The sequence below is a fragment of the Misgurnus anguillicaudatus genome, chromosome 20, assembly GCF_027580225.2.
Source record: "Misgurnus anguillicaudatus chromosome 20, ASM2758022v2, whole genome shotgun sequence".
Taxonomy (NCBI): domain Eukaryota; kingdom Metazoa; phylum Chordata; class Actinopteri; order Cypriniformes; family Cobitidae; genus Misgurnus; species Misgurnus anguillicaudatus.
In genome coordinates, this window is record NC_073356.2 from 9478804 (window position 1) to 9550892 (window position 72089).

Here is a 72089-nt window from a genome sequence, read left to right on the forward strand (position 1 = left end):
CCAAAAGCGCTTTAAACGCTTGCAAACGCAAGGCGCGACGCACTGCCTTTTTTAAAAAAGAGCAGTGCGGCGCGGCTTTTCATATTGCTAAGCAACCACCGAGTCAGCTGTCTTGTCAATCAAATATTGAAGCGTGAGCGCTCTTTTGCTGTTAACTGTCATATTGGCAGAAACTTTAAAAAGAGGACGCTTGCTCTGACCTTGTTTGAGGGTGAGAGGTGCACAAACACGCAGGAGAGAGTGAGCGAGTGGAGTCCGGTTCTTCAAAGCAACTGTAAACTTCCCTCACCACAACGTAAGGCCCGCCTCTCCCCTCATTCGATTGGACAATGGAAGACGCGAATGACGTCAGGTGCATCTCCGCTCTCAGCGCTCCTTCAAAGACGCGTGCGCGGCAGGCGGCAGAAAACCGCAAGGCGCTCTGCGCGCATAAACAGCACGCAAACGCGCCCTGCCCATAGAATATCATTTAAAAAAAGGCGCCTGCAACTGCCATAAACGCTTTTGGTGTGACTGAGCCCTTAGAGTATAATGTGCTTATACCTCAGGCTTCTCTTCAACTGATCCTCACCCTGAAACTATTCATGAAACTATGTTTATCTATCAATCAACACCTCTGTAGAAATGACAGTATTACTGTCAGCTGTTTGCAAGTAACTTACTGTAGATTTAAATGTATGTTATTTACTGGCAACAGTTTGTTCAAAGTTAAATGAACATTAAACATTAACAAGTATTTTTATTTACAGAATAAAACTATAAAATAAAAGCCTCATGCAAAGCATTCTGGGAACCAAAATATGAAGGAAACAACAGAAAAAGGTTGATGAGGATTTCTGGTTGCCAAAATGCTTTTCATGAGGCTGTTACCTTTTATAGTTGTATTCTGTAAAAACATAGAGTTGTTAATGTTTAATGTTCATTTAACTTTAAACAAACTGTTGCCAGTAAATAACATACATTTAAATCTACATAAGTTACTGGCAAACAGCTGCATAACTACAGCTAATTTTTTAACAGTGCATAAACCAGTGGTTTAAAATCTCTCATTCTCAGGGTTTAACATGATGCTCTATAACGCACACATAATTTGCCATCAAAAATGTTTTGAGTAACATGTTATGTAATAATGACTGGTCAAGAATATGTGTAACATATATTATTTTACACAATCATTCCTTGTCCTACTGTAAATTCAGAAATGCAGATGCTGTCCACCCACCATGCTCTCAGTGAATCTATTTTTTTCTTTGAAAAACAACAGTTCATCTGCAGCAGGAGTGAAGTTGTGATGCTGATGCTCTCCTCACTGCCAGTCAACATCTTTGGCAGCTAACATTAGACACTTCTAGCATATAATTATGCTTAAATCAACTACACTTCTTATGAACAATATATTTACATTTTATTTTCACCTGTTACTTTTTTGTCCACTCAAGTTGCTGCTTTTGAAATGTACCCCCAAATAAATATATATATTTTTAATTTAAGTTAGCCTACCTTTAAAGTTAAATGTTTTAAAACCATTAATCTGCTAAATATTTATTGTATAGGTTACTTAGTAGCCTACATACTGTCTTTTAAAAGTTAAGATCTGTGTTATATTTAAAAAGTACCGTATATAAATAAGAAAAAGTAGAAGCAAAGTAAAGCCACATGAGAATTGACGGGGATCGAACCCGGGTCGCTGATTGCACTGTTGAGAGCACTGACCACTAGGCTATCATTTCTGATACCATTTAATTAGTTGCTGTATGAAAGGATTTAATCCATAAGGACTTTCCAGCTATTTTATGGGTTTGTTTATTGCAGCAGTATTATAATTTTCAGTCATTAGTAAATTCTTCATACATTTTTATCACAAACTACCGCTTTCTCTTTAACTTTGATCGATTTGATCTACGCTCGACGTCTAGGGCTACTTAAGAATAGCGTGCACACGCAATTATCTTGACTAGGGACCTCTGGATCAAATTAGTTGGATTGCGTAAAGCTTCATTTACCTTTTTTGAAACCGCTTTAGCCTCGCCCCATTTGTTAGGTTAGTTCAAGTCAGGTTTGTAACTTTAATCCTCGCTTTTCCAAGCGAGTTTTATGAAATAGCCCCCGGGACATTTGTTTGCGTTTACCCACCAAAATCCAGTCTCAACGTAGCACACCCTTCTCAAAGGCAGTTGGTGGGGGGCTGAAATGCTGTTATCTGCTGTTCGTTACAATAAGATTAGTCCGCAAAAAATATTCTATTTACTGACACACAGGGAAAGTTGTGGCCAAATGGCTCAGTGGATAAGAAACACGCCTTTGGAATCCGGGTTCGAATCCACTGTAACAAAAGTGTCAGCTAAATGAATAAGTAAATTAAGACTCAAAAGCACCCCATAGTGGATGAAAATGTCCCCAAAAGTACATATGGGTTAAGGCACTATTATGATTTTAGTGTAGTTTGTTCTTCAGTGTGTTTCTTCTGATGATACTGAAGACTTCCAGAATGAGTGATTCTCTCTTGTTGGACTTTAAGGCGTCCAAAGCATGTTCATCAATGGAGAAAGACACCAATATCTAAATTGAATATTTATTGATCAGATATGAAAAAGTTACAGCATGCTGGGTCGTCTCAAGTCCTACAGCAGGATACGACGAACTCACAGCTCAGAAAAAAACATGAGTATTTATCGTCGTTCAGAATTCTCCTCCCCCAGCTGGCTGTTTTCCTTATCTGATTCCATCACCACATACCTCTGTAGCCTGTGGGGGTTGCATACCACACACAAACAGACAGAGAGATATGCACAGACCATTCTGTTCCCTAAGGCATTATGTCCTTATTTGGACATCTTTGTAACTTTAACACTTTTGGCAATCATCATGAAATGTAGGCAGTAAATATGTAAAACATAATTAATCAACAACACAACAATACTCCATTGTTCATAAATTGGTTAAATGCATTCATTAGTTAAACATACTAATTTTCACTTTCTCTAAATGTAACATAGTTATAAAGCAAGCAACTTGTTTATTGAAACCATCTGTTCTGTGTGTTTTCCCTTCAGGGCTTTGTTCTCATTTTTAACTGTCAACATCTGCAAGTTTTCTACCCCCGACTGAAACAGCCTCTTAGCTTTTACACACACACAGACAACTTTCTTGTATTCAACACAGCAAATTATAAATCACACATGAAGTAAAAATATAACACTATGACATTAAAACACCGTAAAATCAAAATCCCACACTCTTCACAGATCGAGCAGACGTAAGGTTTCTCTCCAATGTGAATTCTCTCATGGATTTTTACCATACTTGAATGAGTAAATGTCTTATCACACTGTATGTGGTCTTTCACCTGTATGAGTTCTCTGATGCCTTGCTAAATTATTATGCTGCTGCCTAAAAGTCTTCCCACAAACAGTACAGTGATGAGGTTTCTCTCCAGTGTGAATTCTCAGATGAACTCTGAATTGAGATGGATTATTGAATCTCTTTTCACAGTGAGAGCAGACATAAGGTTTTTCTCATGTATAAAGTCTCTCGTGGGATTTTAAGTTACTCGATTGAGTTACGGAGAGCATTTGTAAGGTTTCTCTCCAGTATGAATTCTCTGATGATTCACTAAATGATCACGCCGCATAAAAGTCTTCCCACAAACAGTACAGTTGTAAGGTTTCTCTCCAGTGTGAATTCTCTTATGGGTTTTTAAGCGACTTGACCGAGTAAACGTCTTGCCACACTGAGAGCATTTGTAAGGTTTTTCACCTGTATGAATACTCTGGTGATTCACTAAATGTGTACGCTGCGCAAAACTCTTCCCACAGATACTACAGTGATAAGGTTTCTCTCCAGTGTGAATTCTCTCGTGGCGTATAAGTTTAGATTTACGACAGAAATGTTTATCACAGTGTGAACATTTATAGAGTTCAGAGTGAATTTTCTGGTGTGATTTTAATGAAGCTGAATCCCTAAAGGTTTTGTCACATTCACTGCACTGATACGGTCTCTCATTGGTGTGTGAACGCACGTGTGTCTTCAGAGAGGTTTTTTCTCTGAATCTCATCTCACAGTGAGGACACTCGTATTGTTTTTTTCCTGTATGAATTCTCTGGTGTTTAGTTAAATGATCACGCCGCCTAAAAGTCTTCCCACAAACAGTACAGTTGTTAGGTTTCTCTCCAGTGTGAATTCTCTTATGGGTTTTTAAGCGACTTGACCAGGTAAACGTCTTGCCACACTGAGAGCATTGGTAAGGTTTATCACCTGTATGAGTTCTCTGGTGACTCACTAAATGTGTACGCTGCCCAAAACTCTTCCCACAGATACTACAGTGATAAGGTTTCTCTCCAGTGTGAATTCTCTCGTGGCGTATAAGTTTAGATTTACGACAGAAATGTTTATCACAGTGTGAACATTTATAGAGTCCAGAGTGAATATTCTGGTGTGATTTTAATGAAGCTGAATCCCTAAAGGTTTTGTCACATTCACTGCACTGATACGGTCTCTCATTGGTGTGTTTAAACAAGTGTGTCTTCAGAGAGGTTTTTTCTCTGAATCTCATCTCACAGTGAGGACACTCGTATGGTTTTTCTCCTGTGTGAATTCTCTGATGAACATCAAGACTTTGTTTGGAGCTGAAGTAATTTCCACATTCAGTGCAATAGAAAGGCGATTCACCACTGTGTGTCCTCATGTGAACTTTCAGATGAGATAAGACAAAATCCTTCCCACACTGCTCACAGTGAAACTTCTTTTTCTTCTTCTTCTTCTTCTTCTCTTCGTGCTCTTTTGAATGATGAAGTTTCTTCTCTTGTAAGGTAGTAAAGCTGATCTCGGATCTGGTGAAGAGATTCTGTTCTGTGTGTTTTCTCTCATGTGTGTCTAAATGTCTCTGTGAGCTGAATGTCTTTCCACAGGTGATGGAGGAAAGAGTTTGTGCTGTCAGTCGATCTTCTGATGTTGAGGACGTTTCTCCATCACAACATGATTCACTCTTCACATCTGAAAGAAACATGATAGCCTACAATTAAAATTCTCTTTTCACTCTTATTTACACACAGATGCACAGTGGTGTAGTCTAGATTTTTGTAGTGATACTGTGATTTTTCCTTCATGCTCACTCGTCCCAGAGCGACACCCCATAAGCACCACCACACTCACAGATGCATACAGTATAAATCTTCATGAGCATTTTGAAAGTGTGCTCGTAAACACATCAACTGAATGTGTTATCATCATGTCAGTTTGTATTTATAAGGACGAAAATAATTTAACAGCCAATGGCATTTCCAGCTGGGAAAACTGGACTGATTTTTAGACAGGTTTATTCAACATTCAACTCAAGGCCAAAATTTACTCAGAAGAATTTAATAAGCTGTTTAAAGCAATGCTGAAGACGACATTATGAGGCATAAAATCTGTTACCGCTAGGCCTGGCAAACTCGACTCCTTTTAAGGATCCGGGTTATTGTGAGTCACTCACTTAAGTGATCCGGGTTGTGTGAGTCACTTGAATCACTTGAGTCAGTATTGCTAAATCGCCAAGGAACCTCAGTACAGACCTATGGTACAGACCCACTTGTAACCGGCTGATCCACGCGACTCGAGATTCTCAGAGCCGGAAACATTGCAGACTCGCAGACCATGGGACTTGCTCTACAGATCCACACTAACCGGCTGATTCGCGTGGATCAAGCCAGAGCCGGTTAGTGGATCTATAGAGCGACTGAAGTCTCCTCAAAAGCAAATCCACAACAAAAGCCTTTCACTTCTGAGATAACATGCTTATAGAGGTTTTGGGTTTGGTGTGTGTATGGTCGACTATTTAAAAAAATAGGCCTAATAATAATAGCATAATAATATAGAAAAAAAACTGTGTCCTGCTTATGCAGCCCCCAGCGGAGAGACAGTTCACGCTGATCAGCCGGTTACGGATCAGCCGGTTACGGATCAGCCGGTTACGAGTTGAAAGATTCTTGAGTCAGAGCAGATTCGCAGATCTCTCGAGTTTGCAATGTTTCCGGCTCTGAGTGAGAATCTCGGGTCAGTTCGCGGCTCGCGCGGATCCGAGGGTCTCTCGAGTTTGCAATGTTTCCGGCTCTGAGTGAGAATCTCGGGTCAATTCGCGGGTCTCTCGAGTTTGCAATGTTTCTCGGGTGAGAATCTCGGGTCAGTTCTCGCGCAGATCAGCATGTTACGAGTGGATCTGTAGTGCGAGCAAAGTCTCATCAGTAATGTTGAAAGAGGTTTGTGTGTGTGGTGGCGCTGTTTATGGTTTTACATTGAATTGTAGTAGGACTTAACTGATCCGGGTAAATGACACTAGAGACTCGCGACTCGTGAGTTAATTTAAAGATCCGGGTTAAAGATCTGAGTGAGTCGCGACTCAAACAGGTCTAGTTACCGCCACTCTGGACTTTTTCAATGCATCTCATGCAATATCCACTCCTCGCCGCATGTTGTTGTATGTTTTTACTAAATACGACAATAAATACGTCAAGATTGACCACCGGAAGCATTTGATATTTTGAGCTTTCAACACGGAGGTGTTTTTAGTTCACAGCAACTCTTTGAAACTGTTTGTGTCACTTTCAACCTGTCGGTGTGCTTCCACTAAACTCTGGACACTAATGAAAGGTAGGTGGGCCAAAATATATATCATTAATCTTGGTACTGAAACATGGTAATCTAAATGTATGGAGGAGATGGTATTTAAATAAATCACAGAAATTTGGTAATCACATTTCTGGTAGACTACATTGAAGGTCCTGTCAGAACGTCCACTGCAGGCATCGTTCTAAAACCATTGTTACCATTAGGGAGGCACCAATACCACTTTTTTGGAATACGAGTACGAGTACTTGCATTTCAGTACTTGCCAATACTGATACCGAGTACTTAATAAAAAACATTATTTAAATTTACAGGTAACAGCTTTAGTCATATAATTTAACAAAAAACAAGGGACTAGTTTTCAAGTTTGTTGTAAACTCTGCCTCTTTGGACAAAACAAGAGGCATTAACCCCTTACACGCCGCTCAAACACAGATATTTCTCAGACCGTGGTATCAATCCCTAGTATCGGGGGACTTTTAACGAGTACTTTAGAAAATGTGGTATCGAGGCCAATACACGATACCAGTATCGGTGCATCCCTAGTTACCATGGGTCTCATGCCCATTATAACTAAAGTTTGATTTCCATTCCAACTAAACCAGTAAATGTTTATGATTTAATTTGAAAGAACTAACAAAATTCTACCTTCTGTTTCCCAGTTGCTAAAAAAACTTTTAAGCCTCTTAAAAGTCATCGTCCGTGCTCCTAACAATTTTAAGACAACAACCTTAAAGGAATAGTCTACTCATTTTCAATATTAAAATATGTTATTACCTTAACTAAGAACTGTTGAATCATCCCTCTATCATCTGTGTGTGTGCACGTAAGCGCTGGAGCGCGCTGCGACGCTACGATAGCATAATTAGCATTTAGCTTAGCCCCATTCATTCAATGGTACCATTTAGAGATAAAGTTAGAAGTGACCAAACACATCAACGTTTTTCCTATTTAAGACGAGTAGTTATACGAGCAAGTTTGGTGGTACAAAATAAAACATAGCGCTTTTCTAAGCGGATTTAAAAGAGTAACTATATTTTATGGCGTAATAGCACTTTTGGGAGTACTTCGACTCGCCTGAAAAGTCCGCTCCCCTTCTCACTCTCATAATGGGAGAGGGAGGGTGTTACTGCGCCGAGTCGAAGTACTCCCAAAAGTGCTATTACGCCATAAAATATAGTTACTCTTTTAAATCCGCTTAGAAAAGCGCTATGTTTTATTTTGTACCACCAAACTTGCTCGTATAACTACTCGTCTTAAATAGGAAAAACGTTGATGTGTTTGGTCACTTCTAACTTTATCTCTAAATGGTACCATTGAATGAATGGGGCTAAGCTAAATGCTATCGTAGCGTCGCAGCGCGCTCCAGCGCTTACGTGCACACACACAGATGATAGAGGGATGATTCAACAGTTCTTAGTTAAGGTAATAACATATTTTAATATTGAAAATGAGTAGACTATTCCTTTAAGACCTCTTTTAAGGTTTAAGATGCTTTCTGAATTACTTTTTTCTTTACTAGAATTATTTGTTTAATTGTAAGAGTAAATGCCCACATTTCTAAGAATTTTCTTAGAATTACGTCACTAGGAGCTATTTTTGCATTAAGATTCTTTATGAATTCTTTATGTTTATCGTACACTTTCCAGGGCCCGGTTCCCCGATAACGTTCACTCTTAGCGCACTAAGAAGACTCAAAAATATATCTCTTACCAAAGTGGTTTATGTTCCTAAGTGTGTTCCCCAAAGTGTCCCTTAGGAAGCTTCTTAAAACGCTGCCTCTAAGGAGCTGTTTACACTTGGTATTAAGATGTGTTTTCATCGATCGGATCACAAGTGGACGAGAGAGACACATTACGTTTACACCTGGTATTTAAATCCATCTCTTTTGTCCACTTTCGACCGCTTTTGTCCTGAATACTGTGAGGGGGTGGTCTGTCGAGATGGTGGGCTAGTCTCTCTGCTGTCATTCAAAGACAAGCGGGAGTAATGATGAGTTTATATGGATGCTAACTAATATTATGTCGGAGTCCACTGCTTGTTTAGCAAGTAAACATACTGCACAGTGCTTTGTACGTGTATATGTTAGAGGTTTCTCAGAATTTTTAGCACAATTGATGAAATAGGATTGCGCAACTTTCACACACTTTCAAAACGAAACTACGGAGATCAGCCGCTTTAGTTGTATCAACGAAAGGCTAAAAATAGCGCTGTTCACCGTGTGTTCACACCAGAAGTCAGAAAAGACGTAAAACTTGTGTTTAGTACCTCAGATTAGATAAATGGGTTGAGAGAAGGCGGTCACGTGTGGCTGTTCTGTTCAAACACATTCAACCACATCTACGTTCCGCAACTACAAAAGCGATCCGATCGAAAGTGGTTTCGACTACCTCTGGATGTGGTTGAAAGTGGTCGAAAGTGGACGAGCTCAAAACGTTTTGAACACCGTTTTCGTCAATCTGATCATAAGTGGACGACGTTAATGCCAGGTGTAAACGGTGTTCAATACGTTTTGAACGCGTCCACTTTCGACCACATCCAGAGGTAGTTGAAACCACTTTCGATCGGATCGCATTGAAGTTGCAGAACGCATATGTGGTTGAATGTGTTTGAACAGCCACACGCGACCGCCTTCTCTCCGCCCACTGATCTAATCTGAGCTATTAAACACAAGTTTTACATCTTTTTTTTACTTCTGACGTGAACATACGGTGAACAGCGCTATTTTTAGCCTTTCATTGATAAAACTACTGCGGGTGTTCTCCGTAGTTTTGTTTTGAAAGCATGAAAGTTGCGCGATCCTATTTCATCAATTGCGCTAAAAATTCAGAGAAAGCTCCAACATATAAACGTACAAAACACTGTGCAGCATGTTTACTTGCTAAATAAGCAGCGGACTCCAACATAATATTAGTTTGCGTCCATATAAACTCATAATTACTCCCGCTCGCGTTTGAATGACAGCAGAGAGACTCGCCCACCGTCTCGACAGACCACCCCCTTACAGTATTCAGGACAGAAGCGGTCGAAAGTGGACAAAAGAGACGGATTTAAATACCAGGTGTAAACGTAATGTGTCCCTCTCGTCCACTTGTGATCCGATCGATGAAAACACATCTTAATACCAAGTGTAAACAGCCCCTTAGTCGACGTAACAATGGCGCTGTCCCAAGTGAAGGTGCTGAATTATTTATTTTCCACTACACACAAAGGTGCGTTACGTTGTTAAGAAAGACAACACGTTCTATACAAATGGTATCCCTTGCTAATCCTTCAACCTCCTTATCCTGTTGTGCCACTTGTGCCGCTTTTTGACATGGGTTTAACAACTTTTAAAAATTATGTAATACACTTTTATACTAATGGTAAGGTACTTTACAATCAGAATTTATTGGCAAGCAGCTGCAGTTACTTTTTTGCAGTTTAATGTGGTTTTGCTGGCCATTGGTTAATGTTTCCATATAATTAATCATATTATGTATTATATATATTTAGTATACAAACATACAATTTTTCTGGTCACAAGAAATATTTTTACCGTCCGTTCCAGTGGTACGTACTGAATGTGGGAAAAAGGCATTTAAGTTTGCTGCTCCTTCTGCCTGGAATTGCTTGCAGAGTGCTTTAAATCTGAGGACACTGGTTCCGTTGGACATTTAAAAAAAACTTTTACATGATTTGGAAAATAAAACATCGGGCTGTAGATGTTTTAACTAGTTATTGATAGTGGGATTTTGATGTATTTGCTTGTGTGTGTATATGTGTATGTATTGTTGATGTTTTTTGTTCAAACTCAAATGTGCTTGTATCTGTCAATCTTGGCCAGGACGCTCTTGCAAAAGAGATTTTTAATCTCAATGTGCTTTCTTTCCTGGTAAAATTAAGGTTTAATAATAATTAAAATAAAAATTGCATGTGACAATCGCATGCCATTTATCGTGCAGCCCTATATTAACTCTTTCACCGCCAGCGTTTTTTATAAAAGTTGCCAGCCAGCGCCAGCGTTTTTCATGATTTTCACCAAAGTTTAACGCCTTCCAGAAAATGTTCTTCTTTGAATATATAAACATACAATATACCAAATGAAAGAACAGACCCTCTGCTTTCAAACAAAAAAACGTTTCTTCCTACCTTCAGTGGTTCTTTTGTAATCAGCTTTTGAATATGGGTAGGTTTCTGCAAAAACACCACATTTTGAGCAAAAAGCTGAGATAATTCCATTTTTGTGACGGACTTTTCATAGAGATCCCATTCAGAGCGATCTTTGAAACAGACACGGACATGCAGCTGCTTGCCATAGGGCAATACTTCCGGGTTTAAAAAGATGCGGAAGTGCGCCACCTGGTGGATAATAGCGGTATTGCGGAAAAACTGAAAATCTCGTCATTGGCGGGGAAGCGTTTTCTCTTAATTGACGAGATATCTCGTCAATGGCGGGGAAAGAGTTAAATGCAATGCAGTGAGTAATCTACTATTTTGAAGAGGGAAGTCAAATGAACCATTTTATTTGTACAAAAGATTCCACAATCCTTGTAGCTTTATATGGTGACACTTTTAGAATGCTCATTAAGGTGGTTTCCCGAACAGGGCTTATCCTCCTGCCAGACTGAAATAAATGTTTGAGCTGACTTCATTTAAAAACACCTTGTACTGATCTTATTATATTACTGCCATAGTTTTGTCTCAAAATGCATGCTTGTGTTGTTTTTTTTGTAAAATCTACTTAAATACTTTAATATAACTAATGTCTAGTACTGGATTAATTTAATCTCTGTCCTAAAAACTGCCCCTATACGTACTAAAGATAAGATATATTAAACTCCTTTTAGATTTTTTGGGGGGTTTTTCTTTTTTTTTTTTGACCGAAAACTCCCTTTAATAAAACAGTTGCTAACGTGACAGTTAAAAATTGTATAACTATAATAAGAGAAACATACCTGATGGAATTAAATCATCTGCATGATTGTCTTCCTCTTTATAATTGTGATCTTCCTCTTCTGTGCGTTCAGTTTTAATCTTCGTCATCAGGTTCCTGCAGTCGATCAGTTTGACTGAACACATCTTCAGTGTGGTCTGCAGGATCTGCTGCTGTTCTCCAGCGTTACAGACAGAATCCAGAGACTCTGTGGAGGTTTGATCAGTAGATTCCTCATCCTGTAAGCCCTGATTACTGTCACACACAGTGTCCTGAGCGTCTGTGGGCTTTGACTCAGTATAAGAGAGTAAAGTGAGACTGAGCTCTGAGTCCTGTGTGTGTCTGGATTTCTCTTCAGAGAGTTTAGAGTCCAGCAGTGGCTGTGGTGTGCGGCTCTGATCTCTGCTCATCCACAATGAATCCAGACATCCATCAGTCACATACACTGAAGATTCACAACAATCCACATCCTGACAACACAACACAACACACACTCAGTGTAAGATTATAACTGATTTAACAGACAGAGTGATTAATGTAAAGCAGGGGTCGGCAACAGGCAGCCCGCGGGCGAAAAGTGGCCCGCCAACAATATTTTCTGGCCCGCCGGATTAATTTGAAGTCCGTTTTTTTTATTTTATTTTTTTAATCAGACTTTTTTATTTTACAATAACAGTTTACAAATATGGCCCCGTGTATCATTCCTTCATTCGTTTTTTCAAATCAAAACCAAAAAGAAAATAAAGAAAAACGACTTGTTTTTCTATTATTTATTTCCTGAACTAAAATCAAACGACTCGCTTTCTGAATGTGCGCTCAGATCAAAAATAAAAAAATGAATGAAAACGGGTTCGGACAAATTTTAATTGAACACCTTAGTCTCATTCGCTTACAGTCCGACTTTTGAACTTTTTTCATTATTATTTATTCGCGTATAACACACTGACAAATAATATGTATTACCTGATAAAATAATATTTGCATTAAATGCTACACAAAACTCTTCCTCTAGCCCAGAGGTCCCCAACCACCGGGTCGTGGACAAGTTGCCACCGGCTCGCAAGAATGTCCTGAAAAAAATGCGTATAATAGCTAGTTTAATCCAGAGTCATATAAAAATAGAGTTACGACACTCACATAGACGACCGTTGTAAGAATGGAATGCGGAAGTAACAGCGTGTCATGTAGTGACGCATAGTTACAAACGCAGCACTGAAGCCCATTCATTTCAATGACACCTGCTGGTAAATCGATGAAATTACCGTTTCTCTTTACATTTTCAGACATTTTATGAATATAGTCAACAGTGATATTTTATGAACTCTGCTGTAGGTAATGATTATCGTTAATAATAACTAGAATTTTTGTTATATTTTAATGACTTATGTATAATGTGTGAATAATATAGATTTAATGGTTTAATATTTTATTACTGGTGGCAATCTACTTTATACTTATCTTTTTTATACATTACGAGTAACACTAGGGGGCAACAGCGACAAGCTAATGCCTTATAAGAAAGTCACACTGCTTCACAATGCTGCTATGTGTTTCATTGTGTTTGGTAAGTAATACGAGTGATGTATCCTCGAAAATCATGTATAATTATATTAACATTTAATGTCTACTATAAATACAATTAAATATGAATTTAGTGTGTTTCTGTTATGCTTCACTGTTACAATAACCACGTTGGCGATCTTTTTTTGTGATTTTAATATAGTAAAAGTATAGGAATTATGTTTTTAGCAGATTGATAGCCATTTATATAGCCATATTTTTGCTATAAAAATAAAAGATAAACTGTGTTGCTGTAGTTGGTATAGATAACCAAAGTTATCTCTGGGTCACAATTAGCTGTTTATCTTTATTAACTTATTTACTGTATTTCCATCACTCCCTAGTAAAAAAAACGTTATAAACATAGTAAGTATAGTGATCAATTCACATTACAAGCTAATATTTACCTAAAATAGCTGAAAACCTATGCAAACAGATTGACAGCCCTGCTTGGTTAGGAACTGTAGAACGTTACATGAATCACGTGACCGCGCGGCCGCGAGATCAAAGCGTTTCGTAACTCTCTCTTTATATGACTCTGGTTTAATCTTAACGGGCCGCTCTTTCTCGTTCTCTTATACCAGCGCATCCGCAATCATAACTGTCATTAGAGTTTGAGCATACTTCTACAACACAATCAATCAAATAATTGCAGAGGTATGACTTCATGAATCATTTGCAAATTTACCTCGTAAATCATGTCAATGCATCACGCGTGAAGACGTTAAACTCCGTGACATCGCAAATTACTGAAAAGTAATTGCAGGCTTTTAGAAACCACTACAAAATATGATAAAAAATAAACTCTTTTACTGCAGTAATATTTTAACTAATACACTTTTAACGTAGATTTGAAAATAATCTACTGTTCTGTTCTGTTACTTGAACTTGGGGCTCGAGCCCGACCTAAGGTTCGACCTGCCTTCGAGAACAGCAAGTCAAGTTCGTTTACCGTTAATTATTAAGACTAAATGGGCAGGTAAATTCGTTAAAAAAATGAAAGTAATCCGCCAAAATATGGTTTTACATGTCTATTAAAATTAAGCCATTATTAATTTTCCTAGCGCATAGTTCTTTGATCTTTACCTCCGTTTAAAACGTTATACATTTGGCACAGGAGGATTTTCAGCAATTTGTTTGAACAGCAACTCCGCAACCAACTGTGGTTTCGGTTTATGTTGGTTAGAAATTTGAGTGAGAGGCTTTGTCCTACTTAATTTATTATTAATATTTCATAATTTTTTCTGTGACATTTTTTCTCTGCTGACAATACAATGTTAAAATATTTATATTGGCACGAACACAATTTTCGTATAACATTTATAATTGTTATAGGCTACTTCATCTGTCTCTTTGCGTTAAAGACATTTGAATGTGAGATTCTGGAAACGAGATCTAACGTTAAGTTTTTCGGACCCGTCAGGTTGGAAAATAAAGTGGGTGAACACAGAGTGCATTTTAAGGGGTTTACTGAATAGAACCTTGTCGGAGCTGGACAAAAAAAACAGTCCAGCGGAGACCTCCTTAAACTTTAGGTGTGTATGTGTGTGTCCCGGATAAATATGAATAAAAAAAGGAATACAGTTCAAAAGTCGGACTGTAAAAGTCTTTCATGAGAGCATAAATGCCTGCAATATGTTACCACTATAGTACTTGATCTGTTTAAAATTATTTCATATATTATGCCTATAAAGGTGTTAAATTAAAAAAAATTCTAATCCAGTAATTAATTTTTTTATCTGAGCACACAATCAGAAAACCCGTGGTGGTTATTTTTTTCATTTTTGTTTTTAATTTGAAAAAACGATTGAACGAATGCTACACAGACCCATAACCATGTTTTTAGCAATTTTTAATGCCGTCTTTCGTCTTTTAAATAGGAAATAAAGACAATGTTTCTTGACACAAGATCAGATAGCCTATACTAGGCTAATACAAAATAAGACATAAGTGTGCCAACACAGCAGTTGGCCCGCCATCTACAGGCTAAAAAAAATATTGGCCCGCGGCCAAAGTTACTTGCCGACCCCTGATGTAAAGGATGTTTAAGCTGTACAAAGTAAACCTCTCTCTTCACTCCTTCATCTCCTCTTGACCTCAGCTTTGTCTCCAGTAACGCCACCTCTTTCTTCAGTTGAGAGATTTCTGTGATGAAATCATCAATATCCAGCATGGACAGATCAGTTCCTACTGATTTACAGCACATCTCATCTCTCATCATCAACATCTCAACCCTAAAATACACAGAGTCTGTTTACACTCAATGAAACACACAAGAGAGAAAAACACTGAGGATAAACAAACACATCACACGCGATCTCTTTTTTCTTTTTCTTTCTTTAGTGTGTTTATCAGCGGACTAAAGAGCTGCAGAGCGCCTCCTACTGTACTGGAGAGAGAAGACGCTCAACACTTCATTCACCTGTCAAGGGGCTTATTTCGCGATACCTGCCAGTAATATCCCACTTATCCGGAATTAATTTAGGGGAACATACCTAGGCTAGTATGTTTCAAGGTATGTTGGAAAAGATTTCTCTACGAAAATAGAACGTTATTTTTAGGTTAGTTTAATGTTCCCCTAAGGTTAACATCATTCTTTTAGCCCGAACGAATAGGCCATGAATTATTATATTGCTGTTTCATGCACTAACGATTAATCAAACTCTAAATAAATATAAAAAGCCCCAAACCATTGTCAATAATTCCTTACTAATTTCATGTTACACGTATAATGCTTTAGCAATATTGTAAGTACACACAATCGGGTCAATAGAGTACATTTAAATTGAATGTAATAAAGACAAAATAATGATAATTAGAGGGCCATACAAGGCTTAAGATGTGTTGTGGGTGCCGCCAGGGCTGTCTGAGCAACAAAACAATAGAGACAGACAGTACACCGAAAGGATGCTTAGAAAATGTGAATAAACAAACGGCAATAAATAAATAAATAAACATTTAATACAATTCAGTTTTAGAGTTATCATCAGATTTGAAACAGAACATGGACAGTCCTGTGGCTTTAGCTAGAGAGCATTTCTACACTGTTAAAAAATTCTGTAGAAATTACAGTATTTCTGTACATTTAAATGTATGTTATTTACTGGCAATAGTTTGTTCAAAGTTAAATGAACACAAAACACTAACTTATCTTTACAGAATAAACTAAAATAACACCCTCCCTTATGCAAAGCATTCTACACTTTTAAAAATAAAAGGTGATTAAAGAACCATTTAGTCAAAAGTTATTTAAAGGGGACATTGCACAAACTTTTTTTAAGATGTCAAATAAATCTTTGATGTCCCCAGAGTACGTATGTGAAGTTCAAGCTCAAAATATCATTTATTATAGCATGTTAAAATTGCCACTTTGTAGGTGTGAGCAAAAATGTGCCGTTGTTGGATAGTGCAGATTAAGGGGCATTATCCCCCATGACGTAACAAGGGGAGCCATATTTCAACAATGACTTATTTTTCCACATGCTTGTGTTAGATTTTCTTGAATTTGGCTGCTCAGTCTTTTGAACGAATCTAATACGTAAAATAAGTAAGTTGGACCAATAAGTGCTTATGGATACGTAAAATAAGTAAGTTGGACCAATAAGTGCTTATGGGGAAAAGAGTTTTAATGAAGATTGTTGTGTAGCATAGTTCTTCAGGAGCGATGTTGTTGCGTCAAACTTCTAAAGGGCTTCAAACAAAGAACAAAACAACCTTTTAGGACCTCCTTCCCTGAGGCATATAGTGTTGTTGTTGATTACATCATGGCACAGATGCAATGTAACACATCACACACTGATTAAACAGAACAATACACAAATCCTTTACTTGCAGAGAAGAATAGTTTCCCCACCCCTGTTCTATGGCACCGTGAAGCACCTTGATTAAACTCTTTATAAATATTGTTTGTCATAATGACATCAGTTAATTTGGACTTTACAAACTTCCAAGTGTCTGCTTTCAAATGAGACAAAACTTACGCTTTTAGGGCCAAGCCTTCATGAACAGTTTCTATTTGTGAGTCCAGTTTCACTAGATCTCTATCCTCGACAGGAAATCACTAAATCTGTAAATTTTTTTGTGAAACTTAATCCACTTGCACTTGTTAATTCTGACATCATGCAGCCCTTCCGTTCATCCAACCAATTTGAAAAGCCATAGGGAATGATAAAAAAAATCATGCTATTATACACTCGTATCATGGATTTTTTTTATACATATTATTAATATATTTCTGTCAGTGATTCCTTGAACCTGGTGACTGCAGTGTACACTTTGTGTTTATAAAATTCACTTAAATGTGTGATATGAATAGATAAAAGGGGACTTTTTCCACGTTTAAGTGCTATAAGTGGGTCCCCAGTGCGTTTATCAATCTAGAAAATGTGAAAAAGAGCAACCCAGTTACTTAATTTTGGTAAAACATTCTCTGCAAGCATGTAAAAAAAGAATCAACCACAAGGCAGACACAGAGATAAAGGGAAAAAACAGCAGGGAAGAGATGAAGTGATGTTAAATAAAATAAAGATGGTTTATTAAATAATCTTAATTGTGTTCTTGATGGTTACACAAATATCGGCAGATCTAGCAGGTGTTATTATATTAAACACAGACAGTGCAGTTTCACAACATTCTCATTACACTAACAAAAACCTTGAGATGGAGACCATTGAACACTCATATCAGTGTCTTTCCAGTGTGAATTCTCTCATGGATTTTTAGGTTACATGACTGAGTAAACGTCTTGTCACACTGAGAGCATTTGTACGTTTTTCTGTATGAGTTCTCTGGTGATTCACTAAATGGTGACGCTGCACAAACCTCTTCCCACAGACACTACAGTGATGAGGTTTCTTTCCAGTGTGAACTCTCTCATGGACTTTTAAGTGAGTTGACAGAGTAAACATCTTGTCACACTGTGAGCATTTGTAAGGCTTTTCTCCTGTATGAATTCTCTGATGGGCTTTTAAGTTACTTGACCGAGTAAACGTTTTCTCACACTGAGAGCATTTGTAAGGTTTTTCACCTATGAGTTCTCTGGTGACTCACTAAATTGTCATATCGATTAAAACGCATCTCACAAACACTACAGTGATGAGATTTTCCTACAGTGTGAAGTCTCTCATGGTTTCTGAAATGAGTATAATTAGCGAAGCTCTTTTCACAGTGAGAGCAGGCGTAAAGTTTCTCTCCTGTATGAACTCTCTCATGGCTTATTAAGTTACTTGACCGAGTAAACGTCTTGTCACACTGAGAGCATTTGTAAGGTTTTTCTCCAGTATGAATTCTCTGGTGCTTAAGTAAATTGTTATGTCGATTAAAACTCTTCCCACAAACACAGTAATAAAGTTTCTCTCCAGTGTGAATTCTCTCGTGGCGTATCAGATGATATTTCTGACAGAAATGTTTATCACAGTGTGAACATTGATAGATTTTCTCTTTAAAGTGAATATTTTGGTGTCTTTTTAATGTACCTGAATCCCTAAAGGCTTTGTCACATTTACTGCACTGATACGGTCTCTCATTGGTGTGTATAAACACATGTTTCTTCAGACAGGTTTTAAGGCTGAATTTCATCTCACAGTGAGGACACTCGTATGGTTTTTCTCCTGTGTGAATTCTCTGATGAGCATCAAGACTTTGTTTGGTGCTGAAGTAATTTCCACATTCAGTGCAGCAGAAAGGCGATTCACCACTGTGTGTCCTCATGTGAACTTTCAGCTGAGATAAGAAGACAAAAATCATCCCACACTGCTCACAGTGAAACTTCATCTTTTTCTTCTTCTCTCCATGCTCTTTTGAATGATGAAGTTTCTTCTCTTGTAAGGTAATAAAGCTGATCTTACATCTGGTGCAGGCAGGTGAACAGTTTCTGTTCTGTGTGTTTTCTCTCATGTGTCTCTAAATGTCTGTGTGAGCTGAATGTCTTTCCACAGGTACGCAGGAAAGAGTTTGTGCTGTCAGTCGATCTTCTGATGTTGAGGACGTTTCTTCCTCGGAACATGACTCACTCTTCTGATCTGAAAGAAACATGATACAATTAAAACAGCTGAGAGGATTAATAGTCTACCCCCGCCCAGCTCCAGGGTGAAGAAACGCATTACCCTTCCTGTGTTTTAAAATGCAACCTTTTACAGTGCAACTAGGGCTAAAACAACTAATTGATAAAATCAATAAAAATTAAAGCTGCAAGCAGCATTTACCGGGTTTCGAGCATTAAAGCACGTCAAAGACGTCAGACATCATCGACCAGGCTGATCCAGCATCCACAAAAACAAAAGAGGTGGTCAGAAACGGTTCATACAGACTATGTATGCTTAAACACGCGTGCACCTATAGTACAAACATGTCACGTCCTTAATGTGAAGTCATTCGCAGCTACCAGACACAAGTGTTAAAAGTTGTCAGCTAAAAAGGTGTTATCATTCAGTGAAATGTCTCCCTCTCTTCTCACGAAACATTGACAAACAGAACACTGAAGGAAATGTTTGTGGTGCTTGCAGTGGTAAAACTTGGGTCACAAAATGTTAAAATAGTGTTAATGAGTCAAAAGAGCCGAACCCCATGTCTCTACGATGTTCTGATACAGAGATACAGCTCTTGTTAAATGGTTGCTAGGGTATTCTCATTGGTTGCTAGTGACTGAATTGCAATCCACCAATGATTATACTCAAAGCCATGAAAGACATTATCCATGATGACTCATGATTTTAGATGTAAGGTTGCAGTATTTTTAAGTGAAAAAAACAAATAACCACTAGGTGGCGCTAAGACAGACTCGTGCATGCAACCTCAGGTCATGACTGTGTTACTTGTAGCTAGAATCACGGCTTTTCACTTTAGTTTAGTGAAGAAACAATTGTATGACCATTGGGCTTACTCAATGTCAAAGGTTTTGTTCAATTATGAGGCCAACTAGTGGTGCAGGCATACCATTTTTTTTTGTATTGCCTCAGACTCTGCTCAGACATCAGCGTATCAAATTTGGTGAAAAAATGTCATTTCGTTGCAGAGTTATAAGCATTTATATCTAAAAAACACAAAAAATGAATGTAATTTTTCGTTTTTTGCAATTTTCGGCCATTTCTGATGGAAATTTTAACATAACACTAATAGAACTTTTTGTTCAGAAGTTCAAGTTAATTTCTTCCTATGGTTATTTCGAGTCGATCGGAATAACCCTCGCGGAGTTAATCACGCATGTTTTTTAAGCGCTATTTTGCTGTGCAGGGCTAACCGTAAGGCGAAACCTGGCATGTTTGGTATCGTTGGACTCGGCAACAATTCAAAACTCTTAGTAAAAAAGTCCCATGAAAATACGTCAAACTCAGCCTAAGTTATAAGCATTTACATGATTTGTCTGGCCACTAGGTGGCGCTGTGACGAAACGAGGCACGCAACCTCAAGCCATGACTGTCATCACAAATACCAAGTGTCGTGTTGATACTTCATTTCTGTCCCCAGTTATAGCCAAAAAAGTCCAATTGGCTGCGCACACTTCAGACGTTTGGGCTTGGCATATCAACCGTGAGTCGAAAGTTCAACTTTTTTTTTAATAATTATTGATATTCGAACTCCAAGGAACATTTTAGCACTGGAACGATTCTGATCGAGCGAAAAACCTAGGACTAGTTCGTTTTTATTTTTTTCGACAAAATCGAAAATACAGAAAAAATTTTATGACGGAAATAAAATCGGAGATATACATTTTTTAAGTTTGGAACCAGGGATTACAATGATACCAAACACTTGACTGTCTGATGTCCGGTTTAGGAGTTATGAGCACCAATGCGTCGGGCATTGCTATAGCGCCACCTATGGGCCGATTTGGCTGATTCACTGTATCTGAGTAGCCTGCTAATATACAACCAGTTGACCAAGTGGCAAGTTTCTACGACTTACGGTTTGGGCTGGGCAACGCGTTTTACCGTGGAAAAATAATAATAAATATAGCTGCAAGCAGCAATTGCCGGGTTTCGAGCATTAAAGCACGTCAAAAACGTCAGACGTCGATTACCAGGCTGAGGAGTTGCACCCGAATACAGACACAATGAATGATAGACCACCTCGCTCCAGAAAAATGAAAGAGATTTGCTGCATTGTACAAAATAAATGATGAAAAGTAAGCTACCAGACACACTTGTTCATAGTTGTCGTCATAGCCGAACCCCATGTCTCTAAGATGTTCTGATACTGAGATACAGCTCTTGCTAAATGGTTGCTAGGGTATTCTCATTGGTTGCTAGGGAGTGAACTGCAATCCACCAATGATTATACTCAAAGCCATGAAAGGCACAATCTATGATGACTCATGATTTTAGATGTAAGGTTGCAGTATTTTTAAGTGAAAATAACAAATAACCACTAGGTGGCGCTATGTCAAACTCGTGCATGCAACCTCGGGTCATGACTGTGTTACATGTAGCTAGAATCACGGCTATTCACTTTAGTTTAGTGAAGAAACAATTGTATGACCATTAGGCTTACTCAATGTTAAAGGTTTTGTTAAATTATGAGGCCAACTACTGGTGTAGGCAAACAATTTTTTTTGTATTGCCTCAGACTCTGCTCAGACATCAGCATATCAAATCTGGTAGAAAAATGTCATTTCATAGCGGAGTTATAACCATTTATGTGTAGAAAACACAAAAAAATGAATGTAATTTTTCGTTTTTTGCAATTTTCGGCCATTTCTGATTGAAATTTTAATATAACGCCAATAGAGTTTTTTGTTCAGAAGGTAAAGTAAATTTCTTCCTATGGTGTTTTCGAGTCGATCGGAATAACCCTCGCGGAGTTATTCACGCATGTTTTGTAAGCACAGTTTTTGCAGTGCAGAACTAACCGTAAGACAAAACCTGGTATGTTTGGTATCGTAGGACTTGGAAACAATTCAGGATGATAAAAAAACAACTCCCATGAAAATCTCTTGACCACAGATAAAATTATAAGCGTGAAAGTTGTAACCATTGCATAATCACAGTATTTAGTGCCATTTTCCCCGTTATAGCGCCATCTAGTGTCCGATCGGCGAGCTTTTTATATCACGGCCTTAGAACGATGGCCTACAAATATGATTCAAGCCCCGTGATGATATCTCAAACGACTCTCGAGTTATGGCTGTTTTAATGTTTTAAGCTCCGCCCAGTTTGTTTTTTGGCCACTCCTTGCGTGATTGAATGTAAATTTCAAATTTTTTTTGATAATTATTTATAGTCACACTCCACAGAATCAATCAGCCTTGGTTAGGTTCAGATCGGGCGAAAAACCAAGGACTAGTTCGCAAAAGTAGGTTTGAACGTTATCGCCAATAACTCACAAACCGTTTGATTGACAGCAACGCTTCCAGAGGAAAAGTTTTTCGTCATGAGCCGATCTATCATATGATGTCATGTTTGTTTGTGTACATCAAACGTCACGTGATACAGGCACCGAAATACGGTATTACGCCCCCTAGTGGCCAAATGACACCAAAATTCTTACAGGCCTTCAGGAGCAGTACACGAAGAAGCACAGTGCGTTTCGTTCCGATCGACCTTTGTTAACCCTGTCAAATCAGTTCTCAACCTTCATTGGCCGACGACGGCCATGTTTTTGAAGATACGCCAATGTCCTTCTAGACGCTCATGGTACATTGCACAAAGACATACAATACAAAATATTAAGTGTATCGGGCTAACGGTTGTGTAGTAATAATCATTCACGATCTCAAGCCTGTTACAGCGCCACCTAGTGGCCAAAATCCGCATCTTTTTTACTGTGATCCCGGAGTGAGCTGGTACATATGTGTACCAAACCTCGTTAAGATATCTCAAACCGTTCACGAGTTATAGCCATTTCAGTGACGATAGGCTACTTCCTGTATGGAGTTTTGGTGCCCCCTAGTGACCCTGAAGCGGAATTTCAAATTCTGTTCGATAATTATTTACCTACTCACGCCACAGATTTCTCCTGCATTGGAACGGTTCCGATCGGGTGAAAAACCTAGGACTAGTTCATTTTGGCTTGAAATGCATATTATGCAAATTAGCGAAAAAATTTGCATACCGGAAATGAAATCGGAGATATACATTTTTTAAGTTTGGAGCCAGGGATTACAATGATACCAAACACTTGAGTGTATGATGTCCGGTTTAGGAGTTATGAGCCCAAACGCGTCGGGCATTGCTATAGCGCCACCTATGGGCCGATTTGGCTGATTCACTGTATCTGAGTAGCCTGCTAATATACAACCAGTTGACCAAGTGGCAAGTTTCTACGACTTACGGTTTGGGCTGGGCGATGCGTTTTAAGGCGGAAAAATAATAATAATTAAAGCTGCAAGCAGCATTTACCGGGTTTCGAGCATTAAAGCACGTCAAATACGTCAGACGTCGTCGACCAGGCTGATCCAGCATCCACAAAAACAAAAGAGGTGGTCAGAAACGGTTCATACAGACTATGTATGCTTAAACACACGTGCACCTATAGGACAAACATGTCACGTCCTTAATGTGAAGTCATTCGCAGCTACCAGACACACGTGTTCTAAGTTGTCAGCAAAAAAGGTGTTATCATTCAGTGAAAGTGGTGCTTGCAGTGGCAAAACTTGGGTCACAAAATGTTAAAATAGTGTTAATGAGTCAAAAGAGCCGAACCCCATGTCTCTACGATGTTCTGATACAGAGATACAGCTCTTGTAAATGGTTGCTAGGGTATTCTTATCGGTTGCTAGGGAGTGAATTGTAATCCACCAATGATTATACTCAAAGCCATGAAAGACATAATCCATGATGACTCATGATTTTAGATGTAATTTTGCAGTATTTTTAAGTGAAAAAAACAAATAACCACTAGGTGGCGCTATGACAGACTCGTGCATGCAACCTCAGGTCATGACTGTGTTACTTGTAGCTAGAATCACGGCTATTCACTTTAGTTTAGTACAGTTGTCACCAGTCAACAGTTGTACGACCATTGGGCTTACTCAATGTCAAAGGTTTTGTTCAATTATGAGGCCAACTAGTGGTGCAGGCATACCATTTTTTTTGTATTGCCTCAGACTCTGCTCAGACATCAGCGTATCAAATTTGGTGAAAAAATGTCATTTCCTTGCAGAGTTATAAGCATTTATATCTAATAAACACAAAAAATGAATGTAATTTTTCGTTTTTTGCAATTTTCGGCCATTTCTGATGGAAATTTTAACATAACACCAATAGAACTTTTTGTTCAGAAGGTAAAGTTAATTTCTTCCTATGGTTGTTTCGAGTCGATCAGAATAACCCTCGCGGAGTTATTCGCGCATGTTTTTTAAGCGCTATTTTGCTGCGCAGGGCTAACCGTAAGGCGAAACCTGGCATGTTTGGTATCGTTGGACTCGGCAACAATTCAAAACTCTTAGTAAAAAAGTCCCATGAAAATACGTCAAACTTAGCCTAAGTTATAAGCATTTAAATGATTCGTCTGACCACTAGGTGGCGCGGTGACGAAACGAGGCACGCAACCTCAGGCCATGACTCTCATCACAAATACCAAGTGTCGTGTTGATACTTCATTTCTGTCCCCAGTTATAGCCAAAAAAGTCCAATTGGCTGCGCACACTTCAGACGTTTGGGCGTGGCATGTCGACTGTGAGTCGAAAGTTCAACTTTTTTTTTAATAATTATTGATATTCAAACTCCAAGGAACATTTTAGCACTGGAACGATTCCGATCGAGCGAAAAACCTAGGACTAGTTCGTTTTTATTTTTTTCGACAAAATCGAAAATAGCGGAACATTTTTAATGACGGAAATGAAATCGGAGATATACATTTTTTAAGTTTGGAGCCAGGGATTACAATGATACCAAACACTTGAGTGTCTGATTTCCGGTTTAGGAGTTATGAGGCCCAACGCGTCGGGCATTGCTATAGCGCCACCTATGGGCCGATTTGGCTGATTCACTGTATCTGAGTAGCCTGCTAATATACAACCAGTTGACCAAGTGGCAAGTTTCTACGACTTACGGTTTGGGCTGGGCGACGCGTTTTAAGGCGGAATAATAATAATAATAATAAAACAGACAAATACAATAGGTTTTCAGCACTTCGTGCTCGAAACCCTAATAATTAAAGCTGCAAGCAGCATTTGCCGGGTTTCGAGCATTAAGGCACATCAAAGACGTCACACGTCGTCAACCAGGCTGATCCAGCATCCACAAAAACGAAAGAGATGGTCAGAAACGGTTCATACAGACTATGTATGCTTAAACACATGTGCACCTATAGGACTATTTTGGTTTTTCACAATTTTCAGCCATTTCTGATGGAGATTTTAATATAACGCCAATAGAGATTTTGTTCAGAAGCTATTGCATTTTTCTTCCTATGGTGTTTTCGAATCGATAGGAGTTACAGTTACGAAGCTATTAGTGATTGTTTTTTATGTGGTAAAACGTAGTTCTGGTCGAACCGTAATTCGAAACCTGGCATGCTTGGTATCGTAGGATTCAAAAACAATTCAGGATCATATAAAAACAACTCCCATGGAAATTCGTTGATCACAGATGAAGTTATAGGCTTATAAAGTGTAACCATTGGATAATCACAGTATTTAATGCCATCTTTCCCGTTATAGTGCCACCTTTTGTCCGATCGGCAAGCATTTTATTTTACAACCTCAGGTCGATGGCCTTCACATACTATTCAAGCCCCGTGAATATCTCAAACCCCTCTCGAGTTATGGCCATTTAAATTTACTAAGCTCCGCCCATTTATATTTTTGGCCACTCCTTTCGTGAATGAATACAAATTTCAACTTTTTTTGATAACTATTTATAGTCACACTCCACAGAATCAATCAGCCTTGGTTAGGTTCCGATCGGGTGAAAAACCTAGGACTAGTTAGCAAAAGTAGGTTTTGAAGGTTATCACAAATAACGCGAGAACCATTTAATTGACAGCAACGCTTCAAGAGGAAAGTTGTTCACCATGGGCAGATCTATCATTTGATGTCATGTTTGTGTGTGTATGTCAAACGTCACGTGATACAGGGCACCGAAATATGCCCCCTAGTGGCCAAATGACACCGTAATTCTTACAGACCTTCATGAGCAGTACACGAAGCAGCACAGTGCGTTTTGTTCCGATCGACCTTCGTTAACCCTGTCAAATCAGTCCTCAACCTTCATTGGCCGATGACGGCCATGTTTTTGGAGATACGCCAATGTCCTTCTAGATCCTCATGGTACATTGCACAAAGACACACCATACCAAATATTAAGTGTATCGGGCTAACGGTTGTGTAGTAATAGCCATTCCCATGTTCAAGCCTGTTATGTCGCCACCTAGTGGCCAAAGTCCACATATTTTTTACTGTGACCCCGGAGTGAGATGGTTCATATGTGTACCAAACCTCGTTAAGATATCTCAAATCATTCATGAGTTATAGCCATTTCAGTGACGATAGGCTACTTACTGTATGGAGTTTTGGCGCCCCTTAGTGACGCTGAAGTGTAATTTCATATTCTGTTCGATAATTATTTACCTACTCACTCCACAGATTTCTCCTGCGTTGGAACGATTCCGATCGGGCGAAAAACCTAGGACTAGTTCGCAAAAGTAGGTTTTGAAGGTTATCACCAATAACTCACAAACCGTTTGATTGACAGCAACGCTTCAAGAGGAAAGTTGTTCACCATGGGCAGATCTATCATATGATGTCATGTTTTTGTGTGTATGTCAAACGTCATGTGATACAGGCACTGAAATATGTTATTACGCCCCCTAGTGGCCAAATGATACCGTAATTCTTACAGACGTTCAGGAGCAGTACACAAAGAAGCACAGTGCGTTTCGTTCCGATCTACCTTCGTTAACCCTGTCAAATCAGTCCTCAACCTTCATTGGCCAATGACGGCCATGTTTTTGGAGATACGCCAATGTCCTTCCACACCCTCATGGTACATTGCAAAAAGACACACCATACCAAATATTGAGAGTATCGGGAAAACGATTGTGTAGTAATAGCCATTTCCGAGCTCAAGCCTGTTATAGCGCCACCTAGTGGCCAAAATCCGCATCTTTTTTACTGTGTCCCCGGAGTGAGCTGGTACATATGTGTACAAAACCTCGTTAAGATATCTCAAACGGTTCACGAGTTATATCCATTTTAGTGACGATAGGCTACTTTCTGTATGGAGCTTTGGCGCCCCTTAGTGACCCTGAAGCGAAATTTCAAAATCGGTTCGATAATTATTTACCTACTCACTCCACAGATTTCTCCTGCATTGGAACGATTCCGATCGGGCAAAAAACCTAGGAGTAGTTTGCAAAAGTAGGATTTGAAGGTTATCACCAATAACTCACGAACCGTTTGATTGACAGCAACGCTTCAAGAAGAAAAGTTGTTCACCATGGGCAGATCTATCATATGATGTCATGTTTGTGTGTGTATGTCAAACGTCACGTGATACAGGCACCGAAATATGGTATTACGCCCCCTAGTGGCCAAATGACACCGTAATTCTTACAGACCTTCATGAGCAGTACACGAAGAAGCACAGTGCGTTTCGTTCCGATCGACCTTCGTTAACCCTGTCAAATCAGTCCTCAAATTTCATTGGCCGATGACGGCCATGTTTTTGGAGATACGCCAATGTCCTTCCAGACCCTCATGGTACATTGCACAAAGACACACCATAGCAAATATTAAGTGTATCCGGCTAACGGTTGTGTAGTAATAGCCATTCCCGAGCTAAAGCCTGTTATAGCGCCACCTAGTGGCCAAAATCTGCATCTTTTTTACTGTCACACCGGAGTTAGCTGGTACACATGTGTACCAAACCTCGTTAAGATATCTCAAACCGTTCACGAGTTATATCCATTTCAGTGACGATAGGCTACTTCCTGTATGGAGTTTTGGCGCCCCTTAGTCACCCTGAAGCAAAATTTCAAATTCTGTTCGATAATTATTTACCTACTCACTCCACAGATTTCTCCTGCCTTGGAACGATTCCGATCGGGCGAAAAACCTAGGACTAGTTCATTTTGGCTAGAAATGCATATTATGCAAATTAGCGAAAAATTTGCATACCGGAAATGAAATCGGAGATATACATTTTTTAAGTTTGGAGCCAGGGATTACAATGGTACCAAATACTTGAGTGTCTGATGTCCGGTTTAGGAGTTATGAGCCCCAACGCGTCGGGCATTGCTATAGCGCCACCTATGGGCCGATTTGGCTGATTCACTGTATCTGAGTAGCGAGCTGATATACAACCAGTTGACCAAGTGGCAAGTTTCTACGACTTACGGTTTGTGCTGGGCGACGCGTTTTATGGCGGAAAAATAATAATAATAATAATAATAATAATAATAATAATAATAATAATAATAATAAAACAGACAAATACAATAGGTTTTCAGCACTTCGTGCTCGAAACCCTAATAAAACAGACAAATACAATAGGTTTTCAGCACTTCGTGCTCGAAACCCTAATAACAATATTGAAATTTATTGTCAACAACGTTCATTATCGATTAGTTGATCTGTGAAGTTACATACTCCCACACAACCATTGGACATGCGTCTGCTTCATAAAGCGTGAACTGTGCGCTTATAATTAAAGTCAGGTAATTTTTTTTCAAACAGCGTGAGCTGCTAGTTTCAGGGTTCATTCTTATGTGGAATTAAATCTGATATCGGATATTCATTCGCGTTCACAATAGGTGTGTTCGACATCGGCTGTGGCTGGATGTAACCGATCGGTGAGATTAGCCGCGTGCAGGTGGGGAGGAGCTGAAAACGGAGACGTGAAGTCGGACGCGCTGTGCTTCCCGTAGTTTGCGGCATTTACGTCAGGCATGGCTGATCACGTGCCGTATGCTTGCTTTATCGCAATAAACATGATTTGTAAGATGTAAACTACATAAAAAGTGAATTATACTGTTTTGAATGTCCGTGTATGAGCATGAGTGGAACTGAAGATGCTTACATCATCTGTTTTTACAATAATAAAGTTCAAAATAAGCATACATTATTTAAATACCAATGAAGTGGGGTCTACGTTTTTTCATTTCTATTTCCATTTTATTTTGATGAAGATGACACAATATAACATCGCGACTACATGAAAAGAGCTTTAACTGTTATAAAAATACAGATTTGTGAGCATTTGTGGAACTGAGGGCGTGAAAATAACCACGAAACACATGTGATTGTTGTCATGTGGTGAATCCGACCAATGGTGAAACAGCTGTGTCGTCATTACAGCCCGTGCAGCTCCTCTTCGGGAAATGCGCTGGCTAACTCAGGCGGCTGATCTCGAACCGCTCTCGCGGTACTTAAAAACCATATGACACAATCACGTGCCTGCAGCGCCAGCTGAAGTCGGACAAAAATACTAACCGTAATGCACTGCTTCAAGTCAGCCGCCGATCGGTCTGCGCAGCGCCGCATGAAGTCGAACACACCTATAGTTAGCGGACAGATGTCAAGATGTGTCATGTGGACTCCACCCGCGATCACATGACTCTTTGCACGACGGCTTAGTGAAGTTCTGTTAAAGTTTTATGTCTTGTTACAGACATAAAGCTCTACAATCTTGTATCTTTGTCCGTGTTCATTGCACATCGCAACATTTTACTTCCTCTGTGGTTTGAGCTGTTCCTGGTCAGTATGTCTACCTTGAATTGTTTTGCTAAGTGTTTAGTGCAAATGCTGATATCAGATACAAGTCTGTTAAAAATGATATAAGCGAGTAGTCAAAATAATCTGATACAGGCAACAATTCAGAATTGGGCATCAAGATTTGCAATGTAAATTCAGCCTTGTTTGCATTTGTTTAATTGTTGTAGGGTTTTAATTTTTTTTATTGAACCACACAAACAAAAGCATTTGTTTTAAAGTAATGGGGAAATCAAGTTTTTTTAACAACGCATTTGGATTATCCACTAGATGACACTCTTACCCAACTTATAAAACCTGGAAGAAGAAACCTACCCAAATTTGAGAGAACAAATGAAGATGGTCAGAAACTTAATTATTTTTGTTGTTGTTTAGTTTGAAAGAAGAGGGTCTGTTCTTTCTTTTGATATAGGGTATGTTTATATATTTAAAGAAGAATATTTTCTGGGAGGCATTAAACTTTTGTGAAAATCATTAAAAAACAGTGAAAGAGTTAATGGTAAGGGCTGCACGATTAATTGAAAAAAGAATCATGATCTAGATTCATAAATAAATGCGATCTTCTTTCTAAATGATGGCGAGTCACTTGCATATACAGTATTTCCCTGTATTCAAATGCTGCATTCATGTGTTCACCTATTTACATTACAATCAAAGATGCTATTAGGGATGGGCTCGAGTACTCGAACGTGGCATCGATGATCGATCATGAAAACGATGATCATGTGGGTTTATTTATATATTGTAGTTATGGTGGCATTTGGATGTTAGCGTTACAAGCGCCTGTGGTAGTAAGGACTGGGTGCGTGTTTGACGTTGTTTTGAGCTATATGCAGACCGGCGTATGACATCATTGACGTTGCAAATGCACAGCGCCGTCACAAGTTCCCTTATGTGTTGTGTGTTTAAGTTTATTTGTATAGGGACAGGTACAATAGACATAGACAAACTGGAGATACAGTCCTCAAATGCATGTACCATAGTGCTTTTAGCCAAAACTACTTTGCAGCACTTGTCCCTAGAAGGGCCTTTTTAAATATAATAATAATGACAATAAAATGGCAATCAAGAGTAATTTAAAAAGAAAAAAAAGAGAAAAAAACAATTTAATTAAACATGATTACAAGTTTGTTGTTGAATTAGCCATGATCTGGTTACTTTTTAAAAATATTAAAACTGGCCACAGATTTTAAGCAACCAGGTAATGAATTCCAAAATTTTACGCCCTTCACTGAGAGGGCCATCTGAGCAAAGGAAGTTTTACAGAAAGCGATTTTACAATTTCCACTAGAAGCCGCTCTAGTGGCCCTACCACACCCCTGTAATCTCTCAATCAGTGCACATAAAGGCTTAGGGGCAAGACCATTTAAACATTTGAAATTAGACTACATAATGAAAAAATTTAATTTTCAAAGCTTAAAATCTTATATCTGCTTAAAATCTGACAATGGTGGTATTTTATTTGCTTTCTATCCAAAATTTTCAAGGCTCTATTATAGAGTCGTTCAATCCGATTATTTGTTGAATAACTCGTCTGGGACCAAATTGTCAATCCATATGACATCCATATGCTTTCAACCATGTCATGAGTGTTGCCATTGTATAGTTTGTTCCACCAGAGAGCACTTTGCAACTACCCTGTAGGCAACACTCGTGTGTAACGCGCAACAGATTCTACAACCTGCTGATTTCAGCCAGACCAGGGCAGAGACGACAGCGGTTTAGTTGATGGTGAGTTGGTCACGAGACATACATTGCTTGAATAACAATTAAAAGAACATCCCAATCAGTTCTCTTAACTCAAATAAGCATGACAAAATTTGTGACTATCATGTCCAGTTTTGCTGCTGTTAAATAAGCCGAGAGTGAAGCGGAATTACCTAGTATGATACGTTGTTACAGTGTAGTTGACTGACTGTCCTTTTAACTTTTGACAATGCGACTGAAGTATTTCTTTAATAGCGTGATAGTTAAAGCAATGAGACGTATCATCTCTCCTTAGCCTGTTATATTGAAAATGTATGTTTTACAACCCTAAACCAGAAAAAGTTGGGACACTGTAGAAATTGTGAGTAAAAAGGTAATGGAATAATTTACAAATCTCATAAACTTATATTTTATTCACAGTAGAATATAGATAACATATCAAATGTTGAAAGTGAGATATTTTGAAATGTCATGCCAAATATTGGCTCATTTTGGATTTCATGAGAGCTACACATTCCAAAAAAAGTTGGGACAGGTAGCAATAAGAGGCCAGAAAATTTAAATATACATATAAGGAACATTTGAAGGACCAATTTGCAACTTATTAGGTCAATTGGCAACATGATTGGGTATAAAAAGAACCTCTCAGAGTGGCAGTGTCTCTCAGAGGTCAAGATGGGCAGAGAATCACCAATTCCCCCAATGCTGCGGCGAAAATTTGTTTTCTGAGTTTCTTAGAGAAAAATTGCAAAGAGATTGAAGTTATCATCATCTACAGTGCATAATATAATTCAAATGTTTAGGGAATCTGCAACAATCTCTGTGCGTAAGGGTCAAGACTGGAAAACCATACTTGATGCCCTTGATCTTCGGGCTCTTAGACGGCACTGCATCACATACAAGAATGCTACTGTAATGGAAATCATAACATGGGCTCAGGAATACTTCCAGAAAACATTGTCAGTCAACACAATCCACCGTGTCATTCGCTGTTGCCAGCTAAAACTCTATAGGCCAAACAAGAAGCCATATCTAAACATGATCCAGAAGCGTAGGCATTTTCCCTGGCCAAGGATCATTTAAAATGGACTTTGGCAAAGTGGAAAACTGATCTGTGGTCAGACGAATCAAAATTTGAAGTTCTTTTTGGAAAACTGGTACGCAATTTCATCCGGACTAAAGAGGACAATGACAACCCAAGTTGTTATTAGCGCTCAGTTCAGAAACCTGCATCTCTGATGGTATGGTATTACTGCGTGTGGCATGGGCAGCTTACACATCTGGAAAGGCACCATCAATGCTGAAAGGTTTATCCAAGTTAGATACATATGATCCCATTCAGACGTCGTCTCTTTCAGGGAAGACCTTGCATTTTCCTACATGCCAATGCCAGACCACATACTGCATCAATTACAACATCATGGCTGCTTAAAAGAAGGATCCAGGTACTGAAATGGCCAGCCTGCAGTCCAGATCATTCACCCATAGAAAACATTTGGTGCATCATAAACAGGAAGACCTAAGACAGTTGAGCAACTAGAAGCCTGCATTAGACAAGAATAGGACAACATTCCTATTCCTAAACATTGGTCCTCCTCCAGCTGTTCCTTATATGTACATTTAACTTTTCTGGCCTCTTATTGCTACCTGTCCCAACTTTTTTTGGAATGTGTAGCTCTCATGAAATTCAAAATGAGCCAATATTTGGCATGACATTTCAAAATGTGTCACTTTCAACATTTGATTTGTTATCTATATTCTACTGTGAATAAAATATAAGTTTAAGAGATTTGTAAATTATTCCATTCATTTTTTACACACAATTTCTACAGTGTCCCAACTTCTTCTGATTTGGGGTTGTACAATTTGCAGTGTGACGTTATTCTTTGCTAAATTATGTCTCGTCATAGACCTGCTAATGCCAGTATCAGTGGAAGACCGCTAACGTTAACGAGCTTGGAAACCACAATGAACTTATTCTGCCTAAATAAAGTAATGATTACTGTATTTATAACTAGCATATCTCTGGTTACAGTCCCTGCATTGTGAAATGAAAGTTAGACTTGCGGGGAGTGAACATTTAGACATAGAGAAAAGGTATCAAACGTAGCTTGTGCATAAAAGTTCGCTTTTCTTTTACGCGTGGTGAAATTCACTGACGCCAAGTATGCGTTGCAGACTGTCATTCAGCCGCAGCATTAACGAGTCAAATAATGGATTTAGATCGTTAAATAGTAGGTTTTCGAAAGGCAGGCAGCAACTGATAATTGAAAATGGTTTGATGTAGCTTGATGGAAAGAATTTAAAAAGTGCAGGTAAAGGGATAAGCAAGCTGACATTGTAGTATACCGGAATATCAGACAAGGTTTTTTGTCCTAAAAATAGGTTAAAAAAAATAGGGGGTCGTCTTATATTCACGATATAGAAAAATTCACGGGGGGAAAGCTGAAAAGCAACCCATTAAGAATTAAAACGTCGCACGTTTATGGTTAACTAAAACTTGCCGAGAGAGAGAGAGAGAGAGAGGTGCGTGCGCAAGAGAGGCAGGGACAGAGAGAGAGAGAGAGAGAGAGAGCTGAATGCGTGATATGCAGAGACAGAGAGAGAGAGATAATAAAAAAATTAAATAAAATTATTTTCTGGTGAAAACCCAAAAATACGTTTGGAAAATGGGGGGTCGTCTTATATTCGGGGAGGCAATATAGGGACTAATTATTACACATGCACACAAACATTTAGGAGTGACCTTTATCTTGTTTAATATAAATGATGATGATAGTAATAATGTCATCATTATTTTTTGTAATTATTACGGTCAATAATAATAATAATAGAAGTAATAGTTGTGGCTGTAGCAGCAATCTGTTAGGGAAATCTTTTAATGTTTTGTTGCGCGTTTCTGAAAAAACAAATTATCGGCCGATATATCGGCTTATCGGTTTTTAAATCCAACAAACATTTGTATCGGTATCAGCCTTCAAAATCCTTTATCGGTCGGGCTCTAATTAATATATAACTCCATATATCAGTAGATGTATGAAACACATTTCCATCAGTTAATTAATGTTAACAAGTACATTTCTATTTAAATTTGGTCAATTCATAAATAACCTCATCTTTCACTTACTAGATAATTTGAGATAAATCTAAAGTTCTAATAAATTGTGTGTGCAAATACATTGTCAATATTGAGCCAGAAATCTTAACATATTTTAAGTGACAATGTGCCAATGTTACAGTAACAAATAGAAACACATGATGCCTATCATAATAGTAATTACTGAGGGACAGAAGTTACCCCTGCCTGCAGTCTCTGATAGGCATGTGCATCTAACCTGACCCACAGAATGACACCCATGAAGCACAGGCACGATTTAACACTGACCCACAGAGTGACACAGGTGAAGCACAGACTGCATTAGGTGAAACACCATTGAATCACAGACATGGCATAGTGGTCAGATATTTTCTATTATCATTTAGATCATGTACATAATGAAATAAAATTATAAATATATATTCCATAGTATCATATTTATTTCTTAAACATGCACTTCAGATCTGTAGCCCCCTCTCTACATTTGATCTATAGTTGGTCTTTTTCTAAATCACCTTTTTTTCTTTAAAATGGGCCTTTTGTGCTTTCCTGAGCTATCATTTTTGAGCCAAAGGGAAATTGAGGTATTTGGTTATATTAGATGATACAGGATATATTAGAACATGTTACTATTGACACTAATGTAACATTTCTATTCTCCACTTCTGTCACAGCAGATCCTAATCGTCCAAGGCAAATGAATGATCATTTTTAGTGTAGTGTACTGAAAAGCATTACACAAAATTATTGAAAATCTGTTAGTCTGAAAATCTGAAAACCAAAGTTCAGGGTTAATCTGATGGTAAGTTAACCCTGCTTTCTGGAATACACCCCAGGTCAGGGGACTGGGATTGTCATGGCAGAAGCTTCGTTTTGTGCTCAGTGACTCATTTTTGTGTTAGTTTTGATGTTTGTTTTGGCCTGAAGGAAGATCAAACCATGGCCCATTACAGGGGCGGAGCCAGACATTGTAGACATTGGGGGCTTAGCCCAAATCTAGGGGTTTCAAAGCTTGGTCCCCTGTTGATATTTTTTCTCCATTTACGGCAGCTTTATAAACTATTTTTTAATCTAAGTGTTCTCTGTATTGTCCAGTGTTGGGTGTAACTAGTTACTAAGTAATTTGTTAAAGCTGCAGTCCGGCGTTTTCCCTCTTTGTCGCCATCTCTGTTCGAAATCTGCAATTGCAGCTATTCGCGGAATAATCAACTTTACGTGGGTTGTACATCGGCACAAAACAGCGCGGATGAACACAATGTATGAAGTGAACCTGTCAATCACCGCGTCGCTGTGGATACTATCATCCGCAATCACGGAGTATACTTTTTGAAAATTATAACCAGAATAAGAATTTTCATCGGAAAATGTCATCTGAACAAGTAAGTAACATCCACTTTTGTTCTTACCAACTAAGGAGGAAAAAAGCATTGCAGTAAATCACGCTGATTAAATCAAACGATTGCATATCATATCACGTCAAACCGGGCAAAATATATATTGTTCTCAAATTGCTAACGTTTGTTAACATCATTATTGCGTGACTACATTGAATGTATATTAGAGCTACCTGTAGTTCAGTTTCCATTTCTGTGCAGTTTAATTTCTAATGGTCATAACAAATTAATGTTCCTTATAACTGGTTCTATTTGAAATAAAACACATGTATCTGTAATCAGTGGCCGGTTGCATAAACATAGCCGTGACATTAAGACTGCATCTTAAGAATGATTCTGACTAACTAGCAATTAGTTAGAGCTAATCAGTCTTATTATTTGGATTTAAATTAGACCAATCTACCTTTCTATGTAACATACTTAAAACAGTTATGATCAGTCTTGAAGAAAAAAATTCATGACTAACTTTAAAGACTAGTCTTAAAGTTTTATGCAACCGGCCACAGATGCCTATTTAAAACTGTAATATAATCTAATTTTAGTCACATACATGTCATTACCATCATGCACTGAAACTTCTTTTGCAGGACACAAGCTTTGACCCAGAAATATCTGATGATGATGATGATGTGGGCAGTGGAAGAGGGAGAGCGAGAGGCAGAGGGAGAGGCAGAGGGAGAGGAAGAGGGAGAGGAAGAGGCCTGGTTTCAGAAGATGATGCAATGAGAGCTGCAGACCTGTCACAGCAGAGGTTAACAGAGATACAGGTTTGTTTTTGTTTTTTATTGTACACTTTAAAATATTATTTTCCCCATATGTCTTACATCACATTGTTTTTTTAGTCTGCAGTGAATGACCTAGACTTCAGTCAAAGGGGAGAGATCCTTCAAGAGGTTTTAGTACAGCATCCTGCAATATTGTTTGACGTTTTAGCCCATGCTACCCAAGCAACAAACCTTCCTTCAGCATCATCACTACACTGGTGTACCTGCAACAACTGCAGAGAGATGCCCACAGACCTGGAAAGAAAATGTTGTGGCCAGCGACCAGAGAGGTGTATAAGCAGGACAGCTACATTTTAACTTCTGTGTCTCAATCCAGCAGTTTTGAGGTTGGTCAGGGACACACGTAATGATATTCTGGCCTTGGAAGACTCGGCTGAACCAGGCACAGACAATCGAGAATCTCGATATGCTGCATACAGGCAGTATGTAGTTTGGCAGTATGGTGCGTTAGGTAGGGGCCATAGAGTGGTCATACCAAGTTGTTGTGTTTGGTGTATTAGAGAGAAATATCCTGATCCTCAAGGCCAATACACAGGATTTATACCAAATAGGCTGTAGCACATTACTTTTATTTATTTTTAGTTACATTTCTTTTGACCTAATAAATAATACATAATAATATTGCACTATAAAGATATTCGAATATGCATTTATACTTTAAAAATTCAATGCCCTACCTCATTTAAAATAATAATAATAATGCAAGATATACATTTTGTGTTACTGTATTAGTGTATATTGTTTTGGTGCAATATCATTTGTTATAAGCATCATTTCGTGCAGTTTATTCTTTAAATATCATTCAATTCATTGTCTGTTACAAGTTATTAGAATACTAAAATTGTTCTTTTTTGTATTTAGTATTCTCTTTTTTTGTTACAGGATTGCAACTATAGTTGCCAATGTGTACTAGTTTACATATTTCAGGACGCTACAATAAAGAATTAAAGAAATCTTGAGTTCCTATCGAATCTTTTTATTACACTGACCAAATCAGACAGATACAAACTGTACTTAAAAATAGGCATTAGGATTTTTTTTACTATTTGTAATGCTAACATCTTTACTAAGCACTGTTCAAACTACATAGATATTTTACACTAATGGTGCGATGCACATGTCCTTCAGTGTGTAAATAAATTAATAACAAACTTTACAAAGATATGTTTATCCAGTAGTGGAGTATAACAGCACACCACCTATGAGATATGATAGAAGGGGGGGACAAAGTAAGGAAAAAGTATATTTGTATAACCAAAAACACAATGATATTACATAATATAAATTAACGTCATCAGTCCTGTTTACCTTGAAAACTTTTTTAATAGATGATTACAGCTGTGAGTAGATCATGCAAGATCCTGAAAGAAAGACAACATTAAAGGGATAGTTCACCAAAAAATGAAAATTCTGTCATCATTTACTCTCATGTGATTACAAACCTGTATAAATTTCTTTGTTCTGATGAACACAAAAGACGATATTTTGAGAAATGTTTGTAACCAAACTGTTAGTTGACCCCATTTACTTCCATAGTATTCTTTATTCCTACTATGGAAGTCAATAGAACATTTATCAAAATTTCTTCCTTTGTGTTCATCAGAACAAAGAAATTCATGTTTTAACAACATGAGAGAGAGTAAATGACAGAATTTTCATTTTTTGGTGAAGTATCCCTTTAACAAAGTGAATATTGGTCCTATGCAGCAAACAAATTTCAAGCAATTTATGTAAGTATGTCATACTTACATCTCCTCTGTGAAGTTGAGCTTGAACTTACTCTGCAGTTGGTGGAGGAGGAACGTCTGGTAAGTTGCCCAGGGCTCTGGGGTCATCAGCCTTCAATGGCCTCCTTCTTGACAAACCTGAAGCAGAATCTAGTCTTTTCCTAACAATAGACCTCTGCAGTTCTGGGATGTACATGTAGTCTTTGGTTGTTTTTAATGCATAAACACACCACCTTTTTGATTTTTTGTTGTACAGCCTCCTGTACCTAAGACATGAAGGTAGAGTTAAATCAAAAGTTCATATTGGCATGCTACAGACCACAATACATTTGTTATAGACAATTTAACATTGAAGTTTACTCACATTTTGTTCCCCTCTGCATTCACCAGTATTGGACGATGATTGTGATGATTGTAGTCCAGCGCAGCAAGTAAGGTTCGTGCCTCATAAACAGGTGGCGAAAATGCAAATCTCTTGCTGGCGTACATCAAAATGTGATTTTGAAATGACTCTAGGTCAGCAGTTGTCCTGCAGTACATATAACACAAACATACAATATCTATTGAACTTTAACAATAAGTGTAAATAAAACACATGTGAACACAAGATTGAGTTCATAGTACACAAACTTATTTCAAAATGAGACATTAGTACATGGGTAATAACCTGAATCGAAGATACTTGTCAATTGCTTTGAGCCATCTTGCATCAAGAACAATCTTGGACAAGGCCTCATGTGCAACGGACCCAGGTTTCATCCATTCCTTATTGTGGTCAGCCTCAACACTGCCATGGTGACATTGTCCAAAGGCCCATGTATGTTTGTTAATCACATGATGAAGCACACCAGTCCAAAGATCCTAAAAAACACAAATACTGTCAGTAATACGAAATTATTATGAAGAAAGAAAAATAAATCACATAAGTCTTACCACGAACTGTTCTCTGTGATCTGCTGCTTTACAACAAAACCAGAAATGGTTAACCATGTCTTTTATCCAGATCAAAATGATGTGCTGGCCAGCTATCATCCCAGCCTAAAAAAAAAAAAATCTTTAGTAACCGGTTTTGTAAACATCAATGTGACTAAAGAACAGGGGTGGCAAACGTTGGTACTCCAACACTAACAGCATGCAGTCTTTTTGCAAGGTTCTTTGCTCCATGCCACATGTCCAGAGAATGTACAATCCCATTATCCTTGTACCTGCCTTTCACTGGATCTGTACATCACATAATAACAATATGTAATAATATTATTATTTGCCTTCAAAAGAGGTGTCCAGACTCGATCCTGTAGGGCCACTGTCTTGCAGCGTTTAACTCCAACTAGCTCCAAAACACCTGCCAGGAAGTTTCTAATGTGTCTAGTTAAGCTGGTTCAGTAGTGTGGTTAATTGTGGTTGCAGATAAACTCTGCAGGACAGTGGAGTGGCCCTTAAGGACTGAGTTTGGACACCCCAAATTTAAACAATTTAATTGCTTAATGCATCACAAATGGTAGACATTGCTTACCCATCAAAGCAGATATCTGCCTGTGTGCATCTGTAACGACCTCCTTCAGCTTCAGTTCTTTAGAAAGCTGGTCGACAGTCTGAATAAAAGCCTCTTTTTCCATGATAACAGAGTTTCTCTGGGTCTCTCTTTTATCTATTGTTATCACATGAACTATGTCCTTTGAATCATTTTCCATAGTTGTATAAGTGCAGTACTGTGCACAGTGTCCTGGAAGCAAAAATATAGACATGCAACATCCACACAGTTTTTCTGTAAGCAGTATGTTGAAAAAAACAATTATTACCTGGAGAGTCCATTCTTCTATCAGCTGTCATTTGTACAAACACATGATTAAGTGAATAAACAGGTAAATTCTGATTGAAAGGTATCAACAATGGCAAAAATGTCAGCCCAGGTTAAAACTTACCTAGAACCACAACCTCATCTTTGGACTGATGGCGCTGAATCACCTCAGCTCTCCTAATTGTCCAGAATTCCTTTACAGCATTTGTGCAGTATGCATCTTGAATACTGTAAAATGTGTTTTTGGCAACAATGCCCATGTTCATGAACTGGAAAATAAGTTTTATCTTTGCATAGTTGTTGCCAGAGAGCAAGATGTTGCTTGCCAGCATGAAATCCCCTCCTTGCATACCATACTTGAATTTTGGTTGCGAATTCCATGTCCAAACATTGTGACCTCTGGAACAGAACTAAAAAAAGGAAATGAGAACTGTGTTTTAACTTAAAACTTTCAAACATCTATCATAAATTCTTTAAATATACTCTGTGGGTTAATAGTTACAAGAAAACAACCAGCAGTATTACCCATTGCAAGACTGTAGCAGTTCCTCTTGATGTTAGTTTCATTGTGAAGGGTGGAGAAGCATCACATTTTATATTTAGGGTGTGATCTTTGAAAGTACACGCGTTCAATGGAAACTGAAGAACATTTACAAGCAGTTTCAAATTGTCATCGTAGACAATAGAAGCATGCTTTCCCACAAGGTCATCTTCACTAAGAATTTGTTCCTGCTCAGTGAGGGGCTCATCAATAGACTCAGTACAATCCACTTCGTCATGCACGGTTTCATCAAGCCCAATCACAGGGAACTCATCAATGTTGAAAGGAATACTTTGTGAACCACTCATTCTGAAAAGAAAAAGCACACTTTTTAAAATTTCCTGTTTCAGAACTGAAATAAATGTGACACTTTTTTGTTTTAAAATCATAAACGATAAAAAGAACATACCGCAAACATAAAGGTGGCACATATTTCTCATCTGAACTGTCATCGACATCATACTCATCCCCATATTTTGACGGCGTAACCATTTCATTATCCCAATCTATACTTTGTAAAAGATGAATAGACAAGATTGACTGTGAGTATGGGTAAACCTAAATAAGTAACTGCTAAATATATAGTACCATACATTTTTTTTACTTACATAGTGTTCATCAGGTCATTAGCTTGATCATCATCAATTTGCAATGACTTCTCGCTAATTGTCATAGATGTAAAGCTGTAATGAAACAATAAGATAACAATAACATTAGATTTCTTAAATTTAGCTGAACACTCATGAAGTGGATCATAAAGGGGCAGTTTCCCGGACACGGATTAGACTAGTCCTAGACTAAAATAAATGTAAGAGCTGTTCAAACTGAAAAAACTTGCAGAAGAAAAGAAACTATGGAACTGCTAGTGATAATGTACAAACCTTGCTTGCAATGCCTCTTCTTCATCATGTTCTTTTTCCAAAAAACCAACTCCGGGGACAGAAAAATCAGTTTCTCTGTACGAGTAACAAAGACTGTCAATTAGTCATCATTAGTCATCAATTTTCATGTAATGGAAACAGCAATACGTGTTAGATCAATTATAGTGCTATGAAATAAACGGTGTATGAACTGAATCCCTGTTATGCATTTTTAACGTGTTTTACATAACTCTTACGCGAACATCTTATGACAAGAAAAATGTCACGTTACCGATCTGATTCAGCTCCAATACTTGACAACGGAGGAGGCGGGTTTGGTTTTCTTGGCGTAGAGGTGAACTGCTCCCTCTCATAGCTAGCACAAAATAATTCATATTTACCATAATAGCAAAACGAGAAAGACAACCAAGGAAATTCCGTAACTTCGTGAATTAAGCGAACAAGTGTGCTACTGTTACGTAAATGAATTATTAAACTGTCTTACCTGTCCATCAGAAAAAAAGCCGTCTCTGCGTCCGTTTTGAACCCCTTCAAAACACGAAGTTCACGCCACCTTTCAAAAGCCCTGCCAATGTTTATCCTTGTTTTAGCATGGGCTCGGTTGCATTCTCTTTTTTTCTGTAGCCACTCCGAAGTCCGAGTTCTTTTGGGTTTTACAACTGGTGAATTAGTTGTCACTGGTGATTGTCGTTTAAATCTTTCTGGATCCGCCATAACTTTAATCATGCCAAGTGATGTGAGAAAAGGCTATAAATCTCCTCTCCGTTATCCTCACACGCAATATAACCTACTAGCCGGGACTCCTTCTTTATGTGTACAAAAGTGACGTGACGTGACGTAATGACACAAACACGTGCTCGAATTTCCCGCGGAAATCCACCAGTACCACTAAAATGAGAATCATTAATACAAGCTTGCCGTTTGGAATCGAGCTAAGGTAAGCAGATAGTTTTGAACACTGGCTGGTTATGTATTTTCTCAAAAATGTTTTTTTGGATATTTTTGAACCCAAATAAGTGCCGGACTGCAGCTTTAAATATATTAAAGCTCACATAACACACGTCATGTCTGCCAATCTAATGTTTATCTTGGTTACCTGTAGTAGTATTTCATCCTTCATGTCCAAAGAGTTTTTCGTGTTGTCAGATTTATAAAAGAAAGAACAGCCTTTCCGATTTTTGGCGGAAAAAGACAAACACTTGAGGGCGTGCGGTGGGCGGAGCTAAAGAGTTACGAGTACGCGCAGCCTTTGGATAGTAATCCGACAGCTGTGAGATCGAGCGAAATTAAACTTAAACTTTTTAAATAACTATGGCTTATAGTCAGATACAGCCTTACATATATAATCCAGAATCGGATACAGAGTCAGTAAATGACCAACAGGAAAACAGTAGCAACGATTACAACAGGACGTCTCTATCTGGTAATATTGTTTGTTTATCAGCTGTTTTTTTTTAATACGATGTAACACTTGATGTTTTTTTCTGCATTTCTCTGTTTAAAAGGTGTTAATGTCATAAGTGCGGTACAATGCCAACTGAGGCAGAAAATGTTTGCTGCCAAGAAATACAACAGGTACTGTAACAGTGTTTTTACTATTGCTTAAAAAAATCTTTGAGTTAATATGACATTGTATTTCTTTTCAATTAATTGTAGTTTTCTTTAAAAACTGTTATTATTTAAATAACGTGTTTATATGTTATTTCAAATATTACAATCAAAATTGTGGGCATTATCCAACCAGAGAAGATGAAATTAAAGGTAGGGTAACACATTTTGAAAAATGCTAACGGTAGCCGCCTAGCAATGAAATCCCGATCCCACCCTCGAGTCGGACCGCCATCCAAAGTCACGCCTCTTCCAAAACACATGAACACACACAGATCAGACGGTCACATCTCATGTCTCATTCAGCAGTGAGACAACTTTGCAGTACAAAGTCGAATAACACTGCCAAAATAACCAAACAACTGGTTTACATCAGAATTCGTTTAAGCACACTTTCGGTTGTGTAGACGTAGTAACTATATCGTTACGCTAATCCGTAAACGAACACAAATTTCATAAGCAACACAATGTTTCATCAAAGTAGAATATCTGAATCCATCTCAATACAAACATATCGCGTACCTACCTTACCAAAATAAACTGTGCAACGACTCTTTCAGACCCTTTGCGTCCTGCAGCTGTTTGCATCTCGTGGTAAAGCAGTAAAGTTACCGATGTTCATTTGGGTTTTTGCTCTTGATGATCCAGGCAGTTTTTGCTGTTGTTGTTATAAAAGATGCCTTTAGTTTTGTGCCTCCTGTGTAGGTTGTCAATTTAGCAGAAAAGTTTGCTGTTCTCACTGTTTACAGGCAGGAGGTGAGCGCACGTTAACGCGCCAATGACGTATGGTGTCTGCGTGGACTCGCTGCGCGGTGGGCATTCAAATTATGCTTACGTATGAGGGACAAAAATGGAAACGTCCATTCGGACCGAAATCTATGATTTGTTGAACATTTTTTGGTCCTACGCCTTTCACAGATGACATAAATTTCTACAAATACATTTAAACAACTTAACACAGTGATTGCTATCAGGATGTAAGGAGACTTTTAACCAGCATAACAAAAAATGTTTCAGGATCAAATCTGTTACCCTGCCTTTAAGTGCCTGCATAGTACTTACCTCATTCTATTAAAATTAACGTTGCAAAAAACACTTAAATTGTATAGATTTGATACTATAAATTACATATCCGACGTGATTTGTTTTAATATACTTAAAAAGGTAAGGAGAATATTAATTCAAGCACCAACCTCTCCACAGTGTATGACAGAACATCCAGGACTGGAGGCCAACTGCCTGAAAGTTTATACACTTCAAAACATGAACAACATTTACAGAGCAGACTATGGACCACTCAGAAGGAGAACAGAGGAGGAGTGAGTAATCAGGAACATAGTTAGAAACATTTTACTGTTAAATAATAGATATTGTGTTTATCATCAAACCAAAACCATTTGTAGAAATATGTTTATTTCGCACCAATATACACATTGTAAAAATGACAGAAAATAACAAATATTTTGGATATATACAAAGACATAATATTTTAGTGTAGTTATACACATATGTGTTTATTGACCACAAAACAACACTGTAACAAATATCTGTAGTTTTCACAGCATCATTACTGTAAAATGAGCAAATGCTTACTGTAGAATCTGTATACAGAATGTTGCTGTATATCTGCAAGGCATTGTGGTCTTTTTTCAACGGCGGGTAAATTCTACAGTAAAAATATTTTTCCTGTGAATCACAATACAGCTTTTTATAGAGGATTTTTCAGCCAAGCAATACGATATTCAACACTTTTATCTGAATTTTTACTTCAGAAAGGTAACTTTGCTAATTTATTTCCAAGGTTTACTCTTGTATGTCCCCTGTTTGTTCAACTTTAGGAGTGCACTGAGAGAGAGAGAGAAATGAGTGCCACACTTCCTAGTAAACTCGTCTGGTGTTGTGTGTGCATTTTATAATTTTATTACCACAGATATATATTTCTGCATGATTTTAATATTATTTCTAGTCTGGCAACATTTAATAACATCGGTTTAGAGAAGGATAGCATTGTTTAATAAAAATTAAAATTGGAATTGTGCATGTGATCTCTGTTGGTGCAGATATGTCACATAATATGATCACTTTTTTTCTTGTCAGCTAACGTTGTTACCACTTACGTGTGAGGCAGTCATCTTCAAGAGAAAATAAATGGTCTGTAAAATACGTGTCTCAATGGGAAGGCTGCAGCCTCCGGAGGTCGTATTTCTAGGCTGCATACGTCATCAAGACTATCTTGTTTCAAGTTGACTGTTATTCTTAGTTAATAGTAAATTGTTTAATATGCTTATGACTTGCCAATGTAATGGTCAATTAACTTAAAAATAAACCACGCTTGATGACGTTTACACCCTGCATATGCGTCCTCTGCAGGCTGCAAGGATTGAGAAACGGCCACTGGCTGAACCGGCATATTGGTTGTGAAAGGAACGAACGACTTGGAGGACCCGAAGACTCGACAGGTGAACTAATTGATGTTTCACATGCGCAGTCAACACAAAATTAATGAATCACTCTCTGAGAAGACTCGTTACTCACGAGTCATACTAAAGATTCGTTCAAAATGAACGAATCGTTAATGAACGACCAATGAGTGATCCAAGCCAGCCGACCACTGCCACTCTCGAGCTAAAAGAAAACGCAGCTGAGGTAAGTTAAAACTTTATATATTTTTCATAGCATCATGATTTTTCTGAACGTAAAACCGCAGAAACGATATTGTTGAAGTGCCATTTCAACTTGTGGGAGCATGTCATGGGCTATAACGTTACTGAATTAGGATTTGTCTTATTCGGCAACATTACATTTATAACGTCTTTAATTTAATTAAAGAGTAACGTTAGCATTGTGGAATGAAATTAATTTAAAACTGTGTATTTTTTGTATTTATTGACGCGGTATCCGTTTAAAAATCTCTCGGGGTTTTTTTTCTTGCTTGCTAACGTTGCCGCCTGAGGAGAATAGGACATTAAAGTTAAGCAGGCCGATTTGAAAAAAAAAAACACAGCTAAGTTAGAGGTATTTGTTAGGCCAACGTTACTTAACACATTTTTCATGATTTTTCTGAACTTCATTGCAGGTCAAACTGCAAAAACTATAACGTTAGATTGTTAATAACCTAATTTGAAGTGTCATAACCTGAGCATTGTATTAATATTTGTCTTATCTGGCGGCCGACATTACATTTATAACGTATTTTATTTGATTAAAGACTAACGTTGGCTAACGTTAGCATTGCTGGATAAAAATAATTTGAAGTTGTGTAAATTATGTGCATGATGAAATTTTGGCGCGGTAGCCGTTTGAATCTTGCTTTCTAAATTTGCCGCCTGAGTAATCAGATATTTAAGCGGGCCAAGTCGAATGAAAACACAGCCACAAAACTTTTGTGCAGCCACAAAAAAAGATTGTTATTCGTGACACTAGATATTTGCCTAATTTAAGTATGTAGGAGTTTTATTCACGACTTGTGGAAACATAATAATATTCTCGCTGTATTAAGATTTTTTAAGATTTTACTTTCAGACTGCACGACAGAGACATCGACAATCATTCCAGGTATAAACGTTACATGAACTGGCATGCATGATGTTTTTCAAATGCAAGCAATGTGTTTTCTCCTCAGACACAACAACCAAATATATCAAACACGTTAAAGTGCACAGAAACTGTGCAGACTTTAGGTATTCATGTGGGATTTCCAAATGTCCTTGTAATTTCAAGACGTTTTGTGCATTACAAACACGCATGTACAGAAATCACTCAAAACCTAAACCAGCTAGATCTCAAAGGTGTGTGAATTTGAATTGTCAGGCTGAGAAATGCACTTTTAAATCTTCAAATTTTTCAAGTCTCTGTGAGCATTTATATATGCATATTAGGGATGGCGAAAAGATTGTTTGTCCTGTCAGCACTTGTCAGAAGCTCTTCAGTGTCAGATCTTCATTCACCTCACATTTAAGCAGGATACATGCAAAAGATTTGGTAGCATGTAGAGATGGAGGTGTAAACATTGATGATGCAGCTGTGCATGATGATGCTGTTGATATGGGAAATGATGACATGAGTGAGACTGTAGAATTTCCTGAGGTTGGTAATTATTTAGGAGATGTTGAGAAAGACAGAAGAACATGTTTTTCTTACCAATTTGGCCATTTGTTACTTGAAAATGCAAGCAAAGATGCTTTTACCTGCTTCCACAATATCCACTCTGATAGAAGAGTTTCAAGAACTATGCACAAATGCAATGTCACAGATGTTTGTTCGACTTCGTGAAGAACTGTCAAACCTTGACATTCCTGATGAAAGGATTTGTAATATCATAGATGGATTATCAAAAGATAACTTACTAAAGCTGTATAATGAGGGCGTGTTCAGATCAGATACAACCAGAAAGACATATTTTAAGAACAATTTCTGTTATGTTGAGCCCCCTACTGAAAAATCCAGCTAAAACCAGCATAAGCTGGTAGCTGGTTTTAGCTGGTTTAAGGTGGTTTACGCTGGTCCTCCCAGCCTGACAAAGCTGGTCATGCTGGTGGGCCAGCTAGTCTTCCAGCCTGACCAGCTAAGTCAAGCTAGACCAGCTTAAAATGTGACCAAAACACAGCTAGACCAGCTTGCTACACCAGCAAAACCAGCTTCCTAAACCAGCAAAACCAGCTAAAACTAAGCTGGATACCAGCTAAAACCAGCTCACCTGCTTATGCTGGTCTTAGCTGGATTTTTCAGTAGGGCCAATACAGGTTCATCTTGGTTTTGATGGTTCTGGTAAAGAGCAGTTTTGCCAGTATGTCCCAGTGAAAGACACTCTAAAAGCCCTGTTGAACCTGCCATCAGTGAGAGAGCATATAATGTATCAAAAATACACTTGCCAGTAGATACAAATGTGCTTGAGGATGTGAGAGATGGAAAGACTTTCAAAGAAAATAGCCTTTTACAAGTTTCCTTCTGCAGTTTCTGTTATATTGTATCAAGATGTGTTTTAAGTAGTGAATCCTCTTGGATCTGGCAAAAAGAAACACAAGCTATTAGCTGTGTATATGACATTAAGTGAGATATTGCCACATAACAGGTCAACCATTGACCCAATGCAATTAGCCATGCTGTGCAGGGAGTTTGATTACCAGTTTTTTTGGGCAAGACAAAGTTTTTTCTTCCCTTGTAAAAGACTTAAAAGACATTGAGCAATCTGGTATTACTTTGGAGACAGGTCAGACTGTGAAGGGGGTAGTAATTGCAATTGCAGGTGACAACCTGGGGTCACATTCACTTGGAGGTTTCACTGAGAATTTCAACAAGAGCAAAAACTTTTGTAGATACTGCTTTATAGACAGAGACAGATTTGAAAGGGAACCTACTAAGCTAGGCCCAGCAAGGACAGTAGAAAACTATGTAGATGGAGTAAAAAAAGACTCAGTTTTCAATTCTTTACAAAATTTCCATGTATGCCAACCAGGGCTTCCTCCATGTCTTGTTCATGATCTTTTTGAAGGGATTGTCTCTGTCGATCTACAACTGTATCTTAAACACCTTGTGGCCATTGGGAAGCACTTCACATTTGTGCAGTTGAATAGGATGGTCTCTCAACTAAAGCTCAAAGGTAGTGTTGCTAATAACCGACCTTGTGTGATCAGAGCTGATGGAGAGAAATTGGGAGGAAGTGCAGCACAGAACTGGTGCTTGTTACGTCTTCTCCCTATCCTTGTCGGCAAACGTATAAAGAATCCACTTGAAGATCAAGTTTGGCAGTTGTGCTTCAAATTAAGGGAGATCGTATAACTTGTCTGTGCTCCCAAAATCCATTCCAATCAGGTAGCCTATCTGAAGCTACTTGTTGAGGAATATTTGGAGTCTAGAGCAACTATTTTTTCAGACCAACCATTAAAGCCAAAACACCACTTCTATCCAGACCTTATAATTAAATGTGGCCCTCTCATTCGCCTCTGAACTCTCCGCTTCAAAAGTAAGCACACATATTTTAAGCAGTGTGCACGGAAGCTCCATCATTTAAAAAACCTATGTAGTACTTTGGCAGAAAGACACCAATTACTGCAGGCGTATTTACACTCAGGGAGCTTTTTTCCAGGCATTCTTCAAGTAGGCCAAGCAAATGAATTTGATGATCAAATGAACAATGGTGCAATTCAAAAAGCTGTTAGACTATGTGGTATTAAGAAACAAAACACAAGTAGAAACTGCCACATACAAGGGAACTACCTACAGGAAAGGAATGGCTGTACTTCTCAATGTTAATGACAGGGGTCATGTGATTGGTAGGATTGTTGTTCTTCTGGTCAGTGAGGAGAAGGTTTATTTTGTTTGTGAAAAGTCTCAATCAGTGCCAGCCTTGGAACTTGGTGTTCACATCTTGCAGCATGACACACAGACACATTATGTGTGTGTTAGTGTGGACACACTTGCTGATTATTACCCAGTAAACAATTACGGTCTTTCAGCGTTGAAATATGGTTGAAAATTAGTCGGTTCGCCTTGGACTGGTTTACGACGTGATTTCAACAAAGTAGTTTTGGCTGGACTGTTTGACTACATGTTTTCAACTGACCATGTTTTCAACTCATAATCTACCAGTAAACAATTACGGTCTTTCAACGTTGAAATATGGTTGAAAATAAGTCGGTCCGCCTTGGACTGGTTTACAACGTGATTTCAACTAAGTAGTTTTGGCTGGACTGTTTGACTACGTGTTTTCAACTGACCACGTTTTCAACTCATAATCTAAGACAGCTAGATAATCTGTTATACATGCTAAAACAACGGAGAAAACAAATTACCAAACCATGTTTATGATTATTGTAGATCATTCTTGTTAATGATTGCGCTTGCGTACTCTATGGACACTGAGAGACACCGTACTAGTGGAAGTGCGCATGAGTCCTGTTGGTGCTGTTTTATATTCCCCTGCCGGGTTGAAGTGTTTAGTTTCAGTTTGTTGCCTGTGGCTGTGTAAGCTGTAAATTGAATTTACACTACAGATGTTTATGTAATAAATACGGCTGGTTTGGATTTATCATGGACTCTTCACTCATTTCTACAATTATCTTAAGTAAATGTAAAGAGTTTTACATATTACGTCAAAGTTATAAAAAATATGAAACTGCGATTGAGGTGCAATGAGGATTCATGATATAATTACCCAACCCCACCAGGTGGCGGTAATGCACCATTAAAGGTAGTTGCCAACCACCATAAAACTTAAAGAAGAAGAAGCGAAGAGGCGTGTGAATGTGACGCGAATCTTCCACCCATCATCACAGAGAGAAGCCCAACCAACCCCCAGATTACAGAAATCTCTGGACTGCTCATAGCAGGGATTTTCAAAGCTGTCCTGGAGGACCACTAGTACTGCACATTTTGCATGTTTCCCTTTTGTGACACACCTCATTCAGTTACCTTACACACCCAGTTCAAGTCTTGCAGTCTCTACTAATGAGCTGAAAATTTAAACCAGGTGTGTCTAATGAGAGAGACATGCAAATTGTGCAGTACTAGTAGTCCTCCAGGACAGCTTTGAAAACCTCTGGCTCATTGCATTGGACTGACCTGTGTTTACTGCGCTCTGAAATCTGTGTTGGTATATGTTTATTGCACTCTGTGTTGTTACTGGACCGACCTGTTTATTGCAGACTGTGAAATCTGTTGGTTACTTGACTGTTTGCACTATTTAAAATGTGCTGTTTTATTAAAGTTATTATAACCCTTTAAACCTTTGTTTCATTTTATAAAATGTTATTTTGTATGTTAATGTGGTCCTGTTTTCAACATTGAAAAGATGGATGAATATGGACCAAAATTTGAAGTTGAAGGTCGACCTTACTTGAATGTTGAAAGGTGGACGAATATGACGTCTTTTCAATTTTCATTTTCAACCTTCAATGGACCAAAATTAGACGTTGAAGATCGACCTGATTTGAATGTTGAAAAGATGGACGAATATGACGTCTTTTCAATTTTCATTTTCAACCTTCAATGGACCAAAATTAGACGTTGAAGATTGACCTGTTTTCAACGTTGAAAAGAAGGACAAATTTGACGTCTTTTCAATTTTCATTTTCAACCTTCACTGGACCATAATTAGACGTTGAAGATCGACCTGTTTTCAACATTGAAAAGTTGGACAAATTTGACGTCTTTTCAATTTTCATTTTCAACCTTCAGTGGACCAATATTAGATGTTGAAGGTTTACGTCTACTCAACGTCCAATAGACGACTTTTTGCTAGCTGGGTACCCACTTCCAGTGTACAACTTTGATGATCACCTTAATGTTTAAGTGCTTCATCATTCTGTTTTTTCAGGTGAAGTATAATGGAAGCCACCATTAAAAGTGTCCTCTCCTACCTGGAAAACGATTCACTGGAAATGATTCTACAACACTTGTCAAGCATTGGGGTTAGGACAGCTGATGACATGGAATTCATAAAAGATGATGATTTGAAACACCTCCTGACATCAGTAGACTGTAGGAAGCTACTGCATGCCTTTTAAAAAAAGAGGTAAATTATGTGGTATTAAAATGATATTTCACCCAAAAATGAAAATTGGCATCAATTATTCACTCATGTCGTTCCAAGGTAGTTTATTCATCTTTAGAACACAAATTATTTTTTTTCTTGCTGTTCCTTCATTGAAAGTGCTTAAAACTCATAAAGCTTCATGCCTTAAAACTTAAAATAAATCCATATAATGGGGTCTTCTGTGGCATCAACCAAGCATAATTGAGCTTCTGTTTTCCAAATTTGAGTGCTCCATGTTTGGTGATCAGTGTTTTTTTGTAAATAAAGCCTAAATTAAATCTGTTGTAGATATAAAGTGATTGTCTCTTCAGAAGACTTGAATTAAAGCACAAATTTATTTTGTTATAAAAAGTTTTGGGTAATCAGATTTTTAGTGGAGGGACATATCTCACAGATTTCATAAAAAAAATCTTTATTTATATGATAAAAAATAGTCATTAGGGGTTTGAAACAACTTGTGGGTGAGTAATGTATGACAAGAATGTTTCATTTTTGGGTCAACTAACACTTAAATAATTTTGTGTTAGATAATGAAATCCATATTAAAAAGTACAATCCAAATGAATTCCAAAACCAGCACTCATAAAATGTTGACTATACACATTCATTAGATACAGCTAAAAAGTTTTTGACAATATGTATATGTTTTCTTAAAAGCTTTAAATTATTGTGGTAGCTACTCCATGCTTTTTCTTTTATAGATACACAGCACAACACTCAGCAACATGATTGTACCATGGAAACTTCTGAACCTGAAATTATTTTGACTCTTACACCTGTGCCTTATCCTGAAACCTCACCCAATTCAGAGCTTGCATTGGAACCTTCAAGCCATGTTCGTGCGTAGAATAGCACTTGGCTATCAACATTTTCTGTACCGTGGGAGAAAACACATGAAAGTTTGAGAAAGTGTCTTGCACAGAGGAAACGGCCAAAAGCTGCAGATAGACGGCATATGGTGAGAGTCATTGCAGAAGCAATAAGACAGGTTTGCTTGAACCCTTCATTCAGGCAGTGTGCTGAACTGGCTAAGAGCATTGTGAATAAATATCCTAAGTCTTTTGAAGACCAAACAGAAGAAGGAGAACGGCTGGGCAATGGATATTACACTTTAAGCAAACAACTGAGGATAAGGATAGATTTTTTAAACAGAGACAATACCCTAACACAACTTCGAAAACCAAAACGAATGGTCCCTGCTGTAGATGAAGACCTGCCTGGACCATCAAGAAAGTGTGCCAAAACTGATGTGTCAAATGGCAACCATCACAAATGCCTGAAGGAGAAAATAGAGAGTCTCTCTATGAGAAGAAAATAGAGCTGATGACTATTTATGCCAAGGAGGGACAAAGAGGTGCAGACCAGAAGCGAGTCAATGACCTCATGACTTTACTGTATGAGCAACAGCGTTGTGACATTAATGCAACTCCTTCACCAACCTTGTCAGAGTTACAGAAAGAGTGGCCATTCCTCTTCATGCAGAACTTTTTACTACAGCACTTCTGCACATTGACAGGAATTGAGCTAGAGTCAAGACTACGACAAGCACTTGCTGACAAGGGGAAAAGAGTTCTACAATATTTCAATTGTCAACTTTTAAAATGGAACAAGGAAGTGAAGGCAGTCCTTCATGGCATTGAGAGACAGATGGAAGACATAGATCCCGGACTTGCTGCAATCTTAGTCATGATGGCTTACTTTAAAGAACAGGAAGACACGGTTTTCCTCTTGGATGATGCAAGTAATTTTTGTACAGTTTTGCCACACACTTTCTCTTATGAATATTGTACTTGTGATTTCTAAAAGTTTTTTATTTTGTGTTACAGGAAACTTCCTCCCAAGCAGACGCTGAGGCCCAGATTTCCCTGCCAAGCACTCCAAGGCTCATCATGCTCGGTAAGATCCCAGCTCTCGACATACACAACACATCCCACTTTTAAGGGTTACTTCACCTCTAAAGCATATTTGTATCGAGTCACTGTGTGTGAACAAAGTTTTACGTCATCTTGCACTTACATTCCAAAAATCTCTAGTTGTTACTGATCCAATGGAAATCCAAGGTAGTTGTGTAGGGGTAATGCTTTAAATTATTTTTGCTCAATAAAATAGTAAACCATATCAGATTGAATACTGTCCAATGTCAACTTTTATTTTATATTTTTTAGGAGAGTCCATTCTGGGGGCAAAAAAATGGATGTTTTCCATCGAGGGCAGAGTTGTCCTCCAATTGAGAGACCGTTGTGGTTTCACTTCTACTCTGGCTGTCCTTTTTGCGTCATACTATGTATTTAACATAGAATATCCTGAGGAGGCAGCCACTACATTGGAATTTATCCAGAGGTAAGCACTTATTTGTTTTTTATATATTTTTGACTAGGGATGGGAACAAATATTTGAGTACTCATTTTTTAACCAACTACCCCAATATTAAAATACTTCTTAGGGGCTGATCACACCAAACGTGCTTTAAACGCTTGGAAATGCAAGGGGTGACACACTGCCTTTTTCTAAAAAATAGCAGTGCAACCCGGCTTTTTATATTGCTAGGCAACCTGCGAGTCAGCTGTCTTGTCAATCAAATATTGAAGAGTGAGCGCTCGTTTGCTGTTAACTGTCATATTAGCAGAAACTTTAAAAAGAGGGTGCTTGCTCTGACCTTGTTTGAGGGTGAGAGGTGCACAAACGGAGCAAAAGGAGAGAGTGAGCGAGTGGAGTCCAGTTCTTCAAAGCAACTGTAAACTTCACTCACCACAACGTAAGGCCCGCCTCTCCCCTCATTCGATTGCACAATGAAAGATGCGAATGACGTCGGGCGCTTCTCGCTCTCAGCGCTCCTTCAAAAGCGCGTGCTGCGCCCGGCGGCAAAAAACGCAAGGCGTTCGGTGCGCATAAACAGCGCGCAAATGTTCTCTGCCCATAGAATTTCATTCAAAAAAGGCGCCTGCAATTGCCATAAACGCTTTTGGTGTGATTGGCCCCTTAAAGTGTTTATTTTTGTTTAAATAGACTGTTGTGCAATTGTTAAACATCAAGGTAATGCATAATGTTTTTATTTACAGATTCTTTGTCAGAATTAACCCAGAGCACAGCAAGTGCAATTCAAAGGTCCAGATTAGCAGACGAACTGGGAAAATGGTCCAAAAAAAAAAACGAGTGCCTCAATCCACATGTGGCATCGTTCATCAGGGACTTCATCGATAGGGCTGCAGCTATCGATTAATCTAGCACTGAATCGATCGATTAATCGAGTAATCGGATAAATTTTTGTGTGTTTTTAAACAACTAAAACAAATAATTCATAACGAAAATGGCTTGGCTGTAAAATGTTCAAGCATTTGGCTTTTATTTCTAAAAAAACAGAGGTATTTGGCTCCAAAAAAATAAGCCTATTTATTTCAATTTTTTACCCATTTAGTGTTTATAAGTGCCAGTGCCAACAATTAAACACTTTAATTTATTAATATGCACAACAGGTTTCATGCTGTAATCTAGCCCTGACATCAAAGTAAATATCTGGTTTATGTACATTTCTACACCTGCAGCATTTACCATTAGGCTACTAACATATAATATATCATTTCTGGGGTGAGCCTATTTGCTATGGTAACAACCTGTGTGTGTGCGCGCACTTGCACCTGTGTTTGCGTGTGCACGCGTGCTGTGCGTGAGAAAGAGTGACACCCCAGTCAGACGTTCAGTTGCTTCATTGCATTTTGGTACTGCAGAAATACATACATTCATTTTCAATAGAACGCTGCATTTGGTTTGCATCACTTGCATTGCGGTGCATTTTAGGTTAAGAATCCGTTCGAAAAATCACAACATCAAGTCCCGCTGTATACAGTGAATGCATGCTGAAATTATTGTTGCGTGGCTACGTAAAAGTTTAAGCATATGTGATGCATTCCGCGATCGATCTGACTCGCGTGAGAGAGAATAACTTCCTTATGATAAACTCCAATAAAACAGAGATTATTATTATTGAACAAAATGTGTCAGATTACAAATTGCCCATATATGATTGCACTGTGGTGCCGTTTTTTGGTACACACACCTGTAAAGTGCATGCGTGCATCTGAAGGGGTTCTTTTTTAATCTATAGCCTACTGTCCTGCAGTTGAACGCGAACACGTTTACTAACTTACTTAAAAACAACAAAGCTAAACATCATATCTAGTCAAACCGCATAACGACATCGCTACAAATACAGTATGGGATTAAAATCATCGGAAGCTAGGTTACCTTGTTTCATCGACGCTTGGTGAAACAACAGTGGATGTTTTCAGTTCAGATGCTGAATGTAATGATAATGTAATGATCCCAAACTTTAGACAGTCTCTCTCTGCTGTTTATGGACATATTCGCTCCGCCATCGCGCCAACTAAATTCAAAATGTACCACGCGCTATGATGTGCTTCCTGAACATTGAACAACGGTCCGTGTGAATCAGATCTCGGCGCATGTAGTGCGCGTCATAGGAATTTAACGAGGCTTCGAGGCAGAATTTTTGCCTCGAGGAATTTTTTGAATCGAGTAAATCGAGTAACTCGATGAATCGTTTCAGCCCTATTCATCGAGTATGACTGGCAGAACAACTAATACCAGGCAAGACTTTTAATTGTTACCTTGAATATCTTGGAATAACTGGAAACCAGTTTGGGTTGTTGAAAGTCAGGGGTGGCCTGCAGCTTGTCTATTAAAGAGATAGTTGACTTAAAAAATTTTCTATTGTTGTTTCAAACCTATATGAATTTCTTTCCTCTGCTGAACACAACAGAGGATATTTTGAAGAATGTCGGTAACCAAACAGTTAACTAGAGCCATTGACTTCCATAGTAGGAAAAAAATGCTATGGAAGTCATTGGCTCCAGTTAAATGTTTTGTTAACGACATTCTTTAAAATATCCTCTTTTGTGTTCAGCAGAAGAAAGAAATTTATACAGGTTTGAAACAACTTGAGGGTGAGTATATGATGACAGCATTTTCATTTTAAAGTGAACTATCCCTTTAGTTCCAAGCATCATAGAATACTTTTCCATTCACAAATTACAGATATTTACCATAAATGTTCGTTGTATCACTAACTGTAAACATGGTATTGTGGCAGAAATGTGGGACGTTAAGGGCTGCAACTAACGATTTTTTTAATAATCAATTAATCTGATGATAATTTTTTTCGATTAATTGATGAATCGGATAAAAACAAGAAAAGCATTCATTTCCAACCCCTTTATTCAAAACGGAACTAAAATCTTTAGAAATTGCACAAACATGTTGCTCCTTGAACATACCTGAGCTGTTACAATAATAATAAAATAAAATTAAAATAAAATGGACTAACACAAAAAATAAACATGTACAGTATGCTTTACATCTGCCAAATTTATAGACTTTTTTATGATGCATTTCCCATCAAGAAGCCTCTCTTGATGGGATCAAAAAGATAGTATACGAGTACACTCTCAGAAATAAAGATACAAAAGTTGTCACTGGGACAGTACTCTTTTAAAAAATGTACACATTTGTACCCAAAAAGTGCATATTAGTACTTCAAAAGTACATATTGGTTGTTCAAAGATACATATTTGTACCTAAATGGTACACATTAGAACCTTTTATAAAGGGTACTGCCCCAGTGACAGCTTTGTACCTTTATATTTGACTTCATGGGTTTTCTCTGATCGGATAGCTATATCTCATTTGTTAAAACTGTTCCATTTACATTTGGCCACATAAAAGCATCTTGTAAAAAACGGAAAATGCGTCTTCTACTCCCGCACAAAATGCAAATACACCATTCATTACTTCGCCTTAAAAAATTTAAGACGATGTTTATTCAAAAAAGGCGGCACTTGCTGTATGTTGAACCCCAACACCCTGCAGGGAATGTGACGTCACGCTGAACAGATCACGCTGAACAGATCGTGCATCGGAGCTCCGTCGAGTTCTTCATCTAAAATCCTTTTTTTACTATCTTATTCCTATTTATATAATATAACTTACTAGTTTTACCTAGGAATACTTTACCGTGACGATTATTGAGCAGTACTACCACGTGAAACTATTTATCACTAATAAACACCCAGTGTTAGCATATAGCCCGCTAGCATCAACAAACGCTGCCGACTGAAGCTAGCATTTTCCGATCTAATGGCGGATTCATCTGATATATGCTTTTCTGACCTGTCCTCGCCTGAGCGGGAAGCTGTGGAGGAGTTGATCGGTTTGAGCCAGAGATGCTCACAAGTCTCTGAGCTCGAGTCCGAGTCAAGTCTCAAGTCTTTGAGCTTCAGTCCAAGTCAAGTCTGAAGTCTCTGGGCTAGAGGCCAAGTCAAGTCTCAAGTCTCTATTATAATAAGTCTCTGGTTGCATCACGTACTGCGACCCATCCAGGCTGCTTAGAACACTGCATAGCTATATATACGTATAAGGATTTCAAAGCATGTAACATGCTTGGTTATTATGACTTCTTTATCTATTAGCATACAGTATCAGCTTTGATTTTGGTATATAATCAGTGTACTGCAACATGAAAAAAACAACAAGAATGCTTGTTAATATCTGTATTTTGTAGCATGAACGCACAGTACAGTACAGACCACAAAAATTGAGGTTCTGAAGAAAAAGGACCTTGTATGTCGCTGAACTACAATGAAAGGCCTTGGCTCCTGTTGAGCTGGCTCTGTGGGCCATAAGACCAAATATAGACAATGTGTAAGCTTTAAAACAAATTTAGTGCAAAACATCATTGTAGCTAAATGCAAAAGACTATTGCAACGAACCAAACAATGTGAAATATACTATCCAAATTTTTTTTACAAACTACACTTCCTTATGATAAAGAATTCTCAATTATTTGTTATTAACTTGGCTGGATAGCACAACATTGAAACCCTCAACATTTTTAAAGTAAGTGAAGCAACTGACCAACTTATGGCATGTAACAGGTATGGGCCACAAAACATTTTTGGCTTTTAGCTGTCCTTCAGTGGCCTAAGAACTAGAAAAGTCTTAAGCAACAGAATGGTTGCATTTCAAAAAGATTAAGCTTGACAGTGTCTTTGCACCAAGTCTTGCTCGGTGAGGGCGCATTATAAGGCCTCCATGACTAAATACCCTTTCCACTGGTGCACTTGTGGCAGGAACTGCAAGCAGTTTCATAGACACAATATAAAGCCTTGGGAAGATCTTTGCATGCTTTTCCCAGAAATCCATACAGTCAACTTCTTCTTCAGAGCAAACGTGGATGTAGCAAATGACCCCATCTTTGCAGGATGTGTGATGGTCTGCTTTTTTCTTGGTACCCTTCTTACGGTAGCCAGAGAAAAGCCATGGAGTTTTAGCGGGTACTAGTGGCTCCTCCTCATCTTCTTCACTGCTGCCCTCAGGTATGGTGACTTTCTGAGCTTCAACCAAGAGAAGGTCTGAAAATATTCCACAAAAATTATGGTTAGTTACAATATTATAACGTTAATACACTAAATGCACAGTGGTGATTAAGTTATGAATCAATAAAAAGTAAGACAAGAATTTAATATGTTAGATGCATAATGTGATGATAATCTTTTAAATCTGTTCATGTGTATTGACCTACCTATCATTATCTCCTTGACCTCACTCTTGACTTCATCTGGTGCGAGGACATCATGATCTAGCCAAAAGAGGCAGAATGATGGGTCTAGAACTGCAGACAACAGGTAGATCATATCTCCGAATGGAAGCTCTACAGGGAGTTGTGCTGTTTCATCCATTCTGACATTTGCAAACATCCCCTGGAAACGGCGTTGGAGTGACTTCTGCAATGCTTTCACTAAGCCAAACAGATGACGAGATGCATTCAGCATATGGATGAGGTGGCTGTTGGAGTGAGAGTACACAAGGGAGAGCAGCACTGACAGTCACCACCTTCTCTCATTGTGTAAGGTCTGTTGCTTGCAGAAATGGGGCTAAAATGTCCACAAGCTCTTTGAGCTGACTCCATTCTCTGGGTGATAAGCACAGGCCTTTATGTCCTTGGGCTTCCAGCAGACAGTTTAGACTTTGGGGATCCAGGTCAGTGACTGCCTCCACAAGGCGAAGAGTTTTGTTCCATCGTGTGGACACAGCTGATGGGATGCTTCGGTTTGCTCCATACTCCGCTTCAAACGCTTCCTTCAGTCTACACGAAGAATGGAGTAAACTGCAAAATTTTGTCACTTTTGCCATTGCACTGTTCAGAGTTTTTGTTTCCTTTAGTCCATCTCTTACAACAAGCTGCAATGAATGTGCAAAGCACTGCAGCCACTGCTGCCGACAGCTGTTCTGGATGGATTCCACATCATCCTGGTATTCCTCACTTACTTTCTCCCACATGCAGCTGTTTCCCAGCTCATCTTCATCATCATCATCTTCATTGTCAGTTTTAGCAGAAGGGAAACAAACTGTGAAGGCTTTCTTCATATTTGAAGCATTATCACAGATTATGTAATCCAATTTATGTTTTATATTAAAGTTGTCACATATCTCTTCAAATTTCTCACTTATTCTCTCTCCAGTGTGAGACCCAGTGAATCATTCACAACTTAGGAGAACTGTCTGCAGTCTTCTTGGGCCATCTTTCTCAATTTCCATGAAGTGGGCTGTTACCCCTAAGAAGCCACGCATGCTCCTGTCAGTGTCAGTCTTTTCTAGTTTACATTTTATCTTGGACTCTTTTTCTACTACTAGCTCACTCAGACGTCTAGTTACAGTGCTTCGACTTACTGGGCAGTATCTCTCCTCTACCACTGACATAAAATTCCTGAAGCTAGGCTTCTCAATCAAAGACAGAGGTAGGTTGCATGCAATTATGAGGTCCTGTATTATGGATTCAGTAATTGCCTTCTGTCTGGGATGCCCCTGGCTGTATAACTGCACACCTCTTGTCTGGCTTAAGAATGAATCAATGCTGCTCTGTCCCTGTGCACTGGCCCCTTTTTTTGCTTCGTTGAACTCATTAAACCTACAGATGTCGATCAATGAATATGAAAAGACAACAAGTAAGATCCTTATCTTATTATAGCTAACACTTTTATGTACAACAAACCCCATCTGAAACCACAAGGTTTAAACTGAAACAATGGTACTCAGGGTATCAAGAAAATATTGCACACACACACACATGCACACACACACACACACACACTCAAGCACACACACTCTCTCTCAAGGACACACACACACACGCGCGCGTGCGTGCGTGCGTGCGTGCACACACTCAGGAACAAACACAATCAAGAACACACACACACACACAAAGTCTCAAACAAACACTCTACCACACTGAAGCACGTGGTTTACGGGGACTCTCCATAGGCGCAATGGTTTTACTAATGTTCAAACTGTATAATCTATCAATCTACACTAACCCTACATCTAAACCTATCAATCACAGAAAACTTTTGGCATTTTTTGAATTACAAAAAAACCCATTTAATACATTTTAAGCCGTTAGGTGTATGAGGACACGCACGTTGTAATACCCATGTCATACAATACAACACATTTATGTCTTCATAAACCATATACAAAAAACACACACACACGCACGGACGGACGGACGGACGAACGGACGCGCGCGACACAGACACACACACACACACACACACACACACACACACACACACACACACGCCCTGACAGGAGGAGGACAGGTATAGAGGACCTTAAAATTTAAAAACTTTTCCCCCCACTTTTTGAAAACATCTACAATGGTTAAACAAACGCTTGTTTACATTTCATAAGAAAGACAGTCGGAGTTATCCTCCCGCAACGTTAGCTTCCTCGTGGCCAAACCAAGCAGCAATCTAACGGTAATATTAGATGGTCAAAGCATGAGTTAAAGTAAACATGTTTACTGACCTGTCAGGATGTGTTTTAAGATGCCTGATAAAATTAGATGTGGTTGAGCCAGAATCTTTAATCTTCATACCACATGTTCCGCACTGAGCACTTCTTCTGTTTCCGTCGTTTTGGAAGTTTTTAAAAGCAAATCTTATAATTAAGACGGACCAGACGGAACACACAACAGAGCTTCGTCATCATGGACGCCCTCAGCAAACAGCCGGTGAGTCCAATGAATCTAATGATCAACACACTAATCAATGGTACAAACAGGGAGCAAGACCCAAAATCACTCGAGAAATCAGACTATCACGAGCATCACATTTTGCCGCAATAGCTTCCTCTACGCCAGATACAGCTAGGACAAGGATTGCAAACACTGACTTTCTACGACCACCTATACATCTTGAGAACAGATTTGAAGTATTAATGAATATGAGTGAGGAATCCCCAAATGTGATAAATGTGACTAAACACCGATCAAATCAGCCAGCAGCTAACACTGATGCTAACTGCCGCTCAAGATCGAGCAGACAGCGGCACTCAGCGCAGAGCGCATCCGAGCCCAGAACTCTGATATTGGGTGACTCAATAATCAGAAACTATAGCAACAGAGACTCAACTACGTGCTGCCTTCCACAAGCAACCGTTTCTGATGTAAACAGGGAACTTAAGAACATTCTGATGAAACATAAGACTGTAAATCGAGTTGTCATTCATGTGGGGAAGAATGATATTCACAAAGAGCAATCTGAACTCCTTAAGAGGGATTTCAACAAACTTTTTGAAACACTCAGAACAGTAAAAGCTCAGCCGTTCATCAGTGGACCACTTCCAGCAAGAGGAACAAATAGGTTTTCACGTTTGCTTGGACTTAATACATGGCTGCAAAAAACCTGCAACATAAAAGGATTGAACTTTATCAACAACTTCAATCTTTTCTGGAGTCAGAGACAACTATTTAAACAGGATGGCATCCACCCAAACAGACTGGGTGCAAGAGTTCTAAAGGACAATATCTATTTCTCCCTTCATCATCCTTCAGCAGTGTGTGCCAATCCACTCAACCTGAATGGCACACACACACCTGGACAGAGTATGAATGACCACAGGACTTCTTTCCAGCACCTGAATGGACATGATGTTGACATATCCCACAAGGACAGAGATAACACCACTCAGCCACAACAACCACTGCTCATGGACACAATCTCAGCTGAGTCCTGCCCACAGAGCTTACTACAGTCAGACTGTGTCAGATTAGAACGGCTCCAAGATTCAGCACCCAAGGACGACTTTCTGGAAAACAGCCAGGGAAACCAGGACAACATATCACAGCCTCCGGTCACATCAGAACAACAGGACGCCTCACTAGATATGTCATTCCTCTCTCCAGCATCCCCGCTTTTGACCTTCTCTGGAAAAATGGAGGAACTGGTTTATGCTGGAACTAAACTATCCCACTCTATTGCTGCAAGCCCCCAGATTTCAACCAGAAAACAGCAAGCCCCAAAACCACCAAAGCCAGTGGGCCCAGTTCCCCCTCCTCGTCCTGTGAGAGCTCTTCGTTCTCTGACACAACGCCAAGGCACACACCCCCCTCCATCTGCTGTAGGTGAACCAAAAACAACTGATAATGGCTCTCAGTGATGTGTGTCGGGTTCCTGCTATGAAAATACTAATACTTTTATCAAATGTTTACAAAAGCAGGAACTCAGTGTGCCTATATCTTTCTCTATTTCTGTTTTAGTACATGATAGAAAGTGTAAGGCTAGATCAAATCGTGTGGCAAATCAATCTAATCTGCTGCCTGTGACCTGTCAAACTAAGATCTCTGTTAGGGAAAAAAATTGTACTATTAAGTTAGCACTTTTAAATATCTGTTCACTTAAAAACAAATCACTTCTAGTCAGCGACTTAATAGCCACAAACAACCTGGATTTTATGTTTCTAAATGAAACATGGCTAGAAGAAAGCTACAGTGCAACAGTCCTTAATGAAACAGCCCCTCCTAACTTTACCTATTTGAGTTTCTGCAGAACTGCTAGGAGGGGCAGAGGTCTTGCTGCTCTTTTTAAAGATGTCTATCAATGTAAGCAAGTGTCATTTGGGAATTACCGGTCTTTTGAACATCTAGGTAATGTGTTGAAAGGTACCCCACGCATTCTACTGATCATTATTTACAGGCACCCAAAATACTCTCCAGCATTTGTTGAGTACTTTACAGAACTGTTATCAAAGATTTCCTCAGAGTTTGACTGTTTTGCTATTGCTGGAGATTTTAACATTCACTTAGATAAGCAAGAAAGCATTATGACAAAAGATGTCACAGCTGTTTTAAATACTTTTGATCTGACTCAAGATGTACATGGACCCACACACAATCGTGGACACACTCTAGATTTAATTATCAGTAAGGGTGTAAACATTTCATCAGTTGTTATTAAGGATGTAGCACTGTCTGATCATTTCTGTATTTTCTTTGATATATTAATCTCTCCTACTATTGAAACTAGATCTGTGTCTGTCAAAAAGAGATCCTTAAATGAGAACACCAGTGTGCTATTTATGAAGGCTATATCTTTAACACCAAGCATATCTGCAGACTCTGTTGATTTTCTCCTTGATTCCTTTAATTTGAAAGTTAAGAGTGTAATTGATGATATTGCTCCTGTAAAATTCTGGAAGAAGAATGGCGGTCAAAAATCACCTTGGAGAAACTCAACAGAGGTGCAGAATATGAAGAGACAATGCAGAAAAGCTGAGCGCATGTGGCGGAAGACAAAACTTGTAGTCCATTATAATATCTATAAAGACAACCTTCGTGCTTTCAGTGTGGAACTAGGCAAAGCTAGACAGACTTTCTTTTCAAATATTATAAACGAAAACATAAATAACACACGCACTCTTTTTGCTACTATAGAGAGACTAACAACCCCCCCAAGTCACATTCCAAGTGAAATGCTCTCAGACAGCAAATGTAGTGAGTTTGCTAACTTCTTCTCTGAGAAAATCAATAATATCAGAAAGGTGATCAGCACATCCTTGAGCTGCGCCGGGGTCAGACAAATCAGACCACAACATCAGAAAGTAGTTACGATGTCTGATTTCGAAGCAGTTGATGGTAAAATTTTGGAAGAAACAGTAAAACATCTTAAAACATCAACCTGTGCCCTTGACACACTCCCAACATCTTTTTTCAAAAGTGTCTTTAACTGTTTAGAAGCAGATCTCCTAAAAGTGGTAAATTCATCACTTCACTCTGGGACTGTAGCTGGTGCTACTCGACCTCAGTGCTGCTTTTGACACTGTCGATCACAACATACTTCTTGACAGGCTGGAAAACTGGGTCGGGCTTTCTGGGGTGGTCCTGAAATGGTTCAAGTCATACTTAGAAGGGAGAGGTTATTATGTAAGTATAGGTGGCCATAAATCTAAGTGGACATCCATGACATGCGGAGTCCCGCAAGGCTCAATTCTTGCGCCACTCCTGTTCAACCTGTATATGCTCCCACTAAGCCAAATAATGAGAGAGAACAAAATTGCCTATCACAGTTATGCAGACGACACTCAGATCTACTTAGCTCTATCCCCTAACGACTACAGCCCCATTGACTCCCTGTGCAAATGCATTGATGAAGTTAACAGTTGGATGTGCCAAAACTTTCTTCAGTTAAACAAAGAGAAAACTGAAGTCATTGCGTTTGGAAACAAAGATGAAGTTCTCAAGGTGAATGCATACCTTGACGCTAGGGGTCAAACAACTAAAAATCAAGTCAGGAATCTTGGTGTGATTCTGGAGTCTGACCTTAGATTCAGTAGTCATGTCAAAGCAATAACTAAATCAGCATACTATCATCTCAAAAATATCGCAAGATTTAGATGCTTTGTTTCCAGACAAGACTTAGAGTAACTTGTGCATGCTTTCATCAACATCAGGGTGGATTATTGTAATGGCCTCCTCACTGGCCTTCCCAAAAAGACCATTAGACAGCTCCAGCTCATTCAGAACGCTGCTGCCAGGATTCTGAGCAGAACCAGAAAATATGAACATATCACACCAGTCCTCAGGTCTCTACACTGGCTACCAGTTACATTTAGGATTGATTTTAAAGTATTATTAATGGTATATAAATCACTCAGTGGACTAGGACCTCAATACATTGCTGATATGCTCATTGAATATAAACCCATCAGATCACTCAGATCATTAGGATCACATAAGCTAGAAATACCAAGGGTTCACTCAAAGCAAGGAGAGTCAGCTTTTAGCTATTATGCCAGTCGCAGCTGGAACCAGCTTCCAGAAGAGATCAGATGTGCTCCAACAGTAGCCACATTCAAATCCAGACTCAAAACACATCTGTTTAGCTATGCATTTACTGAATGAGCACTATGCTACGTCCGAACTGATTGCACTATATTATATATGCACTATTTTAATTATTTTCTATTTCTCTTGTTTTTATTCTTATTTTTAACTGTTTTATACTTTTATTCCTGTTTTATTCTTTTTCACACATTTAAACAATTTTTATTAAAATCACATTTATTTTCTTTTAATTGATATTTTAAATTCATGTATCTTTGATTTTTGTTTTCTCATTTCTATGTAAAGCACTTTGAATGACCTTTGTGTATGAAATGTGCTATACAAATAAACTTGCCTTGCCTTGCCTTGCCTAATTAATGGCACAGCAACGGCCGGTGTAGTCGACATGTTCGCTCTCCTAATCTCCTAATGTTTGGCCGTGCGCGCGGAGCAGATACATAGTACGTCACGTGTTACGTCGCGGGCAGGTTATAGGTAACGGTGGGAGGGGGAATCACAGAGAGCTCGTCAGACGTTTTCTAAAGATGAACATTGTTCACGAGTCCCGAAGCTCGAGTCCGAGTCGAGTCTGAAGTCTTTTGAGAACGAGTCTCAAGTCGAGTCTGAAGTCACTGTGTGTGCGACTTAAGTCGCACTCGAGTCCGAGTCTCAAACTCGAGTCCCCATCTCTGGTTTGAGCAGATCCAACGCGAGCTACAGCGCCCACTTCACCCTGTCTCCGGACGTCCACAAGCAACCCAGGCGTGCAACAAACAAGCACTCCACGCGATGCAGCTTCACCGACCATGAACGAGTGAACGGAAACACCATTGTCCAACATGAAAGCGATCGGAAAGCTGTGGAGGAGCCGCTGCCCGGCCTTCGCAGATTCAGCATGCCCCACATCACCCTGGACCCAGATGTTCGCAGGCGACTGAGGCGTGCCACAACCGAACACCCCACGCGATGCAGCTCCGCGGAGCGCGCTCGGGTAAACGAAGACGCCATCGCCCAGCATGAAAGCGGTAAGACTCTGCTTGTTATTGTAACATGTACTACTTGCCACATGTATAGTTTAGCTTCTGCTGTTAGCATAGAGGGGTTTACATGCACTAAGTGTATTGAAGTATTAAGATTAACTGAGAAGGTTGCTGAACTAGAATCGCGCATCCGAACGCTAGTTGAGGATAGCAAAACCGCTAATGTTACTGTTGTAAATACTGTATCGAGCGAAAAGACTAATGGCTCGGTTCCGACATCAGATGCTAATGTAAACACTACAAATACTGTATCGAGCGTGCATAGTGTTTATCAAAATACACATGGCTCGGTTCCGACATCAGAGTCAAATCGGCGGTCTAACTGGGTGACTGTCAGGCGGCATAGTCATATACGGCGTCCATCTAAGACCCATAACATTACAGTAATTTCTAACAGATTCGATCCCCTAAGGAGTACATCAGCTGAAACACCTGTTAAAAGTGCCCTGGTCATTGGAGATTCTATACTCAGGAACACTAACATTGAGGCACCAAACACCCTAGTCGACTGTATACCGGGAGCCAGAACGTCTGACATTAGATCCAAACTTAAAGTGCTGGCTAATGCTAAGCGGAAGTTTTCTAAGATTGTTATTCACGCCGGCACAAATGACACCAGACTCCGACAGTCGGAAATCACCAAAGATACTATTAAGGAGATGTGTGAAATTGCAAAAACAATGTCAGACAATGTAATATGCTCTGGTCCCCTCCCCGCCAACCGGGGAGATGAAACATATAGTAGATTAGTGTCTCTCAATGGCTGGATGTCAAAGTGGTGCCCTCAGCATAATGTAGGGTTTATAGACAATTGGAAGCATTTCTGGGGGAGACCATTCCTCCTAACCCGAGATGGCCTTCATCCGACATCAGAAGGAAGTGCTATACTTACCAAAAATCTGATTAATAGTCTTAATTCTGATATAGTCTGACTATCCAGGGCCCAGGTCAGAAAACAGACGGATCATCTTAACCGTCCGTCTGTTAGCTGGCGTGATATGTCAAGATCACATATATCCCAGCACTTCGAGTCGATCTTACCAGAATATCAACACATTTCAACTGTATCTGTTACCCGAACAAGCAAATACAGAGCACCGCTTGCCACATCACGTAGAAATTTGATTAACATAAAATTAGAAAACAATACATTACCAGATGAACCTCGAATGTTAAAATTCGGCCTTCTTAACATTAGATCGCTTACCAATAAAGAACCTATTGTTAATGAAATAATGAATGACCAAAACTTAGATGCACTCTGTTTAACAGAAACCTGGCTTAAAGCAGATGACTACATTAGTTTAAACGAATCCACCCCACAAGACTATTATTATAAACACGAACCTCGAGTAAAGGGGAGAGGGGGTGGTGTAGCTACAATATACAACAACATTTTTAAAGTTAACCAAAAATCTGAACTAAAATTTAATTCATTTGAACTAATGTTATTAAATATGGAAATAACTAAAGTTAACCAAAAATCTGAACTAAAATTTAATTCATTTGAACTAATGTTATTAAATATGGAAATAACTGATCGTAACAACAAACAGCTTTCTTTTGTCTTAGCTACAATCTATAGACCTCTGGGCCACCATGCAGATTTCCTTAAAGAAATAGCAAATTTCCTGTCTGAGCTTGTAGTCACTGTAGATAAAGCTCTTATCGTTGGTGATTTTAATATTCATGTGGATAACTCAAAAGATGCATTAGGACGTGCGTTTATGGATGTTCTAAATTCTCTCGGTATTAAACAAAACGTGTCACTCGTAAGCACACATTAGACTTAATTCTGTCACTCGGACTCAATATTAATGACATCGAAATATCACCTCAGAGTGATGCAGTTTCTGACCATTACCTTGTGTCATACACTGTACTTCTAGATAGGATCACTCAATCCACAACATGCTACCGACTAGCCAGAACCAATAATTTCCACCACTAAAGATAGCTTTATTAGCACTCTTCCAGACCTGTCCCAAATGAAACATATAGCAGATAACTGTGACGATCTAGATACTGTAATAGAAAACCTGAACAATGTCTGTTCTAACACACTGGATGCCGTTGCTCCCATTCGAAAAAAGAAAATCAAAGAAAAACCGCCAGCTCCATGGTATGACCATCACACCGCTGCTCTTAAAAAAGGCAGCTAGAAAAATGGAAAGAAATTATAGAAGCACAAAGTTAGAGGTATGGCGTGCAGCATGGAAAGAGAGTGTTAAACACTACAGACAGGCTATAAAAACCGCCAGATCTACCTATCTCAGTACGCTTATTAAAGAAAATCATAACAACCCTCGTTTCCTCTTTAGCACCGTTGCAAAACTGACAAGAAACAAAGAACAAACAGAAACCAATAGTAAACTTCGACACAATAGTAACGATTTCATGAACTTCTTTTCTAACAAAATTACGGCTATTAGGGAAAACATTGTAACTACCCAAGCAGCCATCACTCTACCCATTAGCTTACTAAACACTAGATTACCATATGAACATCTTGATTCATTTAAACCTACTACAATAGATGAGCTCTCTAAACTAGTCACATCATCCAAATCATCGTCCTGTATATTAGACCCCGTTCCCACAAAACTACTTAAAGAGGTATTCCCTGTAGTGTCAACCCCGGTACTACATATCTTTAACTCATCGCTAAAAAATAGGATACGTTCCAACAGCTTTCAAGCTAGCAGTTATTAAACCGCTGATTAAAAACCACAGCTTGATCAGGGAGAGCTTAATAACTTTAGACCAATCTCAAATCTCCCTTTTCTTTTGAAAATATTAGAAAAGGTAGTGGCAAGCCAGTTACGCACATTCTTGACAAATAATAGTACGTATGAAAAGTTCCAATCAGGATTCAGGCCCCACCATAGCACAGAGACAGCGCTGCTTAGAGTTACAAATGACCTCCTGTTAACATCCGATCGTGGTGAAATCTCAATCCTTATATTACTAGACCTTAGCGCAGCCTTTGACACAATAGATCACACAATCTTACTCAATAGACTAGAAAACTATGTTGGTATCAGTGGTCAGGCGTTAGCCTGGTTTAGGTCGTATCTAACCAATCGCTATCACTTAGTTTATGTAAATGAGGAAGAGTCATATCACTCCCTGGTTAAATATGGTGTACCGCAAGGACCAGTTTTAGGTCCTATCCTGTTCTCGTTATATATGTTACCCCTAGGAGACATTATCAGGAAACATAACATAAGTTTTCACTGCTATGTGGATGATACCCAGCTTTACATCTCCTCACATCCCAGCGAAACCCACACGTTTTCTAAGCTAACAGACTGCATTAGCGATGTTAGTGACTGGATGGCACATAACTTTTTTAAGCTCAACTCCAATAAGACAGAGATGCTTATTATTAAACCGAATCGCTACAAACATAATGGTGTGGTTTCCCGGACAGGGATCAGACTAGTCCTAGACTAAAATAAATGTAAGAGCTTTCCAAACTGAAAACAACTTGCACTGACATATCTTAAAATACATCAGTGCCTTTTGTTTGCCTCAAAATACAGACAAGTAATGGTTTTGGTTAGTCATGTTTGTTAAAACTAGTTATATGTCCTAATTAAACTAAGGTCTAGTCATGGCTTAAACTAATCCCTGTCTGGGAAACCACCCCAATATGTCAGATTACAAGTTGCACACCCTTACGAAAGGAAAATATATTTACCAATATATTACTTGAAATATATTGTAATATATTGCAATATATTATTTTACTTTCCATTTTCCAATATATTATAAATTGGCAATACATGGAATAAAATATTGATGGTACATATATTCTATATATGTGGAATATATTGCAGTATATTGCAAAATATACAAATTATTGCCACTTTCAATATATTGTACATGGATATAATATATGTGTTTATATATTTAAAAATATATGCAATATTATATTTTGATTTATATGCAAAAATGTATTAACAATATATGTAGAGATATAGTTTCACACATATGTTTACTATATGGTAGAATATATTTCAAATATATGTAAAATTATTTGGAAATATACATGAAATATATGTACATATGTGTTCGATATATTGTGGAATACATTTTAAATATATGTAAAATAAGATGGGAAATATATGTGCATATATGGGAATATGTATTAACAATATATATAGAGATATAGTTTCACATATATGTTTACTATATGGTAGAATATATTTCAAATATATGTACAACTATATGGAAATATATATGTAGATATGTGTTCGATATCTTGTGGAATATATTTAACATATATGTAAAATTAGATGGAAAATATGTGAAATATATGTGCATATATGGGAACATATATTAACAATATATGTACAGATATAGTGTCACATGTATGTTTACTATATGGTAGAATATATTTCAAATATATGTACAACTATATGGAAATATATATGTAGATATGTTTTTGATATATTGTGGAATACATTTTGCATATATTTAAAATTAGATGGAAATATATGTACATATTTATTGTAAATGTATGCACAATATGTGTACATATATGAGAACATGCACATACAATGTATGAATATATTTGGGATATATACAGTATATGTACATGAAACATCTAAAATATATAAATACGTAAATATGCAACCTGCAATATACAAACATTTACACCACATATTAACACAGACTGATGGGTAATCTATCAAAAGCCACCTTTATTTTCTTTTAATCAGCACAGATACTAAACCCAATTTGACGTACAGAGCTCTATTGGCCTATTCAAACCACAAGAGGTTTTGCATATGGTCAGTCAAAGGAAATGTGATTGGCTTTACATTACATTACATAAATGTGTTGCATTGCATTTACATAAATTACATTTTAAAAGAGTGCCATTAAACAAAAAATATACAAAATATAAATTAAAGCAACTTAAATTACCAATGTCCATTTCAAAATTTCAGCAGTGTCATTATACAATATAAAGACAATATCAATAAAGACAATATCAATAAACAAAATGCACAGACAATAATGAACAAATAAATAATAAACAAACTTTCAAGAAGTTTTGGGAACCGTGAA

The 72089-nt window shown here is 38.4% G+C and overlaps 2 protein-coding genes, 5 long non-coding RNA genes and 1 pseudogene across 7 annotated transcripts; 1 reads left to right on the forward strand and 7 right to left on the reverse strand.

Annotated features, from left to right (window-relative positions):
* Nucleotides 1–2558: 2558 nt before the first annotated feature.
* Nucleotides 2559–15448, reverse strand: LOC129454480 (uncharacterized). The gene is made up of 3 exons (XM_055219018.2): nt 15144–15448; nt 11541–11988; nt 2559–4992 (listed from the first exon to the last, which is right to left on the reverse strand). Exons 1-3 carry the CDS (start codon nt 15303–15305, stop codon nt 3560–3562), a joined length of 2043 nt encoding a protein of 680 aa, XP_055074993.2. The 5' UTR covers nt 15306–15448; the 3' UTR covers nt 2559–3559.
* Nucleotides 15449–17449: 2001 nt separating this feature from the next.
* Nucleotides 17450–19171, reverse strand: LOC141351393 (uncharacterized; annotated as a pseudogene).
* A 19302-nt stretch (nt 19172–38473) lies between these two features.
* LOC141351400 (uncharacterized) lies at nt 38474–39231 on the reverse strand. Its single transcript, XR_012359654.1, has 3 exons — nt 39104–39231; nt 38801–38965; nt 38474–38702 (listed from the first exon to the last, which is right to left on the reverse strand). It is a non-coding gene; the product is annotated as an uncharacterized lncRNA (long non-coding RNA).
* Nucleotides 39232–39377: 146 nt separating this feature from the next.
* LOC141351406 (uncharacterized) lies at nt 39378–40158 on the reverse strand. The gene is made up of 3 exons (XR_012359666.1): nt 39950–40158; nt 39566–39657; nt 39378–39474 (listed from the first exon to the last, which is right to left on the reverse strand). It is a non-coding gene; the product is annotated as an uncharacterized lncRNA (long non-coding RNA).
* Nucleotides 40159–40348: 190 nt separating this feature from the next.
* Nucleotides 40349–41209, reverse strand: LOC141351404 (uncharacterized). Its single transcript, XR_012359664.1, has 3 exons — nt 41185–41209; nt 40760–41084; nt 40349–40644 (listed from the first exon to the last, which is right to left on the reverse strand). It is a non-coding gene; the product is annotated as an uncharacterized lncRNA (long non-coding RNA).
* Nucleotide 41210: 1 nt separating this feature from the next.
* LOC141351407 (uncharacterized) lies at nt 41211–42690 on the reverse strand. The gene is made up of 4 exons (XR_012359667.1): nt 41928–42690; nt 41657–41731; nt 41384–41458; nt 41211–41286 (listed from the first exon to the last, which is right to left on the reverse strand). It is a non-coding gene; the product is annotated as an uncharacterized lncRNA (long non-coding RNA).
* Nucleotides 42691–45658: 2968 nt separating this feature from the next.
* On the forward strand, nt 45659–53528 carry LOC141351405 (uncharacterized). Its single transcript, XR_012359665.1, has 4 exons — nt 45659–45910; nt 46787–46819; nt 51579–51776; nt 52499–53528. It is a non-coding gene; the product is annotated as an uncharacterized lncRNA (long non-coding RNA).
* Nucleotides 53529–57830: 4302 nt separating this feature from the next.
* LOC141351394 (uncharacterized) lies at nt 57831–60036 on the reverse strand. Its single transcript, XM_073858081.1, has 2 exons — nt 59392–60036; nt 57831–59221 (listed from the first exon to the last, which is right to left on the reverse strand). The coding sequence occupies exons 1-2, from the start codon at nt 59639–59641 to the stop codon at nt 58809–58811; spliced, it is 663 nt and encodes a 220-aa protein (XP_073714182.1). The 5' UTR covers nt 59642–60036; the 3' UTR covers nt 57831–58808.
* Between the last annotated feature and the right edge of the window lie 12053 nt (nt 60037–72089).

Bases quoted from the DNA above. Each gene is read 5' to 3' on its own strand.
- LOC141351394 (XM_073858081.1), bottom strand. From the start codon at position 59,641: ATGCTGAATGCATCTCGTCATCTGTTTGGCTTAGTGAAAGCATTGCAG. The intron at 59,222-59,391 runs GTAGGTCAATAC...GAATATTTTCAG, and splicing joins GGTCAAGGAGATAATGATAG to ACCTTCTCTTGGTTGAAGCT.
- LOC129454480 (XM_055219018.2), bottom strand. From the start codon at position 15,305: ATGTTGATGATGAGAGATGAGATGTGCTGTAAATCAGTAGGAACTGAT. The intron at 11,989-15,143 runs GTTTACTTTGTA...TTGTGTTGTCAG, and splicing joins ATGAAGGAGTGAAGAGAGAG to GATGTGGATTGTTGTGAATC. The intron at 4,993-11,540 runs GTATGTTTCTCT...TGTTTCTTTCAG, and splicing joins AGATGATTTAATTCCATCAG to ATGTGAAGAGTGAATCATGT.